The sequence below is a fragment of the Mercurialis annua genome, linkage group LG3, assembly GCF_937616625.2.
Source record: "Mercurialis annua linkage group LG3, ddMerAnnu1.2, whole genome shotgun sequence".
NCBI lineage: Eukaryota > Viridiplantae > Streptophyta > Magnoliopsida > Malpighiales > Euphorbiaceae > Mercurialis > Mercurialis annua.
In genome coordinates this window covers 56,875,550-56,947,638 of record NC_065572.1, presented here as the reverse complement: position 1 = coordinate 56,947,638, position 72,089 = coordinate 56,875,550, and the positions used below count along the sequence as shown (strand labels likewise).

The 72,089-nt window shown below is 35.6% G+C and overlaps 2 protein-coding genes and 1 pseudogene across 2 annotated transcripts; 2 read left to right on the top strand and 1 right to left on the bottom strand.

Annotated features, from left to right (window-relative positions):
* The first annotated feature begins 34,385 nt into the window (after positions 1–34,385).
* On the top strand, positions 34,386–36,192 carry LOC126674854 (berberine bridge enzyme-like 21). Its single transcript, XM_050369381.2, has one exon. The coding sequence runs from the start codon at positions 34,439–34,441 to the stop codon at positions 36,035–36,037; it is 1,599 nt and encodes a 532-aa protein (XP_050225338.1). The 5' UTR covers positions 34,386–34,438; the 3' UTR covers positions 36,038–36,192.
* A 19,721-nt stretch (positions 36,193–55,913) lies between these two features.
* LOC126672709 (tetrahydroberberine oxidase-like) lies at positions 55,914–57,533 on the top strand. Its single transcript, XM_050366664.1, has one exon. The coding sequence runs from the start codon at positions 55,914–55,916 to the stop codon at positions 57,531–57,533; it is 1,620 nt and encodes a 539-aa protein (XP_050222621.1).
* Positions 57,534–58,159: 626 nt separating this feature from the next.
* LOC126672708 (berberine bridge enzyme-like 17) lies at positions 58,160–59,758 on the bottom strand (annotated as a pseudogene).
* Between the last annotated feature and the right edge of the window lie 12,331 nt (positions 59,759–72,089).

Below are 72,089 nucleotides of genomic sequence, written 5' to 3'. Positions count from 1 at the left end.
CTTTCGTCGTTTCAAATTTTGAATTTTGAATTTAATTCGAATTTCAAACATTTACAATCGTTGTTCAAAATATAAAGGGTTGCATCTTTTAGATTTATGGAATTAATGTCTTGTCGAGGAAGACAAGACATGCTGTCAAGCACCCAACCATTCTCCTCGGTTTTCTTATAAAAGGGGGTAAATATTTTCTATTTCCTTCTTACACTTTCGAACATTTGCTTCTGATTTTTCTCTTGCTTTTTCTCTTATTCCACCGTTTTCTGGTCTACTTTATTTCATAGGTTCCATTTTCCTACTTCCTTTCGTTCTTGTGAATCTTCAAGCAATCAGTAAGATATCTTTTTCTAACTCTCTCTCTTTTTCATTTGTTTGTATTTTTCTTTTATTAGATAGCATGTCTTCTTCTTCTCTTTTCTTTTCTTTGGAAGGTTCTAGTAATAGGTTAGCCTCCTATGTCCCTTCAAATATTATTGATCTGGACTCTAATGTTGAATAGTTAGAAAATAAAATTATAAGGGATAGTCAAGAAGGGTCTTCTTAGCAACCCATGGTGTTGTTAAAACAAGATAAAATTCATGCTACCAATACTTAGGCTAGAAAAATAAAGGATGAAGATGAGGAGGGGAAGGAAGAAGATGGCGAAGTAGAAGAGGGGGATTAATTAGAGATAGGTATGAGATTTTTTCTTCGTAACTTTGAGGCTTCCCACTGAAGTCTCTGTCATGAATCAAGGCAAGCACTGAGCATGTTATCTTCCTTTAATATTTGGAGGTAAGGCTTTGGTTGCATCTTGATTAATTTACTCAATCCTTTTTTGAGCAAATGGATATTCCTTTAGCCCAACTTCATCCCAAGGGACATAGGCACTTAACTGGTTTTTTGTGGGTGTAATTTTAAGAGGCATGTGAACTACTTCATGATCCGATCTATCTGCGGTATATAAAAGAAGGATGGTGATGAGTTCTGCTACTTTCAACCTCGCTGAACTCTTTTTAAAGGTCTTCCTAATTTGCTGAAGAAATGGAAGGACAAATTTATCATTGCCAAGTATGAGGGTGGATGGGGTAAGGTGCCTAATGAGTGAATGAAGACGATAAAAAAGCTCGAGGTTATGGAACCGGGGTCCATAAATAAGGAAGTTGTCTAGCACTTGTGTACTTTCACCCCTATGAACGTTAAGAAGATTATCTCCTGGTATTTTTGGAGAACTGGTCAACTTGACGCCCGAAGTAAGGCTAAAAAAGGGGCGAAGTCTAAGAAAGCAGGGCAGTCAAAGACTCAGCCTTCAAACTCTATTAACCATTCACTAACTGATACTTTTCTTGTTGACCCTCCCAGTATCTTGTTTGTATACCATGAGGTATTATTTGATTTGTGTTTGTTTTTGTAGCCTATTTAATTATCTCTTATTTCTTCTTAAACTAGTAAATTTCAAGGAGCTCACCCGCCATAGGATAGAGAAAAAAGAAAAGGAGAGACTGGAAAAGGTGAGGTTGGAAAGACTAGAGAAAGTGAGTTGCAAAAATATTTCTCCTCCAAAGAAAAACACATTTGGCGATCTTCCGCCTCCCCTTCCCCTTCGGGTTCCTCTGAATGGTATCAAGTTTATCGACCCTGCTGCCACTTCTTGTCCTCCTGCTCCTTCATTTATACTGTCAAGGGGAAGCACAAGATGCCTCTTGCTCCTGAGATGGAGAAAAGGAAGGAGGACAACTGCTTTCCTTCTTCCATTGGCCAAAAAAGGGCGATTCCTCCAATTGAGGAAGGGGGTATAATGCTGATAAAATCCCTTCTATGAAGATGACCAAGAAAGATGTCTAGGTCTCCATGGTGGACCTGTTGAACCAGAAGTTTGGTGCTAGCGCCGCCGCTCGCCACCCTGTTGTGGCTCTAGATATCCATTGAGGGTATGCTTTGTGGACAATGATTATTTTAGCAAGAAGAAAGACGAATATCTTGGTGATGACATTCAAATTGCTCTTTTTAGGGTCCGTATTTTCTCCTTATTTTCACTTTTTTAATTTTGTTTGTTTTATCTAACTTGTTTCTGACTTCTTTTGGTAGGGCCTCGTAGCTTTTACCAGTATCGTCATAACCATTTGGCTCTAGAGGACTCTAACACTGAGTTGAAAACAGAGCATAAACTATGTGATGCAAAGTATGAGACCCTGCATTCTGATATGTGGAGGGTTACCAAGAAGAGGATAGATCTAGCCACCTCTAATACTGGGTTGAAGCATGAGATTGACCTCTTGAAGAAAGAGAACACCAACCTGGCGGTGAAGGTTGCGACGAGGAGCACTGGCTTAGACGCGCTAAAGCGAGATTTTGATGACTTCATCACATTTTTTAATACAAAGTTGATCCAAGTTCAAGATCGGTTGTATGTCCAACCGAGAAGGCTCCCTCAAGAGAAAAAGATGCAAAAGAGGATTACTAAGTTGATGAATGAGCATCTATGGAGTCTATTATTGAAGAGTATTTGAAGTGCCACCTTGGGATAATGTTGATTTCTTATACTGGATTACTAAATACCACCCCTTTTTACTACCCACCGCCCCTTCACTTTACCCTTTTGCCCTTTTCCCTATTTCTATACAAAACTAAAACCTCTCAATCCATTCAAACTAAAACCATATTCTACGTGGCTGTCCCCCTTCAAGGGGCTGTTTCCGGCTGCGACCGGAAACGTCGCAGTCGGGTTATTTTAAAAAAAATATATATATATATATAACTAATTTTTTTTTTTTGTAATTTTAGTTATTTTAGAAAATTTAATCGATTTAATATTTACTGAATATTAGTAGTATGACTTAATATTTTTCGTACGGCTGAATCAGAATCTGTGACCGAACCTTTATAACGCTCACCCCGAGCACATCTCAAAAGCTTTCGTTTTCTCCCGTTCTTATGAGATGAAATGACTAACTCAAACCCAATCCCCCTATAGCAATATTCTTAGCCCAACTAATTGATACAACATCAGTATCAAACCCATGTTTTGAAAACAGATGAATACTCAGCTAACAAGTCATAACAATGCTTTTGAATCCTATCCATCTCCTCAATTGACCTAATATCACCATAGATAAGAGGAAAATAATAGTGTAACAATTTGAGCTTATATCGAGGATCTAAACCAATCGCCACTCCCATAATACCACGAATTTGAGACCAATATTTATTGAATTTTTCTAACATTTTTGTTGCCATAACCTCAATGTAATCAATTCTACAAGTAAGCCATCCCTTCAAAGCCATTCTAATCTCACATATTTTAGGAAAATAAATATTAGCAGTAGGATATTTGGTCCCATAAAATATTTCAGTCACACTATGAAACAATTTCAATCTACCACAAATTTCTCTTGCCATTTCCCAATCTTTTAATTTCAACTGGTAAATATCTGTAAAGAGGTCCTCGTTGCTTTTAAACGACTCTAATGTATAGTTATTAATTAAAAATTCTAGCAAATTACATATGGTTTAAAATTTCATTTAGAGATTGATAAACTTTTGTCTAGAATTTTCTTTCTAATCGACATAAGATTTGTGTTGAAAAAAAATCAATTATCTTCATATAAAGAATGTAAATCAAACAAGCGATAAAATTCTCTATAACTTGCCCAAATTCATGTTAAATAAAAATAAATTTAATAATTTTTAATAATTATAAAAGGAGAGCGCTTGTTAGTGTAATGTAGTTCTTATGATTCTAATTTGTTTTGTTCCAATCCTTATCAGATGATGATGGATAAATTGTTTTCAATTAATCCTATTCCATGGAGAATTGTATTAGCATTCATTTTGAAGAAGATAACTTCAATGGTATTAATCTTGTTCTAATAAGAAGATGCATAATTCAATAGTAACCCTTAATTTTTTTATGAATAATATGTATATTATGCCACAAGAAGTGGCAAAACCAGTTCAAAGTTTTCGCACAAAAAGTGGCACGTTCGAGACGGCGCACTAGAGTCTACGGCTAAGAGAAAGGCTAAAAGGTCACAAACTACCGAATAAAATACAAGAAGGATTCCGAAAAAAATCCATACCCGAATAAGAAAAATCCTTATTACTACACTTGTAAATAAAAACGGCTTTTGAGAAACAGTTAAAAATTACTACCTTCTTATCCTGCAACTTGTTCTGAAAAACACGCTCGTTCCTGCATTTCCAAATCTCCCAAACCACTAGACACCATAAAATTTTCCATAGTTGCCAGTAATAGCCTCTCGAAATAATAGACTGCCATTGCAACATAAAGTCTCTAAAAAAAGACGAGAAGATCCAACAAATATTAAGTTTTCTCAAAATTTCACACCAAATGCCTCTCGCGAAACCGCAATGGATGAAAATGTGGTCTTGCGATTCTAACACATCACATAGAGTACAGAAGGAGCTCTCCACGCGAATAATTGATCGAGAAACCAAGAAATCTAGCGAGGGTATTCTATTGTGCAAAGCTAACCAAATGAAGAATTTAACTCTTGGCGGTGATAGGAGTGAAATACTCCTATAATTAGAGTGCTATTTCGTATGCTTTTGTATGTTTTCACCTCGCTTCTCTATAAAAATGTATACCTTATAGCGTGTGTGTATGTTTCAGGGAATCAAGAGCGTTGCGAAGTGTTTTGAGGCCAAAAGAGTGAAGAATCGTCAAAAGCGGAAGTCGAGTGCGAAAGTCGGAAGCAAGCGAAGACTTCTTCCCCATCTCAGAGGGTGTCTCGATTCGAGACACCCAACTTAAAAGCCCATCTCGATTCGAGATGAACTAGAAGAGGGGCAGCAGGTTTTTAAAGGATTGTCTCGAATCGAGACAACTCCTTAAGTTGAATGTCTCGATTCGAGACATGAAGAAAGGAGGAATCTTAGCTTTTTCTCAACACTTGCTCATGGTTTCCTCATTTGGCCAAGCACACTTTTATGAGTTGTCTCCTATTTCCTCATTTGTAAACACTATATAAACCATTTTATCTCCTTTTTAGGTCAAGTGTGATTTGATAGAGAATCATTGTCACCTTCATTATTGTAGCAACAACTTTTCTCTCAATTGATTAGTATTGTTCTTATTGTTCTTCCTAATTGTAGTAAGAAATCATCATAGTTCTTTGTGTTCTTAAAGTTATTTCCAGATTTTGCTATTTTGGGAAAGTTATTCAATACAAGTATCATTTTAATTATTGAAGCTTCATTATCTAGTTCAAGCTTTTAAGATTCATTTATTATTCCAAGGTACTAAATCTTTACTCTATGTTTAATCTTTGTTATTGCTTAATTAATTTTGTTATGATGATGGTTAGTGACTAAACCCTTGTTTAGGGGTTGTTATGATTGCCATGTTGTTTCGATAGGAGGTTAGGGTTAGGGTTTTGGATTGAGTTGGTAGTTGTGCTCCTTGGACCTAGTGTTTAGATTAAAGTGATCTCTTAATCTATGATTTGTGATGTTATTAGGAGGGCGAGAGCTAACTAATTAGATTATACCTAAGGGAGTACAAGATTTAATCCTAGATGCACTAGCGTGATTTAGGATTATCTCGGTTGTGAAGTTTGCTTGATTAGTTGACTTGATTAGTTCTATCGAAGTCTATGAGCACGAGAGTGGATTAGACTTCGGTATTGTTAATCAAGATTCGACTCGTTCACTTTCGGCTCGAGAGAGCGGAATTGGTTCCGTAGAATAGCTTGACCCGACCTAATATCCAATTACCTTGACCCGAACCGCCTAGTTATTACTTTGGCATGACTAGCAACCTCTAAGCTTTTACTCTTATTGATTTAAATCTTACGTTAATTAGTGGATTGTTTAGTTGATTGTTTAGTTAAGTAGTATTTTGATTAATAGTTGTTTGTTTGATCGTTTTAATCGCAACCAAAACCTGACTTTCTATTGCTTTCCGAATTGAATTTCACAATCAATTTCCTTCACTTTAAACCTCTAGTCCTTGTGGGTTCGACCTCGACTTGTCGAGTACTACGAGTTGGCTTTTTGCTAACAAGTTTTTGGCGCCGTTGCCGGGGACTAGGTTGCGTTTAATTGATTGAAAGTATTTTGAAATTCGGTCGAGTTAGTGTCATTTTCTGTTTTTGCTTTTTGTTGTTCATCTTGCGTGTTTTCGTGATTTACGCTCAGTTCTCTTGTCTTTGTTTGTGTAGGAATTCACCCTTTGTGTATGCATAATACACGACGTGCTAACCTCCCACTAGAACCTTTCCAAGAGGATCTCGGTAGTTACGAAAGAGGCGTGAGAAGAAGAGCCCGGATTCCTTTAGTTATGGACGGTGACGGGCATGATTATGAGGTAGAAGAAGGATTCAATCCTCTAGTGGATGAAGGGGAACAACAATATCCACCCCCTCCTCCGCTAGAGAATGTGAATCAACCAAGGCAACAAGAGCGACCAAGGGATGCTCACCCTCGAGTGCACCCGCAAGTGCAAAACCAACCGAGGCAAACTTTGGGCGAGTTCTTCTTGCCGGATGTGGATAACGCCACGTTCGGATGTTTCGCTATGCCGGTTCAAGCGGCGACTTTTGAGATCAAACCTAGTACTATCCAACTCTTGGAGAACCGTTGTGCTTTCTATGGGTTGAAGCATGAGGATCCAAATGCCCACATAGCTAAGTTCTTGGGTGTTCTTAACACATTCAAGCTTCATGGGATAACCGCGGATCAAATCAAGCTCCGGATGTTCCCCTTCTCTTTAAGGGATAAAGCTAGTTTGTGGCTCCAATCTCTACCCAATGAATCAATCCATACTTGGCGGGAGCTAGCTCAAGCTTTTCTTAACAAATACTTTCCACATGGCAAGACAACAAAGCTAACCAAAGACATTCTCGAGTTTGTGCAATTCGACGGGGAGTCGCTCTATGAAGCTTGGGAGCGTTTTAAGGATTTACAAAGGAGTGTTCCCCATCATAAGCTTAACAAGGAGCATGTAATTCAAATTTTCTATGATGCAACAAATGTCACCACTAGAGCCACTATTGATGCGGCTTCGGGGGGGTCTTTGATGCAAAAGACATATGAAGAGGCTCTTGAGTTGGTAGAAACGTTGGCCATGGTTAGTAGCACATGGGGGCCCATGGATAGAAGAGCACCGGCTAGTCAAAAGTCGGTAATGACGCTTGACCAAGTTAGAGAAATGGAGGCTATCAAGGAAAAAAACGTTTCACTTCAAGCGCAAGTGGATGCCTTGAAGAAACAAGTTGCTCCAAGAAATGCTCCGGTGGCCTATGTCCAATTAGGATGTGAGTTTTGTGGGGATTTCAACCACTCGGGAGGCGAATGCCTAGTTACGGGGCAAAGTATGAGTGAGCAAGTGAACTACATCGGGGGTCAAAGGCAAGCCAATGATCCTTATTCCAACACTTATAACCCCGGATGGAGGAATCATCCGAATTTTGGGTGGAGAAATCAAGAGGGGCAAGGCAATGCTCAAGGATCTAATCAAGCGGGTTCAAACTTTCAAAGTCACAATAGACCTCCACAACAACAAGGTCACTATCAAGGGAACCCCAACCATGGGAACAATTATGGTGGTAGACCGCAACACCCTCCCGGGTTCCAACAACCAAGGAATACGGATGAGGGAAATGTGATGGCAAGGATGATGGAAAAGTTAGAAAAGATGGAGCTTGAGAATAGACAACTTCACAAGAACCAAGCCGCTACTAACCAAATCCTCGAGACTCAAATCTCCCAACTTGGCCAAGCCCTTCAAGGTAGACCTCAAGGAGGATTGCCCTCTACTACGGAGAACAACCCAAGGGAGCATGTTAAGGCGGTAGAGCTCCGAAGTGGGAGAAACCTTGAGAAAGCAAATGGGAAGAAGCATGTTGTGGAGGAGGATGAGCCTCAAATTGTGATTGATATAGCAAGCTCAAGCCAAGAATTACCAAGGGAGCGTGAGGAAGTGGCTATCGAGGTTGAAGAGCCTTATGTGAGTGTCACGACCCAAAACTATTGAGCCGCAACCGGCGCTAGGGAACGGGAGTGGTAGCTCCGGAACCCGTAGCAAGCCTAAAATCACAATTTATTTTTCGCAAATATAATATAAAATAAACAATATCAAACAACGAAAGCAAATGTACATATAATTATACATTTACACTAACTGTATCAAAACCTCGCGGGCTCTAGTTACCGTACCCTGTACGAACTGGCCTCGCGGTACTATATACATCAGTTAGTGTTTCAAACATCTCACCGGCACCTGGGGCCGTGGATCATATACTAAACACGTAGCCTATCAAAATGCATATAAAACAATAACAGCAGTTAATATATACAATCAAAATGAACTGCTGTCTAGGCTATTATACTATCGACACAGGACCACTACTGCAGCACTCACAGAAGTCAGAAACTAACATATACAGCTGACTTCTGGACTTCAAAATTGGCCTCTAGCTAAGTCCACAAGCTAAGCACCTGAAAGACATCAAAGGTGAGGGGTCAGTATTTGGGAAAATACTGAGTGAGTTTGCATTTACTAACGGTATTATTATAGAAATATAGCATCGCATTTTAAATCAACATTAATACAAAAATACATATGAACAAGTACTCGATCCTTTCGAAACTAAAATCCTGAAACATAACGTAACTCACTATTATTCAAATCATACTGATTCCAATAGTCTGACCCGGGAGCGTTCACGTTCAACCACGTCAGTCAGAACATATCTCTTAATCCCAAAGAGGTGGGTCCAACCCACTGGTAGGTCCAACCTACTAGATACGGGGCTCAGGTTACACTGCAACCGAGTTCACTCTCGTATCGCATCCATATCATAGCTTTCATAATCAAACCATGCATGCATCTCAAATCATATCTTATAGTCAGACACGCTAGACTGACTCAATTACTGGTGATCACACAGCCTATTGACACCCAATAGGTAGCTAGTTTCGTTGGATCGTATACTAGGTTCTCGTACATAAAACTTAATCAAAACATGTAGCATATCAACAATTCATATATATATATATATAGTGCGATGCATATAAACAGTATATATATATATAATATGATGTCAAAATAATATTAATCGATAATACACGAAAGTAAAGTGCAACTCACAGTGACCGCTATCCAATCAATAACGAAGTCAATATGATAATATGCCCGTGCTAGACCACGTCGGCTGACCCCACCGTTTGCTGACACGTCTGATACATATAGATCAAATACACGTTTAATACATAAACGTGAACCTTAAAAACCTAAAACCCTAGGTTATAGATTTAAGTTATCACCCCTTTCGTTTCGTATTCGTTTCTCTCAATTTTGATAACTTCTTGATCGGATTCTTACTTAATCGATATACTTATCTTGACTATTTATTATGTTAATGTTCATTTATATAATGTTTTATATCTATTTCAAAACATTTCACTGAGTTTCACACTCAAATCAAGCTATCGGAGGTCCTTATTCACTCTCGGAAGTCCCACGGAGATCCGGGTCGAGTTAGGGCACGTCGTGTCACCTTGGCACGTCGTGCCCTTCAATTTTTGTGAAGGGCACGTCGTGCCCTTCATGGTGCACGTCGTGCACCCCCTTGGTGCACGTCGTGCACCCTTGTGGTGCACGTCGTGCGCCTGCACGACGTGCTGATTTTCAGCACGTCGTGCACCCCTTTCGGGTGCGATGTTTTGACGGATTCCGGCCGTTTCTGAGGCCTCAAATCATCCATAAATCATACCAATTCATACCCAATTCATTTTAATCCATAATTCATCATTTTACACTTCAAAATCAACCCAAAACGCTCCAAAACGTCGAATTCAATAGAAATACGATCTAACCCGCAAAACAGCCCCCTATTCTTCAATTTTCGTGTAAAAACGTGTAACTCACCTTATTTTGATGCTAGTAAGGGATAGAGGCTTGAATTACGAAGAGATCGACGCGAAAATCGTCCGAAACGGACGTCGAACGGCGAAACGGCGGCGAAACGATCGAAAACGATGAAATGAAGCTTCTGGATTTCCTTCTCCTCTCTTCTTCTTATCTGATTCATTCAAATGAATCTTTATTAAGTAGTTTGGCTAATGTTTCATTTGAATCCCCTCTTTCTTTAATGATTTCAATTTATTCTTTAAACTCTTCTTTTATACGATTTAGTCCATAGCTAAATCAATAAATTCTTTTAATCATAACTTGTACGTATTATCTATATCCGATAAACAATACGAATCCCAATATTAATATTTTCCCGTCAAAACTTATAAATTTCCATTTTTGAGACGTAGTGGCTAAATTACCACTTTAGTCCCTGAACTTCATTTTGGGCTTTCCTTGACATTTTTCCTTTTAATTCCAATTCTAACTTTAGAATTGAAATATAACCTTGATTTCCGCATAACTAATTTCCCAAAACCGACCTACTAAAACTTATTTATCTTAATTTTATCGGATAACTTTCCGATGTCGCCACTCTGGCGACTCAAAATTGGACATGTGGTCCAATTAGCTAATTAATTATTTTGGGGTATTACATTCTTCCCCCCTTATAAAAATTCGTCCTCGAATTTTCATAAAACTTGTTGGGATCTTAAAATTGTCCTTAAACTTTCCTTGACGTCCATTACTACGTGTCAGACGTAGTTTCTTCTTTTACTTTAAATCTTAGCTCTCACTAATAGTTATGACTTCGTACTTATTGTTAATCGATTATCTATCTTGTTCATAGTAGCTTCTTGCTGTTACATAGTTGAGAATCTTCTCATTGCTACTTTCGTTTCATTTGTTGTTTTCTCCGAGATAGAATAACCTTGGACGTATCCTTGATGTCGTAGTCCTTGCGTCATTGCTATCTGATTGTTACTAATCATTGTCTAACATTTTCTCGTTCCATCATTTCATTCCCAGTAGCCATAGGGTTGCTACTCGTCTTCTTTATACATGAATAGTCACGACGTGTTGACTCCATCTTTAATAACGTACTTACTTTATTCATACTCCTATGAGTATTTTCCTTTCGTAATCACCATCTATGACTTTTAATCTTTATTATCATCTAACGATATCATCCTTCTTCCTTACTGATTATCGTCATTTCTTACTTCTTTCTACCGTTATCTGATATCTCATCCCTGATTAACTAATCTCTTTCAACTTGTACCCTGTCTAGCACAGTTACTGTCTCTTAACATAGCTAAACTTGATACATCCTTCACTATTTTCCATTTCTTATTCTTTCGCTTCTTTAAGCTATCGTAGACTTCACGTCGTTCTATTGGTCGTGATCCTTTGTTCTTTACCATTATCTTAGATACGTAATTCACGTTACTTCTGATTGTATGGCTTGTATAGTCTCCCTTGTTCACTAATATTACTCATGTTCTTATCCCCTTCACTTACACCTAATTGCTCCTTTGAAGTTTACCTCGGATCTCTTATTGACTTTTCATTCAATGATGTTCTTCCTTTACGTCACAGTTCCTTATTTAAGATGACCTCATAAGAATCTCACATATTCCTTTAATATTAAAATCTTCTAAAAATCCTTTTTATTGTATAAACAACTCCCCTTTTTCATCTTACACTTTTACTTCTTGCTTTCAAGAAGTTTCACAACCTTATTGTTAGTATTGAGAATATAGTTGACTTATAACTTCTGAAATTAATAACAAATTTCAAATTTGTTATCTTATGCACCTTATGTTTCCTTAATACTTATAACATAGTTTTAATTGTCTTAAGGAACTTAACCTTTTCTGTATTAATATCGACTTTCGTTCTTATAACATCATGACTTCCTATATATTCTCCTATCTTCCCAATAGCAGTGAAGTGTCGTCTTGCTCTTTACTTACTGTATTCATTACGTTTTTCCTCTTATTTATAATAGTTCTGGTATTGCTACTCTCTTCTGATAATCCTTCTGACACTTCTCTAAAAAATTTCATGTCTCTAATCATCTCGAAATATTTTGAGGGTATATGAGATTTCTCATCACATTTTCTTTCATAATATCTACAATTCTTATACGTGTGTCTTTTCCTTATTTTAGAATTTCGCAGCTCGCCTTTTCTCCTTTCTGTTAATACAACTTATAACTCTTAATGCTGATATTAGTAACTTTACTTAATATCAGTTATATAACATCATAATCTCTCTTGATCTATCTAACTTAAACCTTCACTTTCTGCAAAATCATCTGTTTCGTCGTTTTGTATCTCTTTTTCTTTCTACTTCTATATCTTCGAACACTGGTATTGATAAGGTTGTATATCCTTTAAATATCACTTGATGTTCATCATTCATATTACCATCTTCTCGTCCTTCATACTTTTAATCTCTTTTCTCCAATTATGACTTTGGATTGCTACTTCATCTATCTCCACATAAGAATAATCATTATATTTATCATTCTTATGTATTCGTTACGTTTCTTTCATCTAACACGACTCTCTGTCATTTCATCCTTTATTCTACTATAAGAATGAATATTGTATCCTTAAGTATTGCCAGTGCATCGCAGTTTAGCTGCGTATGCTCTCCAGTGATACTTCCTTATTCACATTCTTCTTTAGCTCCACTAGCTTCGTTGCAATAATTATTAACATGGCTTTATTCTGTTATTGGAGTTTCTTTTACAATTCTCATTCTTACTTATTAAGAATCTTTTACTATTTGTCGCATGGCTTTACATCAGAGTTTACTTACTGAATAAAACGATTTTTAAAACTTCTTTTGGCTGCGCAGCTCTTTCTAAACCACTTTTCATAAATCATTTAAAATCGTTAGTACAATTGTTGCTCAGAGTGATGACATCTCTCATCACCAGGGAGTTGCTCAAAATCGCAGTTTCTTTTTCCATTACAAAGATATGATGCATGATCTAAAATTTTGAAAATCATTCTTCTATGCATTTCTATCGTGATTATGCAATGTTATATGCGATATCTGAGCATAACTGTACTTTGAAAATCATAAAAACTTTCAAAATTTTCATAAAATCGTAAGTCTTACTCTAGATGATACGCTCTGCGACTCTTAACGGCTTTCTTTATACTTATTGGGTATAATTCAAATTTTTATATTGCTGTCAAATTTTTGTATTACTGTCATTTTTCTGTCATTTACAGACTGTTCGTCTATCACGTCACTTCTTTCTCCATATCTCCGATAACTCAATTAAGTTCGAAATTTTCTACTGATATAATCACCACATCCACTTCTGCAACACTCTAACTACGTCATATACAGACGCAGATACCGATGTTTCACATCGACTTCCTGTAAGTAATCCATCTCTTTCTTCAATTCAAAAACGTAATATAGGAATTACGTTTGCGATAATTATATGATGTGATGTTTATCATATTATTGTTTCTGTAAGTTATATTTATATATATTTTCTTTCATTAGGCACGTATTTAATAACAGCGCTTCCTATAGGTTCTCATTTTCTGAGGTATTATCCTAAAGGCAAAACCTATTACTGATATTCTACTATGCAATGCAGCAATTATATAAACACAATAATGCAAACACATAAACACAATTACTTAAAGCACGTAAATCACTAATACCTGGAGGTGCCTGGTGTGGAACGTTAGGTTCCCTAATAACTACGCCAGTATGTCGGCCCCTAACTGTTCTACCTGAGTTTCGTCCACCTCTTTGCACAAAATAAGGGTTGGTTGTAGTTCTGGAGGACGTACTGACGTAATCAGGGTGGTACTCACGTCTAAAGTAATAAGGTCGTATCGGATCACCCGACCATTCATGCTCTGTTTCAATCCTACGGGCCATTGTAGTAAGCGTGCTGAAATGTTCTTCCACGTGCTCATACAGCTCATCAAACTGAGGTCCTAAACCCCTGACATATCTACGATTAATAGTCCTATTGTCTTCGTTCAGATTAGGGACTCCCTCTGCCATCCGCAGAAAATCAGTAGAGTACGCCCCTACAGTCAACATCCCTCTAGAAAAAGAACGCATCTGCCTTCTAACTTGATTTAAAGCTATTTGCGCCTGACCGTTAGCTATGTCCGCATCTTCCCTCAAATTGCGGTATCTCCGCACACTTGACCAAAAATAGTCACCTCTGTATTCCTCGACATCTAATTCATCTAACTCTTCTTCTTCTTCATACTCTTCTTCCTGAGGATTTTCCTCTTCTGCTTCTTCTTCTAATTCTTCTTCTGGATCCTCCTCAGGATCCTCCTCAGGGTCTTCCTCAGGATCCTCTTCCGGATCTTCCTCCGGTTCCTCTTCCTCGCTGTATTCTATCTCCGGTGAATGCACTCTAACTCGGTTTCTAGAAGAACTACCTATCTCCGATACAGACATATAGCCATTTTGATATATTTCTGGCGATGCTCCATGATTTGCGTGGAATCCATTCTGATGGACCCCAGATGGTTCGCCCACTTCATTATGAAACCCATTTTGAAATATAGGAGGCGCTTCCTCCCGTTCTTCATCAGCATGCAACTGAGCTCCGTTTTGCCCAGACATGCTGAAAAGAAACAATTTCGAACGTAAGCGACCATCTGAGCCCATTTCACACGCAATTCCAAAATCAGCTTATAAATGCTGTAAACAATTAGCATTTAATCCAGTCGCACGTAATTCGCAACAAATATCCACTTAATAACCTCAGCGCAAGTAATAAATACTTTACCATCTCAATCATTCATAACCACTTTCTATTTCCTAGTATAAGCAATAAATACTTAGTTGTGTTCGTCATCCGTATAAACAGATACTATTCACTTACTAACTTAGTAGTCCTGGTTCGCGCGTGTAATGCCACGTACTACTAATGCACACATAACACAATTACAGACAACCACGGTCTGACTCTTGCTGCAGTAGTTCCTAGGTATACTTACTGACAAATACTCCCAGTCAAACAAGCAATCAGACAACTCTAGCAGTGGTAACTGGACCAAACTGCTCTCAAACAAGCATTGAAACAACCTTGCAGTGGTAACTGGACCAAACTGCTCTGATACCAACATTGTCACGACCCAAAACTATTGAGCCGCAACCGGCGCTAGGGAACGGGAGTGGTAGCTCCGGAACCCGTAGCAAGCCTAAAATCACAATTTATTTTTCGCAAATATAATATAAAATAAACAATATCAAACAACGAAAGCAAATGTACATATAATTATACATTTACACTAACTGTATCAAAACCTCGCGGGCTCTAGTTACCGTACCCTGTACGAACTGGCCTCGCGGTACTATATACATCAGTTAGTGTTTCAAACATCTCACCGGCACCTGGGGCCGTGGATCATATACTAAACACGTAGCCTATCAAAATGCATATAAAACAATAACAGCAGTTAATATATACAATCAAAATGAACTGCTGTCTAGGCTATTATACTATCGACACAGGACCACTACTGCAGCACTCACAGAAGTCAGAAACTAACATATACAGCTGACTTCTGGACTTCAAAATTGGCCTCTAGCTAAGTCCACAAGCTAAGCACCAGAAAGACATCAAAGGTGAGGGGTCAGTATTTGGGAAAATACTGAGTGAGTTTGCATTTACTAACGGTATTATTATAGAAATATAGCATCGCATTTTAAATCAACATTAATACAAAAATACATATGAACAAGTACTCGATCCTTTCGAAACTAAAATCCTGAAACATAACGTAACTCACTATTATTCAAATCATACTGATTCCAATAGTCTGACCCGGGAGCGTTCACGTTCAACCACGTCAGTCAGAACATATCTCTTAATCCCAAAGAGGTGGGTCCAACCCACTGGTAGGTCCAACCTACTAGATACGGGGCTCAGGTTACACTGCAACCGAGTTCACTCTCGTATCGCATCCATATCATAGCTTTCATAATCAAACCATGCATGCATCTCAAATCATATCTTATAGTCAGACACGCTAGACTGACTCAATTACTGGTGATCACACAGCCTATTGACACCCAATAGGTAGCTAGTTTCGTTGGATCGTATACTAGGTTCTCGTACATAAAACTTAATCAAAACATGTAGCATATCAACAATTCATATATATATATATAGTGCGATGCATATAAACAGTATATATATATATAATATGATGTCAAAATAATATTAATCGATAATACACGAAAGTAAAGTGCAACTCACAGTGACCGCTATCCAATCAATAACGAAGTCAATATGATAATATGCCCGTGCTAGACCACGTCGGCTGACCCCACCGTTTGCTGACACGTCTGATACATATAGATCAAATACACGTTTAATACATAAACGTGAACCTTAAAAACCTAAAACCCTAGGTTATAGATTTAAGTTATCACCCCTTTCGTTTCGTATTCGTTTCTCTCAATTTTGATAACTTCTTGATCGGATTCTTACTTAATCGATGTACTTATCTTGACTATTTATTATGTTAATGTTCATTTATATAATGTTTTATATCTATTTCAAAACATTTCACTGAGTTTCACACTCAAATCAAGCTATCGGAGGTCCTTATTCACTCTCGGAAGTCCCACGGAGATCCGGGTCGAGTTAGGGCACGTCGTGTCACCTTGGAACGTCGTGCCCTTCAATTTTTGTGAAGGGCACGTCGTGCCCTTCATGGTGCACGTCGTGCACCCCCTTGGTGCACGTCGTGCACCCTTGTGGTGCACGTCGTGCGCCTGCACGACGTGCTGATTTTCAGCACGTCGTGCACCCCTTTCGGGTGCGATGTTTTGACGGATTCCGGCCGTTTCTGAGGCCTCAAATCATCCATAAATCATACCAATTCATACCCAATTCATTTTAATCCATAATTCATCATTTTACACTTCAAAATCAACCCAAAACGCTCCAAAACGTCGAATTCAATAGAAATACGATCTAACCCGCAAAACAGCCCCCTATTCTTCAATTTTCGTGGTAAAAACGTGTAACTCACCTTATTTTGATGCTAGTAAGGGATAGAGGCTTGAATTCCGAAGAGATCGACGCGAAAATCGTCCGAAACGGACGTCGAACGGCGAAACGGCGGCGAAACGATCGAAAACGATGAAATGAAGCTTCTGGATTTCCTTCTCCTCTCTTCTTCTTATCTGATTCATTCAAATGAATCTTTATTAAGTAGTTTGGCTAATGTTTCATTTGAATCCCCTCTTTCTTTAATGATTTCAATTTATTCTTTAAACTCTTCTTTTATACGATTTAGTCCATAGCTAAATCAATAAATTCTTTTAATCATAACTTGTACGTATTATCTATATCCGATAAACAATACGAATCCCAATATTAATATTTTCCCGTCAAAACTTATAAATTTCCATTTTTGAGACGTAGTGGCTAAATTACCACTTTAGTCCCTGAACTTCATTTTGGGCTTTCCTTGACATTTTTCCTTTTAATTCCAATTCTAACTTTAGAATTGAAATATAACCTTGATTTCCGCATAACTAATTTCCCAAAACCGACCTACTAAAACTTATTTATCTTAATTTTATCGGATAACTTTCCGATGTCGCCACTCTGGCGACTCAAAATTGGACACGTGGTCCAATTAGCTAATTAATTATTTTGGGGTATTACAGTGAGGCCGCCACCGCCACCACCGTTTGTGCCGCAGGTCCCGTTCCCAAGCCGGTTGAGGAAAGCTCAAGGGACCGAAAAGTTTCATAAGTTCCTTGAGATCTTCAAGAAATTGCAAATCAATCTTAGTTTGGCGGATGCGCTTCGAGAGATGCCACAATATGCCAAGTTCTTGAAGGACATCATTACCAACAAACGAAGTTGGGATAGTGGCGCAACGATTCCCATTCCGGAAGTGTGTAGCTCCATTATTTTGAATGACCTACCGGCTAAGTTGAAGGATCCAGGGAGTTTTTCTATACCTTGTACTATAGGAAATATGAGTTCAATAAATTGCTTATGTGATCTTGGTGCTAGCATTAATCTTATGCCTCTAACTCTTTTCAGGAATTTATGTGGTGATCAAACCGTGAAGAGCACCTCGATGGTACTCCAACTAGCGGATCATTCATTGAAGAGGCCGTATGGGATTGTTGAGGATGTGCTTGTGAAAGTGGATAAGTTCATATTCCCGGTTGATTTTGTTATATTGGACTATGCGGTTGATAAGGAGTTCCCAATGATCTTAGGGCGACCCTTTATGAACACTGGGAGAGCTTTGATTGATGTGCATGGTGGAAAATTGACTTTGCGAATCGACGAAGAAACGGTTGAGTTTGATATGAAGAAGGTCATGAGGAGTACCATCGAGGAGGAGGATTGCATGAGGGTTGATTTGGTTGATGAACTTGTGAGGGATCAACTTGAAGCGAGTATGGAAGTATTCGATCAAGACGGAACAAGAAAATTTGAGCTTCTGAGTTCCCCAGATGAGTGTCTCGATTCGAGACACCCTACTTATGATGGTGTCTCGATTCGAGACACTACAAAGAAGCAAACAGTAGCTTCTGAAGGACTTGTCTCGAATCGAAACAATCCCATAAATAGATTGTCTCGAATCGAGACAAGACAAAAAGGGAGGGAATCACTTTTTTCTGAGATTTCGAAGGTCACGTTCCATTCCAAAGAGTTTGGTGATGAGTCATCCGAAGAAGATGAGCTCGAACAAGAGAATTTGAGCAAGAATGAGGGAGTTACTCCTCCTTCCTCCGTTGTGCCTCCTATTGTGGAAATGAAACCCTTGCCGACACATCTCCGGTACACCTTTGTGGGAGAAAACAACACGCTTCCGATCATCATTTCCAACAAACTATCGGCGGCTCAAGAGAAACAAGTAGTGCAAGTGGTGAAGAGTCATGTGCTAGCCATGGGGTGGCAAATTTCCGACATCCGAGGGATAAGTCCTCAAGTGGTAATGCATAAAATCCACTTGGAAGACGAATCTAAGAAATGTACACAAAGGCAAAGGAGGTTGAACCCGAACATGAAGGAGGTTGTGCACAAGGAAATTGTGAAGCTTCTAGACGCCGGGATTATATATCCGATTTCGGATAGTGGTTGGGTTAGTCCGGTTCAATGCGTGCCTAAGAAGGGAGGAATGACGGTTGTGGAAAACGAAAAGGGGGAACAAATCTCTACAAGAACGGTCACCGGATGGAGAGTTTGTATCGACTACCGGAGATTGAATGCGGAGACTCGCAAGGACCACTATCCCCTACCGTTCATTGATCAAATGCTCGAAAGAGTAGCGGGTCACAAGTATTATTGTTTTCTCGATGGATACTCCGGCTACAACCAAATTTTGATCTTTCCAGACGACCAAGAGAAAACGACATTCACTTGTCCCTACGGTACTTTTGCTTATAGACGGATGCCCTTCAGATTGTGCAATGCTCCCGCGACTTTCCAACGATGTATGACCTCGATCTTCAACGATATGGTAGAAGACATGATGGAGGTATTTATGGATGATTTTTCTGTTTTTGGTGATTCGTTTGATGATTGTTTGGCCAACCTTGAGCGTGTGTTGGCAAGATGTGAGGAGACCAATTTGGTGCTTAATTGGGAGAAATGCCATTTTATGGTTGAAGATGGAATAGTACTTGGGCACAAGATCTCGGAAGCGGGCATTGAGGTTGATAGAGCAAAGACGGAGGTTATTGAGAAATTAGTTGCTCCGGTCACGGTTAAGGGAGTCCGGGCATTCTTGGGCCATGCGGGGTTCTATCGCCGGTTCATCAAGGACTTCTCATCTATTGCACGGCCATTGACAAGTTTGTTAGTGAAGGATGCGCCGTTTGAGTTCACAAAGGAGTGTCACGTTGCTTTTGAGAAACTAAAGGAGGCGCTTGTGACCGCTCCTATTATTACATCTCCGGATTGGACTCTTCCTTTCGAGCTCATGTGTGATGCAAGCGACCAAGCTTTGGGATGTGTGTTGGGACAACGGAAGGACAATCGGGTGCATGTGATCTATTATGCAAGCCGGACAATGGCGGGAGCGCAACTCAATTACACTACCACCGAAAAGGAGATGTTGGCGGTAGTCTTTGCCTTGGATAAATTTCGACAATACTTGCTTGGATCCAAGTGCATCATCTACACCGACCATGCCGCTTTGAAATACCTCTTCACCAAGCAAGATGCCAAGCCAAGACTCATTCGATGGATCCTCCTAATGCAAGAATTCGATATTGAGATTCGGGATAAGAAGGGCACGGAAAATGTGGTAGCGGACCATTTGTCAAGATTTGAGAACCCGGAGCCAATTCCTATCGGTATGGAAATCAACGAGTGGTTTCCGGACGAAACACTTATGGCGATCCGGGAAATGGAAACTCCATGGTATGCCGATATTGCGAATTTTCTCTCATCCAAGGTAATGCCTCCGGATTTGACACACCATCAAAGGAAGAAGTTCCTTTCCGATGCTAAGAGGTTCCTTTGGGATGAGCCTTATTTGTTCAAGGAATGTGGAGACGGCATGTTGAGGCGATGTGTTGCTTTGAAGGAAATGATGCCCATCTTGGAAGCTTGTCATACATCCGATTATGCCGGTCACTACGGAGTGGCAAGGACCGCCGCTAAGGTGTTGGAGAGCGGGTTCTTTTGGCCTACTTTGTTCCGTGACGCTAAGGACTTCGTAAGCCATTGTGATAGATGCCAAAGGGTTGGCAACATCTCTAAACGTGATGAGATGCCATTAACTTCCGTGCAAGAGGTGGAGATCTTCGATGTGTGGGGGATAGACTTCATGGGACCCTTTCCGATGTCACATGGGAATCTTTATATTCTAGTTGGCGTGTGTTATGTTTCGAAATGGGTAGAGGCGGAGGCCTTGCCTACAAATGACGCTAAAGTAGTTTTGAAGTTCCTCAAACGGTTAATGAATAGGTTCGGCACCCCAAGGATTATTATTAGTGACGGTGGGTCATATTTTTGCAGCCGGCAATTTGATGCTTTGATGAAGAGATACAATGTGTACCACCGGGTAGCTACTCCCTACCACCCGCAAACAAGCGGGCAAGTTGAGGTCTCCAACCGGGAGTTGAAGCGGATACTTGAAAAACGGTGAGTGGTACTCGTAAGGATTGGAGTTTGAAGCTTGACGACGCGTTGTGGGCATATCGCACGGCATTCAAAACGCCATTAGGTATGACCCCTTATCGCATTGTGTATGGGAAAGCTTGCCATTTACCCTTGGAATTGGAGCACCGGGCCTATTGGGCGATTAAAAAGTTGAATTTTGATCTCAAGGCGGCGGGGGAAAAACGCTTATTGCAATTGAATGAATTGGAGGAATTCCGGTTCTCGGCATACGAAAATGCGAAGCTCTATAAAGAGAAGACCAAGCGTTGGCATGACGCCCACATTTCCCCCAAAACTTTTGAGGTAGGAGCTTACGTTTTGGTGTACAATTCGCGGTTGAGATTATTTCCGGGCAAGCTTAGGTCCCGATGGAGTGGGCCATATAGGATTCGGAGTGTGGCGAATCATGGTGCCATCGAGTTGGAGAATCAAGAAGGGGAAACGTTCAAGGTCAACGGACACCGTTGCAAGCCTTACTTGGGGGCCTTTGACGGATCAAATTGGGGAGCAATGCTATCTCGACCCCACTACTTGAGTTCACCACGTGACGGTCGAGCTTCGACCTTAAACAAGCGCGCTTGGGAGGCATTCCCAAGAGGTTCGGTTTTATTGCTTTCTCTATTTTTCGCTTGATTGTCATTGTTTGCTTTTCATTTTGTTTTCTTTTTGTTCAAGATAACACGTGGTATGTTCGGTTTTTGGATGTGTAGGAGTCCGGCAAGTCGATTTGTTTCGAAAAAATCTAAGTCCCCCAAGTGAAAAGAGGCGTAGGGTATTTCCTACCCTTGTCTCGAATCGAGACAAGCTACTTAGGAAGCTGTCTCGATTCGAGACAAAGTAGGAAAAACCTACTGCCTCTTCAGTAGGTGTGTCTCGAATCGAGACACTCCTTTTAGGAAGCTGTCTCGATTCGAGACAAGGTCTTTAAAAAGGGAGGACTTGTTTTTTCTCATTGGTTCTTATTTAATTCACATGGATTGATGACGTGGCTCGATCCTAACCCTTCAAGATTCAAATTTGTGACATGGATCAACAAACTCCAACACATCTTGGCCTTTCAATCCATTGCTATGAATTTAGCCATAAAAAGGACTCCATCACTTCATCTTCTCCACCATTTTATTCCAAAAATAGAAAACCTCCATATCCATAAGCTTCTTTCTCTTTCATCTAGCCAAAGCTTCCACCACCCCTAGCCACCACATAGTCCGGCAAAACTAAAAACCGAACCCACTCTCGGACACCCTTTACGCCACTCTAGCCATGTCACGAATTACATGATCAAAGAAGACCGACGCGCAAACTTCAAACCTACCACCACCGGAGGTTGAACCAACGCTAGGGACCTTCCGTTCCAATCGCAAGAAAAGTGCTTCCGGGTCCAATGTTTTCGGGGTTAACACTCCGGGGGCTCTTCGACACCGTTTTGATACGCCTTTTGATATCCGTACCGAGGCGGAAGGGAATTTGTTCAAGACCCTTCAAAAGAAAGGTATTTCCGCTCCATATAAGATTTGTTGGGAGAGCATGAAGAAGTTGGGAATCCATGGGGTTGTAGCACCCTATCTCGCTTGGTTGGATTTCACAAAAATGGAGGCTTCTCCACATGAGTATTGTGAGGATCTTACCTATGAGTTCTTCACCACAATCAAGCCATCACCAACAAGCGAGACAACTATCACTTTCCGGCTAGGAGGGAAAGAGCGGGAATACACATTGGCCAACTTGATTGAAGATTTTTCATTGTGGGATATGGGATTGAAGTTTATGCCGGAAGAATTTGATGACAATTTGGCTTGGAATGGGGCGTCGGGTAAAGCGGTGTTTTATAGCCACAATGCGAAGCTCAATGAAGTGAGGGATATCGGTGCCATAGTCTTGCTCAAGTGGTATGCTCATTCCTATGTCGGGCGCCATGAGTACAACAAGGTAACACGATCGGATTTGCTAATTCTTCGGGTACTCAAGGACCAAACCAACCCGGATGTGCAAGTTAATGTGGGCTACCGATTCATGAAAATTTTGTTAGAAGCTCCGGAAAAGAAGAAGAAACTCGGACATGGTTGGTTTGTGATGCACTTGGCAAGAAAAGACCCCGAATTTGATGAAAGCAATTACAAGTTGTTGCCTCCAAAGATGATCGATGTGGATCATCTCTCGCATGGGGGCTATGCAAGGAAACAACGGGTTGTTGGAAAATACTTGCAAGATCATTGGGAAGACACACATCCCGGCGTTCCTTTCCCTAGAGCGAGTCAGTGTGAGCCAAGAGAAGAGCCCATTCCGAGGCGGCCAAAGGAGCAACCTAGAAGAAAAGACAAGCATATGGCCGGCACTAGTGCCGAAGGTGGAGAAGAATTCGAGGGTGTTTCGGAGGGAGTCCAATGGGAGCAACCGGCTCCTTATGATTTCGAAGCGGCTCATAAGGCATTTGTGGAGGAACAAAGGAAAATGTGGAAGAGGATGGAGTACAAACAAGACCGCACGCATGCTAGGCTAAGGAGGCACGAACAAAAAGTGCAAGAATTCTACAATGCTCAAGGCGGTCCGCGGTTTCCGTCTCCAACTCCATCGCCCGAGCCACCCGAGTTCGATTGAACTCTAAGATTTGCTTTCTCCAACTCTAACTCATGCAATTTTCTGTTTTATTTCATTGCAATGTGGACATGGCATTGAAATAGTGTGAGGAGGGTTGAAAAGTGAATGTGTTAGAGTTGTGTTATCTTTATTGCTTTCTTGTGTTAGGATTGTTTAGTTTATTTTCTTGCAAGCGTTGTTATTTTGATAAGTGTTTAGGTTGTAGTGTTGCCTAGCACTAATCTCTTGTCTTGAGATCATGTTTATGGAAATGAGAATTTATGCAATTTTCGAAAATTTGTCAACAATTAGTATCTCCCGGTTTATGAATGTCTAAATGCTTTTGTTTAGTCTAAGCAATTTATGGTTGATGCTTGCTTAATGAAATGCAATGGAATTAGACATGTGTAATTAGCATTCAAACGAACCTTAAAATGGTGTGATTTTTGGGTATGATCGAGGTACTTGATTCGGATTCATGATATGTGCTTTAAATTGAAAATTTTGTGTCACTTGGAGTATGAGCATATTTTGGCATGAATTCATAGGATTTAAGCATGTGAGCATGACACCATTTTTGCTAATTTTTGAGAGCATTTTGAGCCAAATTAATTATTGTGAGTGTCATTTTGTGCCGGAATTCCTAGAATTTGCTTAGTGTCCATTCGAGATTACATTGTTGAGTGATTAATGATTAGATGAATATGGCAATAGGTGTAACCAATTCTAGAGACCACTTTAAATGCTTACCTTATACCTCTAGATAGCCAAGTTGGGCCTAGACCTTTGTTGATATAACCGTATTCACACACCAATCCCGTCTTCCATTTCCACTCTAAACACCCGAACTTGACTTGAGAACTAGTGTGAGGAGGTTGAGGTAGTAGCTCGAGGAAAAAGAAAAAGATTGAACTTGAACTTATTAGAAAGTTTTATGCCTAGAAAGAAAAATCAAAACAAAGAAAGAATAAAGGAAAAATAAGAAAGAAGAAGAAAATTACAAAAATAGAAAGCAAGAAAAGAAAATGAAGCAAAGGGGCATTAGAATGTAATAAGAGTTCAAAAAGAGTTTAATTGTGCTAAAATTCCAAGCTAACCCAACATGTTGATGTTAATGTATTATCTAGTTCCAAGTCAAGTTTTAGCCTAAATATCAACTTCGACCTACCCCGACCCTTGGCCAAGTTACAACCCCTAAAAAGTCTATATGATAATTGTCGATCACCGAGCTAAGTAGTGGAGCTTAGGACTATGAGCAAACCTATGGGAATTCCGTGTTTTGTGTGCTTCATTTCTTTACCTTAAACATTTGAGTGTGAAAGCGAAATCTTGTGAGAAATATTTGCTAGTGTTTAATGCTTATGAGTGATTGCCATTGTGTTCATTTTTTGAGATTGACCAAATGCTCGCATGTCCCTTAAATGATAGTACTCTCGTGATTGCCGTTGAAAAGATTGTTTAAATTGTTGACTTGTCTTGAGTGCCATCTTCATATGTCTTATCTATTGCATTCTTCATTTGTTTGCATGGAACATGAGTTGTTGACACTAGACGATTGCATTTGCATCTTCATCGATTGGGAGTATTTTTTGTTGACTAGTAGTCAGTTTTTGCTAAGTTCTTGATTCCTAGCTGTTAAGTGAGTCTTGTTCTTACTTGAGGACAAGCAAGAGTTTAGTGTGAGGAGGTTTGATAGGAGTGAAATACTCCTATAATTAGAGTGCTATTTCGTATGCTTTTGTATGTTTTCACCTCGCTTCTCTATAAAAATGTATACCTTATAGCGTGTGTGTATGTTTCAGGGAATCAAGAGCGTTGCGAAGTGTTTTGAGGCCAAAAGAGTGAAGAATCGTCAAAAGCGGAAGTCGAGTGCGAAAGTCGGAAGCAAGCGAAGACTTCTTCCCCATCTCAGAGGGTGTCTCGATTCGAGACACCCAACTTAAAAGCCCATCTCGATTCGAGATGAACTAGAAGAGGGGGCAACAGGTTTTTAAAGGATTGTCTCGAATCGAGACAACTCCTTAAGTTGAATGTCTCGATTCGAGACATGAAGAAAGGAGGAATCTCAGCTTTTTCTCAACACTTGCTCATGGTTTCCTCATTTGGCCAAGCACACTTTTATGAGTTGTCTCCTATTTCCTCATTTGTAAACACTATATAAACCATTTTATCTCCTTTTTAGGTCAAGTGTGATTTGATAGAGAATCATTGTCACCTTCATTATTGTAGCAACAACTTTTCTCTCAATTGATTAGTATTGTTCTTATTGTTCTTCCTAATTGTAGTAAGAAATCATCATAGTTCTTTGTGTTCTTAAAGTTATTTCCAGATTTTGCTATTTTGGGAAAGTTATTCAATACAAGTATCATTTTAATTATTGAAGCTTCATTATCTAGTTCAAGCTTTTAAGATTCATTTATTATTCCAAGGTACTAAATCTTTACTCTATGTTTAATCTTTGTTATTGCTTAATTAATTTTGTTATGATGATGGTTAGTGACTAAACCCTTGTTTAGGGGTTGTTATGATTGCCATGTTGTTTCGATAGGAGGTTAGGGTTAGGGTTTTGGATTGAGTTGGTAGTTGTGCTCCTTGGACCTAGTGCTTAGATTAAATTGATCTCTTAATCTATGATTTGTGATGTTATTAGGAGGGCGAGAGCTAACTAATTAGATTATACCTAAGGGAGTACAAGATTTAATCCTAGATGCACTAGCGTGATTTAGGATTATCTCGGTTGTGAAGTTTGCTTGATTAGTTGACTTGATTAGTTCTATCGAAGTCTATGAGCACGAGAGTGGATTAGACTTCGGTATTGTTAATCAAGATTCGACTCGTTCACTTCCGGCTCGAGAGAGCGGAATTGGTTCCGTAGAATAGCTTGACCCGACCTAATATCCAATTACCTTGACCCGAACCGCCTAGTTATTACTTTGGCATGACTAGCAACCTCTAAGCTTTTACTCTTATTGATTTAAATCTTACGTTAATTAGTGGATTGTTTAGTTGATTGTTTAGTTAAGTAGTATTTTGATTAATAGTTGTTTGTTTGATCGTTTTAATCGCAACCAAAACCTGACTTTCTATTGCTTTCCGAATTGAATTTCACAATCAATTTCCTTCACTTTAAACCTCTAGTCCTTGTGGGTTCGACCTCGACTTGTCGAGTACTACGAGTTGGCTTTTTGCTAACAGGCGGCGCTTTTGAACTCCAAACATGAGCGAAAGGGGATGAAATTACCGAACTAGCAGCTCCTGATTCCTCCTCATTCTGGACAGTCCTCCTCGGTCCACTGTTATCAACTCCATTAACCACATTTCCGCTCCTCAAAACCCGATCAGCTGCACCATTTTCAAACTCAGCAGCAGTTGTGTATAAATGCCCATAAACAGCCTCAACAACACCCAATCTTACCAACAAACCCCGACCATCAACAGCACCAAGATTAACAGCTTCAACTCCTTCCCTTCCCTCTACAGCATTGGTGATTTCCCTTGTTGAAGCAGCCTGGTTCACGTGACGAGAAGCAGAAGCAGAATGTGTATCAGAATTCCCATTACCACCAGCAGCTAGCATGCGACAGAATGAAGCTGCTGTGAATATTTTCGACTTAAAGTTCCAACCACTTTTATCTACGTGACCTGGACAAGGAATTAGCATATTGAAAACAACAAGGAAATCGTTAAGCCATGATAATTCGGAGCCTCTCAAACGACGACGACATCTCCATTCGACTCTCCAAACAACACTTATAGCAACTTGTTTTTGATTCGAGAGTTTAAATAACCGAGGAAACAATAAGTTAGCCGGACCATTCCCCATCCAATTGTCATTCCATAGAGAAATAGAATTTCCTTCACCAATATTATAAACCAAATTGCCAATGAAAACTCCCCAAACATGTTTATTATTGCAACAAGATTTTTTAATACCTTTCCAAATAAAAGACATTTTTTTGACATCTCCATTCAGCAAAAAATCCCATCCATCAATACAAGAACAACTAGAAACGATATTTAAACCAAAGAGATGGTCCATTGTTAATTCTAATTTTCCAAATCCATTTAAACAGCAGACTCTGATTCCTGACTTTAAGATTATGAATACCCAGACCTCCCTCCTTAAAACTTTGACAAATGACTTTCTAAGAGACTTTCCTCAAAGCACGAGACGAAATATCACCCTTCCAGAGGAACCGTATTATATACGACTCCAATTGTTGTTGAACCACGGCAGGCATACTGAAAAGAGACATAAAATAAACCGGAATACTGAAAAGAACCGACTTGATGAGCATTAACCTTCCTGCAGGAGAAAATAAGGAACCCTTCTAGAGAGCCAGCCGTGACTTAAAACGTTCCACCATAAAAATCCCAGGAACCAATAGAGCGCTTTTAATTTGAAAGAGGTAAACCAAGGTACTTGATTGGCAACTTCTCCACTTTACAACCAACCACCTGCGCTGCATCTAACAAGTCCATCTCATCGACATTAACTCCCATAACTGAGCTTTTATGATAATTAATGTTCAATCCCGATATCAACTCAAAACAACGAAGAATCCAAATCAAGTTACTAAGCTGCCCCGTGTCATAAGGTAGATACAAAATTGTGTCATCCGCAAATTGAAGTAACGAGATAGGATCATGCTCAGCTGAGAACCGAAACCCATTGGTAAATCCTAACTCTCCAGACCTGTCAAGAATGCGTTTAAGCCCCTCTACAACAATAAGGAATAGATATGGCGAAATTGGATCCCCCTGGCGCACCCCCCTCTTCAGCTTAATCGGATCAGAAGGACTACCATTAACAAGCACCGATGTAGTCGCAGAAGATAAACAACAAGATATCCACTCAACCCACTTGATCGGAAAATTCATACATCGCATAACCGAGAAAAGATACTCCCAATCTATATTGTCAAAAGCCTTATGAAAATCAAGCTTTAAGACAAGTAACTTCTCCTTTCTCCTGGTCGCCACATGGATTAATTCATTTGCTATCATTGAACATTCCAAAATACTTCTCCCTTTTAGGAATGCATGTTGATTCTCAAAAATCACACTCGAAAGCAAAGGCGCTAATCTCCGAGCTAGCACTTTAGATAACAGCTTAAAAAGGCCATGGATTAGACTGATAGGACGATAATCCTTGATGTTCGACGAACCCGCCACCTTAGGAACCAGAACCAAAAAAGAAGAATTAATACCTTTGGGAAGAGTATTAAATCTGTGAAAATTCAAGAAAAGTTCCATAATATCGTTCTTCATCACATGACATGCTCTCCGATAAAAGAAAAAGTTAAAACCATCCAGATCGGGCGCTTTCTTTTCTCCGCACGACGAAACAGCAGTTAAGATTTCAATCTCTTCAAAAGGCTTCACCAATAAATCTGCCTGGACATCATTAATCTGCAATTAATCAAGTCTAGAAATGTCAAATCTGACACCTTCGTGCCGACTATACAATTTGGTATAAAACTGCCTAATGTAGAGTCTGATGTCTTTTGGCTCAGAAAAGGCAGTTCCATCCACTGCGATAGAGGAAATATAATTATTCCTGTAGTGAGCTGAAGCTATGTCATGGAAAAACCTTGTATTTTTGTCTCCCTCCAAGTTCTATTTCATCCGCGATTTCTGAAGCCAAAGAGATTCCACCCTTTTTTCAGCTTCCCATAATCCTGCATTTAAGTTGGTAATTTCTGCTCTTTCTTCTTCCGACCATAACCTCGATTCTGTAGCTAATTCTTTAGTTAGAATCATCTCTGAGAGTTCCCGAATTTTCTGATTTTGATCCCCAAAAACCTCTACGTTCCATACTCTGATCTCACTCCAAAAGTCGCGAAGACGTTGAATCAGGTTGTTTGATTCTCTACAAACCGAACCCCAACTTTCCTCTACAAAGCTGTCATTATGGCCCCACCAAGCATCCAGTGACTGAAACGGCTTAGGACCCCAATCAAAACTCGTCTCTGATCGAAAACAAATCGGAACATGATCTGACTGCTCATTAGGTAATGCTGTCAAAGCCATGGCTGGCCAAGTAGTACCTGCAGAAGCTGAAACCAAACACCTGATCCAGCAATTCTGATCTGTTAACAAAATCCTTGAGAGCCAGCATAAAAGGTGTGAATCCGTTACCATTGAGTCTTTCCTCTAGAACCATCATTTCATTAAAATCCCCACTAATGAATATATTTCCCACAAATCCGAGAAGAAGACTAAGTTCATTCCAAAGCAGCAATCTCTCTGAAGCTAAGTTATGAGCATAAATAAGAATGTGATGACAGCAGGTAAAATTGTATACAAAATCCATACACATCCATCTAGAACCTTTCGAAATAGAAACATTTGGCAATAAAACATTATTCCAAATCAAAAATAATCCACCTGAAGCACCACAAGATGGAATCCAATCAAAACCAAAATCAGGTTAGGCCATAATTTCATAACTTGAAAAACATCAACCATCTCCTTTTTGATTCAATCAAGCCAATAAAAAATAATTTATGAGTAGAAACCGTCTTTCGAATAAAATTTTGTTTCCTAATATTCAAAAGCCCGCCTCTACAATTCCAAGAAACAAAAGAAAGTGGCATCGACATAGAAAATTAAAAACCTTGAGGTGATGCAGCTCATACATTCTGCTCATTCCCATAAATATTTTTTGCCAATTCCCTCAATATTGCCATTTTATTTTCTATCTTGAAAATGCCTAAGTCGTGCCCAAACCTCCATGTTTTGCTGACTTCATCTTTCAGCGTCGGCGTTACTGATTCTTCCCTTCCCAAACTTCCTAGCCTGTTCACATTTTCTATGGCCCCATCAGATATCACATTGTCCTCCTCTAACTGCATACTTGAGCATGAGTGAATAATACTCAGATAATCAATTTTTTTAACAGGTTTGCGCCCTAACGTCATGTGCACAGTATTCTGCTCCATCTCTAATTCCTGAACTGTTCCATCTAATAAAATTGAATTTGCTGAATTTTCTGCTGTAGGTTCAAATGCTGTTGAAACTGTCGTTGCCTCCTGGATCAATGAATGTCGCTGCTGTAAATTCCGTGAGTCATGTTCCTACTGCTTGGAACTACTAACTGTCACCGCTGCATCGTTCCCTAGTAACTGACTCTGCTGCAAATCTTGTGTACCCTTTTCATGTTGCTGAGAACATGAATTGTTTAACTGAAAAAATTGGTTATCAGCTAAACCAAAGCTCAAAGCTGCAGAATCCTTCTCATAAAAACCATTATTGCAGTTATGGGAATGAATCTCTTCCCCACTGTTTATCCCCAAGTTTGAAGTTAAAAATAAGGGAGACTTGACAACGTCCTTTGATATAGATAACTTCTCTGCATTAACAGTTTTCACCGTAGGCATCTCTCTGTCCATAGAAACAAACTCCACTGGCAACATCGATTCAGTCGCATAGACCGTAAAGCTTTTTTTTCCAAACTTCACTTATATCGAATGATTAATCGAATAACACAAGCTTGAGACTAGCACCAATCCCATATCCATATGGTTTCTATCATACACATCCTAGTGAACGAGAACTGTTTCTCCTATCAAGTTGCCAATTTCCATAAAGACTTCTGGGGACCATTGTGAAATTGGAATACCCGAAATTGAAACTCAGACCAAACCATAAACGCTTGATTAAAATCTTCCACCCAATCAAAGTATTGAAAGAATTCCAGCATTGATGGTCCAACATTCACTAAAAAAACCTCAGCGATAAACAACGATCCAAAAGTAATAAGAACTGAGTTCCCTCCAAGCAAAGCCAGGTTTTCGAACTGAATATTATGGTCCATGAGATACCGCTTCATCTTCAGTATCATTGAGATGTCAGAAACCCTAGCAGCAATAGACCTATGAACCCATTCGTTTTCCGTCGAAACAATCTCCTTTGGAATAGAGACGTGCATGTCCTTTGCTAGTATGCTTTCTCTAATCAATCCATCTTCTGTCTGTGTTGGATTTCCTGAAATAACATGCTTGTAGGAACGATTATCCCTCAGATCAGGCGAAGCAATGATTCTAGCTGGCGCCGGCTCAATTTCATGGATTTCTTCTATGGAAATTTAGACAAGTAAGCTCTAAGTCTAAACTTCCCAATTGAAACAATATTCAGTTGATCAATAATCCATGAAACAGACTTGTTCGAATCAGGTCTTAAGAATCCAAAACTGACGTTCCGTTTGGTTAGTTTCGTCGCCAATGAAACCCTACCAATCACACCATATTGAGCAAAAACCTTCTCAAGGTCATAGTACCTCCAAGTTCGAGGGAAATTCTCGAAATAAATCACCACCGGGCTGTTCAGAGTTTCCACCACATCGTTGCTACTCTTTCCCACGTAAAAATCTGCAGTTTGCCTGGTTGATCTAATGGCCGGAGCATGATTTCCAAGGGAAATAGGGTTAGGTTTTTTGGGACTTCTTGTCATCGCGTTGTTCATAGTAATGACCCTTTTTACTATATAATTATTACCTGATAAAGAGACTAGTAACCCTCAATTTATTATAATATTTTTTCTTACAATTTTAATTCTTTCATAACCATCAACCATCTCAATGATGTCATCTTCTATTGTTAGTGATGATGTTTAGAGAACCTGTTTTTTTAGTTTTCAATGTAAAACTGGTTATATTTGTTGTTGAAACTGTTATAATTCATTAACAGTTAAAATTCACTAAAAATAATTCAAATTATTGGAGAAAGTTTTAGGTAGACTCAGTACACCACGTAATTCGTATACTAAGCCTATCACATAATGACATGTCATTAAAATGATGGCAATCTTATAATATTACTATTCAAATGTGTAAATAAGTAATAAACGAATTTACAAGATTACCATCATTTTAATGACGTGTCATTATGTGATAGAATCAGTCTATGGATGACGTAGTAGATTGAGTCTATCTAAGAATTTCTCCAAATTACTGATTAAAGATTAAAGAATCTAAATAGGGAGAAAACATGCCAGGAATGGCAGTCATTATATCAATGTATCGCAAACCTTCCATCTAGCATTTCTTCTAGCATATTTTATTGGTTACCAACACCATTTACAGTTGTTGATAAAATGTTGATTATGAATAATGATGCCGATGTAGCTGAAAAAATGCAGCGCCGATGTCGCTATTGCCGTTGGATAACACATAATCATTAATGGTCTATTATTTTGTTAGACACTACTAAAAAACAATCGATTAGCGACGAATTTCAAATCCGTCACTAAAATCTTTTTAGCGACAGATTTAGCGACATGTTTTAAATCCGTCGTTAAATCCTAAATAAAAATGGCCGATTCATCCCGCCCTTTTTAGCACTGATTGAAAATACAAACATACAATTTGAACGAAACCCAAATCATTGAAAACCAAAATTAAAAGAAAAAAAATCAAATCTGTATTTCCTTGTTCTCTTTTTCTTCTTCATACATGTTCGGATTTGAAACTGAATTCGTTACCAGATAAAGAGATGGTAGGTCGATAGGAAGGTGACAGGTGGTAGCGGTGGTGGTGAAGGAGTAAACAGTATTGCAAGGGATAACCGCTTATTAAGTGACCACACAATTTCATCATCAAATTATTTGATGATGACCTCTATCGCAAGTTACCCTCTGTAGCCAATGTCATGGCCAGATTCATCGTAGTCACCGTTCGTTGCTGTTGATCTTTTAAGATCCATTGTTGACTAGTTGACTGTTGACTTTTGCTGACTTTATATGATTTTTAGGTGATTTTCTTCGTACATTACTAACTGTTAAAAATCCACCAAAAGTCCACCGACGGTTGGTCTCCGATAGTCAAAAAAATTAAAAGTGTTGTATTTTCGTAAATATTTTTTTGGATATTTTTTTTTAATTTTTTTTTCATGTCATTATTTATAAAACTTTATATAATAAAAACTCTGGAAAAAAGATGGAAATAGTATATAAGCTATATTTTTACTTTTCTAAATAATTTTTTTTTAAATTGTAAGGAAAATAAAATCTCCAGTGAAAACATATTTTGATATTCACAATGAAAATAAAACTCTAGTTGAAATATATTTTTAATATTTTTTTTATAATTTATTAAATTTTAGTTGTATTTTTAAAATTTTAGAATATCATTATTTTAGTTTCATAAGTGTAAATTTTCATATGGCTTGAAGATTAGCCACATGCAAACATTGAAATATACATCATACATGGTATCATATGTTTTCACATTCTATATTTTGATTTTTCCTAATGTCAAAGGAAAAATAAACTTTTCTTAGCCTTAATTTCGAAAAAGTTATTAGGTTGGGACGGCTTGTTGCTGCTTTTGCCAAACGGCAGTGCTAGAAGCCAGTTTGATTTTTCTTTTCCATTAAATTTTTCAAAACCTATTTCTATGTTTTGTCGGTGTAGAAAACAAAGTAGCTTATTATTTTCATTATTTTAATGATACTTAAATACATTTATATAATTTCACAAAATAATGAATTATTAGACATCAATTGTTGACGTTATCTTCTCTAGCTTTAAGAATAAAAGTTTCTTGTTGAATATTCTCCACCTAATTATGAGAATTTATATAAAAGTCAAATATAACTGAACAAGTAGGATATGAAAAAAATCTACATTCAATGCAGCTACTTAATAAAGAAAAATGAGAAACCGATTACTAATATTTGATAATGATAATAATTATGAATCATGGTATTTCAAATAAAAATAAATAATTTCTATTAATTATAAAGATTTATTACATTTTTTGGAGTGTAACTCATCTTTAACTTCTTCCCTATATAAATATACAAATCCTCCACAAACCTCACAAATCATTTCTTTCCCATACGACAATGGCAGAAAAACCCATAATCAATCTTTTTTGTTTGTCTGTCCTTTTCTTGAATCTCTCCTTATCTTGTTGTGCTGCTCAATCAGATGATTCAGTTTACGCTTCATTTCTTAAATGTTTGCAGAACAATACAACCCCACAAGACCAAATCTCATCCATTGTCTTCACCAAGACAAACGCATCATACTCATCTGTTCTTCGTGCATACATCAGAAATGCACGAATGAACAGGACTGCAACTCCAAAGCCAACGATCATCGTAACTCCGAAACAGATATCCCACGTTCAAGCCGCGGTTATCTGCGCGAAAAAAATTGGTTACCAGCTTAAAATTCGAAGCGGCGGCCATGATTACGAAGGGATTTCATATGTTTCAGAGGTTCCTTTCTTTGTTCTTGACTTGTTCAATCTTCGATCTGTTCAAGTCGACATGAAAACCGAGTCTGCCTGGATTCAATCCGGCGCTACACTCGGTGAGGTTTATTATGAAATATGGAAAAACAGTAAGTTGCATGGTTTTCCGGCCGGTGTTTGCCCTACTGTGGGCGTTGGTGGGCACTTGAGCGGCGGTGGGTACGGAAATATGCTTAGGAAATACGGGTTGGCTGTTGATAACACTGTTGATGCTCAAATTGTTGATGTTAATGGAAAGCTTTTGGATAGGAAAGCAATGGGTGAGGATTTATTTTGGGCCATTAATGGCGGCGGTGGCGGTAGTTTCGGTGTCGTAATTTCTTACAAGATAAAACTCGTTCCTGTTCCTGAAACAGTTACTATTTTCAGAACAGAATATTACATTGAAGATAATGCCACTGAAATTACTGCTAAATGGCAGTTAGTTGCTCCGAAAATAGATAACGGTCTTTTTATGAGGATATTAGTGCAGCCAGTAACAAGAAATAAGAAAAAGACCGTTAGAGTTTCTATTGTGAGTTTATATTTAGGCAATTCTGATACTCTCGTGAGTCTATTAGGTAAACAATTTCCTGAAATGGGATTAAAGAAGCAGAATTGTACAGAAATGAGTTGGGTTCAGTCTGTACTTTGGTGGGCTAATTTCGACATGGGAACATCACCGGATGTTTTGCTCGACAGGAATTTGGATTCGGCCAATTTCTTGAAAAGAAAATCAGATTATGTCCAAAAACCAATTAATCAAAACGGAATATCTTTAATTTTCAAGAAAATGATGGAACTGGGTAAGATCGGATTAGTTTTCAACCCGTACGGTGGAAGAATGGACGAAATTGCGTCCACGGCGGTTCCATTCCCTCACCGTGCCGGAAACCTATTCAAGATTCAGTACTCCATCAACTGGAACGAGCCCGGAGCTGATCTCGAGACAGAATATTTGTCTCAGGCGAGGAAATTATACAGTTTCATGACTCCTTATGTGTCCAAAAATCCACGAGGCTCGTTCTTGAATTACAGAGATCTTGATATTGGTGTTGCTGACGCTAAATATAGCTATGAACAGAGTAGCATTTACGGTCGGAAGTATTTTGGTGCAAATTTTGATAGATTGGTGAAAGTGAAGAGTGTTGTTGATCCTGATAATTTCTTCAGAAATGAACAGAGTATTCCTGTTCTTTCCAGTTAGTGATTTTGTTGGTTTATTGCTATTCTTAACCAATAATATTTTGGTGGTGTATTTTCATTAACAATAGGACACACTTAATTATCATTTTGTAATTTTAATAATTTTGTGATTTATACTATTTTCTCCAATTTAATTAAAATATTATTAGTCCATTATTACTATGAGTATTATTTTTTGGATATTTATTTTCTGAGTTTCTTTTAATGTACTAATTTTTTTTTTATGCTTGCATGATATTTGATCTATAGTTTATTGGCTTACATTCCATCGTTATAGTCAATCTCATAATTGCAACTATTATAGTAGCTTGGTTGAAGTAAATTAATTTTTATGAGGGGGATAACATTCTATGAATGCATATAATATATTTTTTTATGTTATAATTTTTTTTACCAATGAATTGCAAGTCGTGGGTTCAATTCCTTTCACAAGCGTTCTTTACCTCTCCAAGTATATATATAAAAAATTATGTTGTAAATTTTATAATTCAAAATTAATAGAATTTTTATGAAAACGGTTGCATCCAATTTAATAAAAAAAAAAGTATAAAAACTAAGGAAAAGAAAATATACAATTTATTTATTTTTTAATTCGACTAATATTAAATTACTTTCATATAAATAATCTTTACAATTGAAATATAATAAAAAGTTGGTCTAATCACTCAAAAATATTTTATCTTTTTTTTTTTGCTTATGCCCTCATTTTCTAAAATCTTCAACTTCAGTTTATTTTTCAATTTTCACTTTCAATTGTAACCATTTGTTTAAATTGAGGTGAAAAATTCAAATAAACCTCTTATAATTTTAAAATTAATTATGATAAAAATGCAAAGGGAATAATATAAAATATTATAAATAAAATAAAATTGAATTTCTTTCACTCCAATTTGAATAAGTGACTATAATTGAAAGTAAAAATAAAAAAATGAGCTACAATAAATATTTTTGAAAAACGAGGTCACAAAAGAATAAAAAAAAATAAAATATTTTTAGATGATTAAAAATAAAAAGTTTGTGAGAGTAGTCTATGAAGAATCCAAGTGGTGATAAAAAAATGTTAGAACTATAAAATCCTGAAATCGATATAATTTATATTATTATTATTTTCAATAAAGTAATAGAGTTTCTTTTTACATATTTGGCAATGTTTTGAAAACCGGACCGGAACGGCCGGTCGGACCGGATTAACCGGAAACCGGCTGCTTGTCCGGTCCGGTTTCTGATGAAAATCGTCTTTTATAAAAATCGGTCAAAATCGGTCAAAAACCGGATTTAACCGGAAAAATCCGGTTTTTCATAAAAACCGGACAAATCCGGTTTTCAGAAAATTAGCCAAAAAGATACTTTTTTGATAAAAATTGCATGTGTGATCCCCTACCTATGTGTCTTTTTATTTCTCTCTCATTATTAGGGGTGAGCAAAAACCGAACCACTCCGTAAAACCGAACCGAACCGAGTCAAAACAAATTGCGGAGTGGTTAAATCGGTTATAGCGATGTGGTTTGGTTTCAGATTCTGGGTTTATGCGGTTTTCGGTTATGATTTGGTTTCAGGGCTCGGTTAACCGAACCGAAAAACCGAGGAAGCAAAACGACGTCGTTTTGTTTTAGGTATAGGGGTAGTATAAATACTCTCCTTAAAAATTTCTTAACCCTAAATCACTCGACCTCACCGACACTGAAACACTCAAACCCTAACGCTCTCTCCTCTCGACTCTCTGTTCGCTACTCTCTCTAATCAAAGAAAACCTAAATGTTATCCTCTCTCAGCCTCTTATTACCTTCTGTTCTTCTCTCTAATGGATTTATTGTCTGATAAACGTTGTGTGTTGTGAAACCCTAAATGTTAAACTGAGATAAACCATCGTTTCTCTCTAGTACAGCAAAGTGAAACCCTAATTCACTCTGATGTTTAATAGATGAAATCTCTGGTGATTTTGTGAAGAAATACTCGACCTTAAAGGTAAACAATGTCTGATTTAGAGTTATTTTAATTTTTTTATTAATATTGGGTTTAATCTATTGAATCTAACCTTTTTTCTTGTTTTATTGTTTATTGTTACAGATCTTGTATTTCTTACCAAAAAGACCAGATTAATAGGTATGTATATGAGTATATCTCGGTTGCTTATTTGTTTATTATGATAAAACCCATAGTTTATGGGTTTTATCAGTCTGGTACTGCAATGGTTTATCTCAGTTTGCTAATTTGCTTCTTCTCTTCTGTTTTTTCTTTCATGTACAACTTGTCAAAGCTTGTTTGGCAAAAGGACCTGTGTGGAAGCTTTGAAAGGATTATATTAAGGTAATATGACTTTTACTAAGGCTGGATCATCTCTTTATTGGTCGGATTTTATTTCTGTGATTTCAATTTTGTGGTGGAAGCTTAAGCTTAATATTCTGTAATCTGTAGTGATGTTTGAGTTTTGTCTGTACATTTCTTCATGGTTGGCTATCTGAGTTTTTTTTGTCCTTGTCTTTATTTATGTAGATGGAACCTGAAATGGTGGTTCACCAAACAGATAGCCAACTTGAGCCTACAATTGGCCAAGAAGGACCTGATGTGGAAGCTATACCTGACCCTGTTTGTGCTGGCCAGAATGCAAATGCTAATGTGGAAGCTATACCAAAAAAAAGAAAGGAGTCACAACAGAGATCAGTGGTATGGGACCATTTTGATTCCATTAAAGATTCAAATGGTGTTACTTTGCAAGCTAAATGTAAGTACTGTGCTCGTATCTATAACTGCCATGCCAAAAAAAATGCCACATCTACTTTGAGGAGTCATATGCTTAGATGTAGTAAACACCCACACACTGTAGAAACTAGGCAAGCTCTGCTATCTTTTCAGCCTGTTGTGAATGCTGGTTGTGTTGCTGGTCCTGAAATGTTTAATGTTGCTTCATGGAAATTTGATCAGGATGTTGTTAGACAAGCTGTTGCATATATGATAATAGTTGATGAATTGCCCTTTAAGTTTGTTGAAAAACAGGGTTTTAGAAGGTTAATGAGTGTAGCTTGTCCAATGTTTAAGATCCCTTCCAGATTTACTGTGAATAGAGACTGTTATGGCTTGTTTATTGAGGAGAAATTGAAATTGAAAAACATTCTAAAAACAAGTACACAAAGAGTCAGTTTAACTAGTGACTCATGGACATCTAACCAAAGACTGAATTATATGTGTGTAACTGCTCATTACATAGACAATGATTGGAAGCTTAATAAAAAAATCATATCATTTGTCCCTTGTTCTAAGCATAAAGGTGAGCATTTGGCTAAGGCATTAGAAACCTGTTTGCAAGAGTGGGGGCTTAAAAATATATTCTCTGTGACCCTTGATAATGCTGAGAACAATACTGCTGCTATGTCCTTTTTTATGAAAAAAATGATAAGTTGGGGTGGTACTACTATTAGATGTAAGCATGCACACATGAGATGTATTGCTCACATTCTGAATCTGGTTGTTTCTGATGGTTTAAAAGAGTCTGGTACTTCATTTGAAAAAGTTAGGAGGGCAGTTAGATACATTAAGAATTCACCACTTAGGTTGAGTAAATTTAAAGAATGCAAAGAGTCCACTGAAACTGTTTGTAAGCGTTCTTTGTGTCTTGATGTACCAACTAGGTGGAATTCAACATACCTTATGTTGAGTACTGCTTTACTATATCAGAAAGTGTTTGAAGAGTATGAGATGTGGAGTCCAGTTTTAAGAAAGACTTAGGTGATGATGTGCCTAGTGTTAGTGATTGGGAAAATGTGAGGGAGTTGTGTGGTATGTTAGAATGCTTTTATAAAATGACATTGAGAATTTCTGGTTCTCTTTATGTGACTTCTAACAACCATTTAAATGAGATATCTGATTTGTGTACAATTCTCCAAGATTGGATTGCTTCTAGTGATGTGTCATTAAGGTTAATGGGAACTAAAATGAAAGCAAAATTTGACAAGTATTGGGGTGATCCAGTAATTATGAACAAAGTCATATTCTTTGCTAACATTTTAGATCCTAGGGATAGAATTGTGTACATGGAGTATACCTTGACTCAGATGTATGGTTCTCATAATGGGAAATTCTTGTTTACTTGTGTGATGGATGACTTGGTTGAGCTGTTCAATGACTATGATCTGCAATATAAGAAAGAATTGGAAGTTGCTGGGCAGAGTGCCTCATCTGAAATTCTTGGCCAATTCTCTCAAGCCAATTCTGTGTTAAAGGAGAGGTTTATGCAGCAAATGTTGGAGACTGGTGGTGTGGGTGGAAGCAAGAAATCAGAACTGGATGTCTATTTAAGTGAGCCAGTAGTTCCTAATGATGGGAACTTTGATATTCTGAAATGGTGGAAGTACAATTCTCAGAGGTTCCCAGTCCTCTCTAGAATGGCCCGAGATATACTTGCAGTGCCAGTCTCCACAGTTGCTTCAGAGTCTGCTTTTAGCACTGGTGGAAGAGTGCTTGATGACTTTAGGAGCTGTCTAACTCCTAAGATTGTGGAGGCCTTAATTTGCAGTCAAGATTGGCTAAGAGATCCATCAAAGCCTGTTTCTGTTGAGCAGACTTTGAAAGAGTTGGAGGAGCTGGAAGAAGGTAATTTTTCTACTTAATTTGTTTTATTTTTGTTCTTTTAATTATAATGTTTGCTGACTTGTTTATGTTGTTTATTTTGCAGGTTTTCAAGATCCAGCAAATCCTAAAAATGATTAACAGTTTGTCTTTAACTGTTTGATCTTTTTTATCATTTCTTGCTGCATCATGATTTCCTAATCAGTGGAAGCTTTTGCTCCTTTTGGCATATCTGATATACTTACTGCATTTCTGTTCTTGCCTTGCTGCATCATTAATTATCTGTTCTTGCCTTGCTTGCTATAATGATATGTTGGCTTAGACATTGTAGAGATCTTGGTTGGTACTTGGTATGATGCTTCTGTTATGATTTGCTTTGATTTCTCTGTCTGTTTTATGCTAATAGCTATGATGATGCTTCCACATTTAAGTTACAATACTATAGGTTGTAAACTGTTGAGGCATTTGATATTTGCCACCTTTTTATGATCTTTTTTTTTTTTTTTTTGGTAAGCCCATCCGGTTTCCAAGGCTTCGCCCTGACTAATCCGGATCCGACCCGTGTCGCGCACCTGGCATGGTGGGTGAGTCTTCCAGTGGGAATTTTCTGCATTCACAAGGACTCGAACCCGAGACCTTGCTTAAGCGATACCAAGCCGCTTACCACTTGGACCAACTCCCATTGGTACCTTTTTATGATCTTTAGTGTTCCTACTTGATACACTTTTAACATCTGAGCTTTATTAGCAATAGACATTGATGAGGTCTGTTAAATGCAGTGACTGCAAATTGTAGTTGTTGCATATTGTGTTTGATTTCTCTGTCTTGAGCTAATTTATCATTTCCTTTGGCAATGATGAAGCTTCCACTTTAAGTCTAGAATTGCTCCTCTTTTGGTTGTGTGACATAAGTTATTTGTTGCCTTCAAAAAAGTGAGTTTATTTGGTGACTTAAAATCTATGAAAGCTGAGCCAAATTTTTATTATTTAACCAGTTAGTACTCCATTTTGAGTCAATATTTTCTTCTTACTACACATTGATTGCTTTTTTTGGTTACTTTGTTTTGCAGCTGCATTATTTTTGCTTTTGGGGAACTAATGGTGTAGAGTAAACTATGGAAGCTGCAATTTTTGTACACTGAAGTTTGAAGATTTGTATATTTAAGTCTAATAAGGCAATTTGTAATATATGCCTTAGATTAGTTCCATTTTTTGTACAACTTTTATAAGTTGTTAATTGGCCTGTAAATTTTATTAAAACACAGGTCTTTAAATTTGTTATAGGGCTGTAAATTTATAGGCCCTTCTATTTTTTGTGTAATGGGCCTTTTAAATGCAGTTTGGGCCTTTTATATATGTAAAATTTTAAGTTTTAATTTTAAATTTTTCTTTATTTATTTTAATATGAGAACCGACCGATCCAAACCGAAGAAAACCGAAAATTCGGTGAACCGAACCGAAATAACCGCGACCCGAAGTAGGGTGGTTTGGTTTTTCATTTTATAGGAGTGGTTTGGTTCGGTTTCAGCATTTTGGACACCGAACCGAACCGAACCGAGCTCACCCCTACTCATTATTTCTCTCACCCATGTGCACTTTTTTCTCTCTCATATTAATTATGACTCTTACACAAATTATTTTCTCTCTCTCACATGTCATTTTCAACTTTAATAAAATAATATTTTCACTCAAATAAATAATTATACTCTCTCTAATATTACTATTATACATAAAAAAATTATATTTATAATCATATATTTTATTTATAAAATGTCATATTATATTTTTTAAATTTAATAATTATTAATTATTAAACTTAAAAATTTATATATTTATATATTTTTTTTTCTATATAAAAAAAATTCTTTTATATACTTATTTATGATTATAATTTTATACAATAAATTACTTTTAAATTTTAAAATAAAAATATGATGACATGTTAAATTAAAAGGTTTTTTCTTTCACATACAATATTATTATTCTATATACACTTAAATGTTACTCAATTATAAATGTATTTCACGTATTTAGTAAATAATTGTCTAATTTTGATAACAATTTTTATTAAAATTAAAATTTAGTTTTTCCATTTAGAGTAAGTATTTTATATATTTTTAAATATTGATTATTTATAATTATATTTTATATAGTAAAATTTGAAAATTATTTATTTAAATATTTAATCATATTTTTTAATTTATAATACATGTATTTTTAATTTAAATAATTTATATTTATTATAATTAAAAAAATCCGGTTGAACCCGGTTGAACCGGTCGAACCATGAACCTCCGGAGAAGCCGGTTTGATCTCCGGTCCGGTTTTAAAAACATTGATATTTGGTTAGACAAAAAAGTTCCCAATTAAACAATTTAAATAATTCTTAGTAATGCTAATACACGAATAAGAATCCAAGTGGAGATGAGAAAAAGTTATAGCTAAAAAGTCCTAAAAAGCAATAGATTTTTATTATTATTTTGAATAAAGCAATTGAGTTTTTTTATACATATTTGATTAAACAAAAAAGCTCCCAATTAAACAATTTAAACAACTCTTAGTAATACTAATGCAATCAGTAATCACTCTAATCATTGATTTGTATAAATTTTGATTCCAAGTATAATTGTTGACCATTTCCATAAGAACATAAAAAACAAGATAATTACATATCTATGTCGGACACTACAGCATGCCTAACGTAAGCGTTGACGTAGCAAACGCGTTGAGAATTTAGGAAGTGTTTGTTTTTTTCTCATCCATATGTAGAAGATATTTTGTTAGGCGAAAATTCTTATGTGGCTGCTATTTGTCTAATGATTGACAAATATTATTAATAAATAAACAATATTTATTATTTTAGATTAAATTTAAAATATAACTGTAGAAAATACAAATATATTTATTTTAATAAAAAAATAAGATTACTAAAAGTGAATTAATATTAAATAAGTGTTTAGTTCAGCTTTTTGGTGGAGTTTTTAACTTTTACTTTTCAAAAAGTTCTATTAAAATATTTGTTGAAAATTTTCTACAAGCTTTTTGAAGCTTTATGAACCTCTAATGGAGCCTTTTTTTTCATAAAAAAAAAACAGCTGTTTTTTGAAAAACTTCATTTTGGAGCTTTTTGCCAACAACTGATAGTTTTTCCAATATTTTTAATAATTTAGACAAAACTACCCCTATTAGGATATATAGTTTTTTAATATATATATAGTTTTTTAAATTATTTTTAAATACTCTAATTATTTTTAAATTATCTAATATTATTTATTTATATTAAAAAAACTATAACTTAATTATTTTTTAAAATAAATCATAAATTATCAAAAACAAATATCTAAATAAATTTAAACTAAACATTCCTTCTTATAAAAAAATAACTTTTAATATTTTTATTGAATATTATATAATATAATATATTTATAAATTAATAAATAAAAATAAAAAATTGTGCCTTTTACGGTCATTTTATATATAAATAGCAACAACTAATCAAATATCATCAAACATGTATGGTCTATCAACTATTAGCTATCAGTCAACCGCTAACAGCTATCAGCAACAGCTCACAGCTCTCAGCTATAAGAAACAGTTGAACCAAACAGGCCCAACCAATACAAATTATAAAACTTCTTTAGACCTCCACATATATTTACATACGATTTATTTATATATAGGCAAAAGGCTCACCTTAACCCCTAAGGTGAGAGCGAAAGAATTAATAAGACACTAAAGTCGAAGGTTGCTCACTTTACCCCCAAACGTTATCCAAACTAGCTCAGATTGCACCACCGTTAGTTTGTTCCGTCAAACTGATGACGTGGCTTTTAGGGAAAAATTTCAAAAACATCCTTAATGTTTAAAATATTTACCAATTTTATATTTATGATTTTTTTAAACTATTTTCACCCTTTTTTTGATTTAAATATACATAATTAAATAATATTTAAAATTAAAATATTTATTGAAATAATAAAAAATTAAACACTTTGAAATATAATTAAACACTTCGAAATTCAATAAAACCAATCAAAATTCAATTTAAACCTAATTATAATTTACCCACCAGCCGAATACCACATTTGTGACTTTCGACGAAAAATATACCAATCAAAAAACAAAAAAAAAACAAAAAAAACAATATTTTATATTTTTTTTAATTTCAAAAACCGACCCACTCAAATAAGTGGGTCTGCTCATCTGAGCAGACCCACCGGAGCAGACCCACAGTGGTAGGTCTGCTCTATTTTAGAGCAGACCATGCACCATGGTGGGTATCCTCTAAAAAAAGAGCAGACCCACCAACGGTGGGTCAGCTCTAAAATAGAGCATACCCACCGGGGTGGATCTGCGTGGTGGTTTTTCGAAATTTAAAAAAATGATATTTTTTTTTTCAATATTTAGACGTTTTTTAGCGACGGATTGGTGGTCGTGTCTCCGATTAAAAATAAATTTGTATTCATAAGGAATAAATTATTATTTATTTAATTTTTGAATGGATTTTCCAGCGATCAGTTTGTTTAATTAGATTTCGATGTGTTTAATTGAGTTTTGATTGTTTAATAAATATTTTATTTTTAAATATTATTTAATTATTGATATTTAATGAAAAAGAGGGTGATAATGGTTAAAAAAAGTTATAAATATAAAATTTGGTAAATATTTTAAACATTAAGATTTTTTTTGAATTTTTTCAATACATACCACGTCATCATTTAACTGAAAAACACAGTGTTAAGTTTTTGGTGTGATCTGAGCCAGTTTGGACAACGTCAGGGGGCAAAGTAAGCAACCTTCGACTTTAGGATCTTATTAATTCTTTCGCTCTGACCTCAAGGACTAAAGTAAGCCTTTTACCTTATATATAATATGTATCATGTCTTTTATGAACAATGCTAATAATACTACACCATTGAATATATGCAAAAAAAAAATTGATGATTTCAATATAGGGTAGTTTAGAAAAATACCTAGAAAACTAAAAATATTTGCAAAATTTAACCCATAAACTGAAAGTTTGCAAACATACCTAAAAAATTTAAATATTTATTTTTTTACTCCGCAGTTTCAAAAAACAAAATTTGAAACCGTTTTACAAAACTTTTCGCATACAGTTTTAAATAGAGTTTCAAACCGTTTCAAAAAAAAACAATATTTGAAACTGTTTTATAAACCGTTTCAAAATCAGTTTATAATAGGGTTTCAAACAGTTTATAACGGTTTATTAAAAAATAATTTGAAACCGTTTTCAAAAACAGTTTCAAATAGAGTTTCAAACGGTTTCTAAAAAACAGTTTCAAATACAGTTTCAAACAGTTTACAGAGTATTTTTTTTAAATTTTCAGAGTCAAAAAATAAATTTTCAGAAAAAAAGGTAAAAAAATAAATTTTCAAAAACAGAGTATTTTTACAAATATTTTTAAAAAACGGAGTATTTTCTGCGATTTCCCTTCAATATATGCTAAATTCATCATGAAATTTTATATAATTCACTTTTATTTCACTTTTTTTTTATCAAATGTTGTACATTTAAACAAAAGTATTTATTTCATATATATGGAGTATTTTTGTGGACGAAATTTTAAAAAACGTCATCGTTTTGATTGACACGAAACGACGGTATTATATACCTAAAATGACTCCGTATGTACAAATTAAATTGTTAAAAAACAATTTAAATATAAAATATTTATTCAAAATTAAATGTTAAATGTATATATTGGACCTTCACATTTGGTTCGGTTTTGAATTTGGACCTCAATGAATTGTTTTTCGATAGAGGTACATAATGTTATAAAAAAAAATCACATCAGACACTCCGAACTTAAAATGCCACATGTCCGTTAGTGACTGGCCAATGTGACCTAATACGTCAGCGCTGAGTTGGCCAGTCACAAACGAACATGTGACATTTTAAGTTTAAAAAGTCTGATATAAATTATTTTATAACGTTAAGTGCCTCTATTGAAAAAAATGTTTATTAGGGTCCAAGTTTAAAACCGACCCAAATAAGAGGGTTACAGGGTGACATCCGTACATTTGGCCAAAATTAAATTAAATTAAATCTAATAGTTTAGGAACTTTAGGACGGATTTAGTTTTACATATACAAAAATTTTAATTAAATTTTAAAATTTATTAATATCATTTAAAAAGACAATAAAATAAAAGCAGAAATAAAATAGAAAAATTGATTAGTAACTGGAGAAGAAGGTTGGTGTGAGCATATAAAAGAAAGTCAACAATTGTAGGGGATGTGTAAATAACATTCAATAATATGTATTATAAATATCATTTACTATGTTCACAAATAATCTCATGGATTAAACATATGCATATACTTCTCACATCAGATAATAAATGATTTCCAAACTCAACACAACTATTTTTTTCTTTATTATAAATTTAAGTTTGAATACCAATAATTAATAACTATATTGTATAGAAGTAATGAAATAAAAAAATTATGGAATAAAAAGGACAAAATTATACAATAAAATTATATCTTAAATGGTATAAGCGCTAGACAGTAATTTACTAGATCGTGAGTTCGATTTCTCCCATAAACACTCTCTCTCCTCATTTATCATAAAAAAATTGTCTTTTTTGTAAAAAGAAATATAAATAGGAAACTAATTATTTTGTCAAATTTAATTTTTTAAAATAGTTAGACATTCCGATCTATCAATTGTATAAATTGCAATAAATATATAAAATTTTCACTTTAAATTTATTTTCGGTCACATAATTGTTATTTTTAAATTTAAAATCATTTCTAAACTTAAATAAAAAATAAATTATATCAAATAATTACTAATGGATATATTTGATAAAATGGTAAAAATTGTAAATATGAAAATGTCTTTTACGTTATAAATATAAAATTTGAAAAGCTCTTTAGAAAATAAAATTAAAATGATAAAAGAATTATAAATGGCAGATAAGTTTCATATAACCTTTTCTTTTGTTGTGATGGTGAAAGATTTTTATTTTTGACTTTGTTGCATGAGAAAACTCGGGCGCAATTGAAGGTTATGTTGTTATCCATGAAAACATACTGTACTAAGAGGAGAAATTCTTAGGTAGACTCAGTCCACCACGTCATCCATGGACTAATCCTATCACATAATGGCATGTCATTAAAATGATGGCAATCTTGTAATATTACTATTCAAATGTGTAAATAAGTAATACACAAATTTACAAGATTGCCATCATTTTAATGACGTGTCATTATGTTATAGGCTTAGTCTACGGATGACGTGCTGGACTCAGTCTACCTAAGAATCTCTCGTACTAAGAAATAATTTAATTACGCTTTTGAAGAATATCTCCAAAGATATAATAAACTCGTTTGATATTAAATTATCAAGAGAAAAAACAACAGGAAAAATATTTATATTTGATAACAACATATATCTAAACTAATCCAGCGACTAGAGTTTATAAAATGATAAACAAATAATGTTAAACTGTTTTTGATCGTGGCCAGAAAATCTAGAAGCAAAACATGTTGGACAGATTTTAAGGAAAAATAATTTAGAAGATATATGAATGAGAATAAGTCAAATACATGTAATTTATGATAAGCATTAAGAAAATAATCACGGAAAGTAAAAAGAAACTTGCACGATGTTGGTGGGGGTGGGGGGAATTTATTAGGCCATAAAGTGTTTTGGTCAATAAACACAGTACAAATGTGATATATAACTAATGTGGGATTAACGATTTTCACTTTTGAAAAACAAAACATATACTTACAACAATCTCCCACATATTTTAAAAGACACTAGCTGTATTAGTTTTTTTTGGTAAGCCCATCCGGTTTTGAAGGTTTCGCCCTAACTAATCCGGATCCGATCCGTGTCGCGCACCTGCCATGGTGGGTGAGTCTTCTAGTAGGAATTTTCTGCATTTACAAGGACTCGAACCCGAGACCTTACTTAAGCGATATCAAGCCGCTTCCCACTTGGAACAACTCCCATTGGTTGTATTAATTTATCTATCTATATAGATAATGCATTGGTTTTGGGGTCTTTTAGACTAAGAACAAAAATTTATACCTTACGGTAAACTAGTGGAGTTTTAAACTTCTATAAATTAAAAATATCTTTTATAAGTTAGAATTCTCAATAATCACGTTATACCTTTACAATTTCGTTGCTCAATGCGGTTGTGCTAAGATAGGCCGTGTACATTTCTAGTTATTTATGAGTGCTATAATGACTAACCACAAGTTTTATAGGACTGGTCCTATTCCACACTCATATAGGCAATCCCATCAATTTTATATAACAAGTATACATTACCATTCTTTAGTAAATATGAAATATTTGAAAGTTATTAAATCATCCTTATATTAGTTTCATTCTAGTGTAACTCACACCAAAATAATTGATGGATTAGTGAGCTTCACGACAGTTTAGACCTGTAAAATAAGGTAGATGGCTGATTGGATAGTGGATTTCCGATTACCTCTCCGATGCTTAAGTCATTGTTGAGTTTAAGAGAGAATATTTATATTTAAATTTAGTTGCATGTGTAGGCATACCTCGTCCCTTATATAGTGATGAGTAAAAACATGGTAGAGTTCTAAAAGGAAAGTGATTCCTTTTAGGAAGTTGAATTTGTATAGAAAAAGGATTTCTATTCAGCACGTTTCTCGTTTTAAAAATGAATTCTATTTAGGATTGAATCATAAATAGACACTACTAGAAAACAGTCTTTTACCAACATATATTTCCGTCGGTAAAAAACTAAAATCCGTTGCTAAATCAATTTTCCGTCGGTAAAAAGTTGAAATCCGTCGCTAAATCAAGATTTTTCTGTCGGCAATTTACTGTTTTCTAGTAGTGAGGGTAATCTTCTTGTATTGTAGTTTGACCCCGTATATGAGACTATCTAGATTTTCTATAATCTTTCTTATTCATCGCTGATATAGATTCAATCTCTTAATGAGATTCGTGTACAGATTTTGGTCTTCTTTAATTACCGAATCCTAAGGGATCCGATTGATATCTCTTTGGGCGAATGCGTGCTAACTTCATTTTTACGATGCCGGATCTCGTAGGATTCGGCCTTTGCCAATATGGTTCGTCGATCCTCTTTAACTTTGTGGTTTCATGGTTAGTCCTGAGGTAGGCTTCAGCGGGCGAGTTTTTATAGGACTCGATTTTGTTTATAGTTTGTGAAAATTGGATTACCATCATTAGTTCCCCCGCAAGTAAGCTATTTTCTGAGTATTTATGCATGTTTTTACGTTTAGCTTTTTCTCGTGCTTTTTTAGTTTTTGTGTTGATTCTCTTTAAATTTTGGCAAGTCTCTTTAGATTTTGGCAAGCCTCTTCCGATTCTGGCAAATCTCTTCAGATTTTTTATCATTTTATTATTTCAGCATGTGTCATCAAGGGATTTCAAATGTTTGACATATGTCAGCGTACTCGCCACATGTCCTTCATCTTTGGCATGTGTTTTGTGATTTTAACTTTTCAATTTCTTAACCGTAATCATTGTACTTTGAGATTTGTGCGTGGATAATTGTATAGATTTCATATTCTTCATCTTATTTATTTTCATTTCTTTTAATCTTTATTTCTCTAACTTACTCTCTCTAAATCTGCAACCTTGGGTTCTTATGTTTTTTAGATTTCTTACAGTTGTGTTATATTCTTCATTTAACTCAGCGTAGCTTCTTTACAGGTAATCTGTTGCTTTTAGTCTTATGATTCTATCGTTATTTTGATTTGTATGTGTTCTTCGTGTTCTTGAGAATTTCTTATTTTTGTTCTTTTATTTCGCTTTTTGATCCATTCATTTGGAAAAAAAATAATTCATTTTCCTGTTTATCCCTCTTTCTCCCCACAATTTTTAGAAATATCTAGTAAGGCGTGAAAGGTCCAAAGCACTTTAGATATTTTGAATGATACTCGTTGTTCGCTTTACGACGAACAAGTCCTTCATATTCGTATTAAGTTTGAATTTTTTTTGGGATACAGGGTTAAGAAACCAGGTCCTCTTTTTAGCCCTCTATATTATTCTGGTTCGCCGAACAAAATTGTCGTTTTTTAGAAGAATTTCCTAGCCGGTCTAAGGTATTCCTTATATCTTTTTATTTTTAATGTGTGTCGGACATTGAAAGTTTCATTTTGCTAGCTTCATCTTAATGCAATTTGCATTCTAGTTTATTTTGTAGAATTTTGTAGGATTCCGGGGCTGACCATTCTTTAAATGTATTTTGTTATTTTTGTTCTTTTTTAAAAATCGACAACATGTTTTTTTGTTAGGAGTACGCCTGGATGGTCTTCATTTAAATTGCCTCTACTAATGGACTGGATGTCTAAATTTTACTTGGTTAAACATAACTTTGCTTTTTCTAATTTTGAGGAAGAATTTATTTTTAAGTTATAACATTTATTCCTTCTCCCATGACTTTCGTCGGATATGGGCTTTAGGGCCCGGTTGGCTTGACATATTACAATTGTGCGTTTCGAGGCCAGAAATAAATTGGGTTTGACCCATTACAGCAGATGTTATGATTCTACAACTAAATACAAATTTGCGGGCCAAACGAGCCTAATTTTGAGTTCAAAGAAACTCAGAAACACAATAATAGAATCGAAATAATGGTTGGAGGATCTGAAAACCGTATTGGATCGTGGAATAGGCGGCGCCAAAGCATAGTGGTGCTGGCGCCGCTCCTTTTGATGGCGGCAGTTCGTCATTTTTTGGCAGTTTCATCGTCCGATTCGGATTTCATGCAACAACACTCAAAAATGATAAATTTGTACAAAAAATACACACTGAATTAAATTCTAAACATCTTAAACACTTCAAAACACCGTAAACATGTTTCTAAGAAGATATGGAGTCAAAAAATCATCAAGAACAATATTATGTCTAAGCTATGAATTTTACCTATAGATCAGATCTGCCATGTAAGTAGGACTAAAAACATGTCAATGACTTATAAAATAGCACAGATCTAAGCTAATCATGGCATAAATATAAATCATGACAATTTTGATAGTTTAATGGCAGTTTAAGCAGTTAAAACAACTTATCTTAAAGATCTAACATGTAGACATGTACAACAATGATAAAGGTGAATATAGGGTCCTTAAAAATACCGTTCTGAGTCCTTGGCTCGTTTTCTAATGATCCAGATGTGGAATCCAGCTTCAAAGCAGTGCGTAGCTGTTGGATTTAAACCACAAGTATACGGTATCACAACAAATGGTATATTCGCAAGACGAATATCGATCCCAGAAGGAAAATTTGACTCAACACACCGATTTCACTTTGTAACTTTCATTTGTTTAGCAATAGATTTTTGAAAACGTTAAATGACTAATTAAAAAAACTAGGCGAATTAAATTAATCAACTAACAATTAATTCAAACTAACAAATTAACAACTAAGGATAAAGTAAATATAAAACAATAAAGGTCTAAAACAAATACGTTTAACAGTTCAAGGGTTGAAATTTCAAGCAATATTATAATTGAGAAATATAGTTTTTTTAGTGTGCTAATCAAGAGTCGAGTCGTTTTAAACCACCTAATCCCGCTCTCTCAAGTCTCAAGGAAAGGTAAAAATACAACCTAATTAATTAATTGGCATCTAACTCGCTCTCATGATATCTAATCCCAACTTAATTAACCTAGAATCATTTATTAAGCACACTCAAAGACTATCTAAAATTTAATCCGCTCTCACAAAATTATATTTTACGCAATTAATTACTTAGGTCTATTTGATTAACAATCTCTCAATTAATTACCCAAATACATATCAAAGATTATATGATTAAACTAATTCTAGCATTAATCCCAATAATCAAAACATGAAATTGAATACTAATCTAACCTTAATCAATCATATAATCAAATGTCAATCCATAAAAACCCACAAACTTGGGGTTTAGCCAATCATATTACCAACAACATTAAAAAGATAATAATAAACAATAAACATAATTAGACAATAAATACCTTAAATTGTAAATGGGAATAATATTTTCAAATAAGAAGATAAATCTTCATTTATAATAATAAACTTCAACTTGTTCAAGAACAATAATAATTTAAAAAGCCGGAAATTCTCTAAGATTATTAAAAATGGTAAAAAGAAGGCTAGCATAGTGTCTCTCTCCAAGTCCCTTACAAAACGGTATCTATATGATATCTAAAATGAGAAATAAAACTACCAAAACCATAATTTAATTTTTAGGAGCCCAAAACACCAAAATGGGCCTAAACAAAACAAAATAAGCCCAGACCTGAAAATAGGCCTCGTTCGACCGAACAAGACAAGTGAAAATACCTACTGCCTATTTTGAGGGAGTAGTTCAATCGAACCGGTCACATGGTTCAATCGAACTATGACCTGGTTTGGTAGGACAATTTTTCTACTCTCCAAATCTTGATTCGCTTCATCCCGCTATCACTCGATGCTCCGAAATGCTCCCAAAATACACCGATTAAGCTCCAAATGCTCCGCTACTATTCCTACAAAGCTCAATCACAAAATAGGCATAGAATACTAAAAAATGTGCTATTAAATACGATAATGGAACCAAAATGCTTTACGGGAATAGGAGTAATTTTACTCCTATCAGATCGCGGTGTTCTTAATTAATTAGAGCGTACTAAGCTCGATTATGGAGTATAATTGACTGATGTGTGTGCGCGTGTTGGGGGGGGTAGAGTTCGGCCACCCCTAAATTCCTAGGACTAGGTGTTGCAATTTTTATGTTTGTGGTCCGACCGGACGACCCCTTGATAGGCTGTCCTAAAACCCTATTTATATGTAATTTAGGGAGACATAAGGTTTACTAGGAGTTCGTATTACATCAGAAATATGATAGTGTGTGGAGTGATATCTTTAGAAATGTAATTAGGATTAAATTTAACATTCATCTTATTAATTTACTAGTTAAATTAAGAGTACTAAGCAAAAGGGATCTAAAAGTTCATTTTGGTGCCCAAAAGTATTAAAAGAGATTTTTAGGACCCTAAAAATTTGTGTATGGTTAATTTAGCCAGTCAATTTTGTAAATTGGCCCATAAACTTCAAAAATATTGCAATTAACCCAATTTTTTAAACCTAGACTACAACTTATTTGAATTGTTATAGGCTATTTACGACTAATTACGTTTTTATCCTTCAAGTTCACAATTGTGCACTGATAATGCCTTTTCGAATTCAAACAAACGGATCGATAGCTCATCACCCGGACAAATTTCTCTGAAAATCAACATTAGATGTTTCAGAGAAATTTCTTATGTTTGTAACTATTTCGATATTTTAATGAAGAGTTCTGTGACTTTTAAAAAACAGTAGTTGAATTATAAACAATTACAAAATAGTTAACGAATTATAATTTTTTTACAAAACAGCTAGGAAAGCTATAAAAGTTACAAAGCAGTGACCGAACTATTAGTTTTTTACAAAACGGTTACCAACTTTTTTTATTACTATAAATGTTTTCTTGTCCATAATATAAAATGGTAACCTTTTTATAAAAAAAAAAAATAATTCGGTAACTTTTTTATTTTACTTTTTATGCTTTGAAAACTATTTTTTAAAACAACTATAATACCATAATTATTTTATAATTTTTTGTATAATTTAATGACCTCAAATATATTTAACCAATTATTTTATTTTATAAAATTAATGCACGAGTATGTCTAAATTATCTTTTAGAGATATTTTTCCTCGAGGACCTTTTAGAGATATATTAAGAAAAACATTTAGCCTTTATGTTTTTTGTTCATGGACGCATTATCAGTGCCCGAAAATTATCCCCTGGTGAAGGAATAAGACTTAAGTGGCAATATACCCCCTAAACTTGTAAGCAATGGACAATTAACACATAAATTAACTTTGTGGGCAATTTGCCTCCTCAATTTGTAAGTTAATTATCTCTTAAATTGGCAATTTGCCCCCTTAACTTGTAAGTAAATTTGCCAAAATGAGCTAATTGTACATAATCACCAAGTTCGTGTACTGATTTGCCAACAAAGTTAATTTATGTGCTAATTGCCCATTGCTTACAAGTTGAAGGGGCAAATTGCTACTTAAGTCGAAGAAATAATGAGAGCATAGTTTGATTGTTGCTCTAATTTGAAAAGCGGCTTTAGATTATCTCAATAGAAAAGGAGCAACGCCTCAGGACAATGATTCGATGATTGGGTATTGAAGAAAAGTTATTTGCTGATGCATTCAACAAGAAAATGTGTCATTTTAATACTATATATTTGGGTATTCAAGAAGAGTCTTCTTCATTTCAAACTGTCAAATACTGTAATTTTTATTCTCTCTAATATACCTTTGCGTCGGAAATACCTATTCTAAGTTATCTCTTATACACACAATGCAAATTCTTATTGAATTTATCAAATAGTGAGCCGAAACGGATTGAAGCGCGGTATTTGTTTGTGTCGATCCATTTCATTGATATGATTAGAGCTAACATGAACACAATTCATATATTAAATTAACCTGTTAACACGAACATGACATGGAAATTGAATGGTTTATATATCCATATCAACTCATGTAACCTATTTGAGTTGTGTCATAAATAAGTGGAACATATTCGTGTGCAAACATACGAAACGATACATTTTAAATCGTTCCGTAATTTAAATTATACCTTTTATGATGTGAACATTCTTAGTTGTGTCATAAATAAGTGGAACATATTCGTGTGACAACATACGACACGATACATTTTAAATCGTTCCGTAATTTAAATTATACCTTTTATGATGTGAACATTCTTACTTTCAGCCCTAATTTGTCAATTTTTCTAATTAGTCAAATTGTGTTTCGGGTGTAATAATATGAGACTTTGACATTTTCTGGAATATCAATTTTTTCTATAGTTTGTTTCAAAATAGTATACTATAACTTTAATTTGTATCATTTTAATAGCATTACCTTTATTTTTGTTTTATTATTATCATTTTAAAAAATTTGAAACTGACGTGACATCATGTAATTGTAACGCCTCATCGGTCAAATACCCAATTTGATCGCCACGTCAGCTTTAGATGACCTAAAAATGGTTGAATAACCTTATTTGAAACAAAAAAGAAAGAAATGGTATTAAATTGATACAAATTAAAGTTGTGGTACTATTTTTGAAACAAGGTGTAAAGAATTGGTACTATTTTGACTAATAACCCACATTTCCCTTCTGTGGTGGATTTAGTGATCATCTTGGCTATAATGGCTATACAAATATGCATCAAATATCACATTGATCACTTAATCATCATAAATTAAGGATTGAAAATTTCAAAAATATGACACTATTGAATTCTATTCCCTTGTCATTATTTCTTACCCTTTTACTCCTAGTTTGGTCTGCTGCTTCAAATTCAATTGATCAGAATTTTTCAGAATGTTTTTCCTCTCATTCACAGAATACCAAGCCAATTTCACTAGTTCTCCTGACAAACAACAGTTCTAATTACTCACATGTCTTGCAATCATCCATCCGAAACCTCAGATTTTCAAATACCTCATCGCTAAAACCCGAATTCATTATCACCCCATTTCATGAATCTCACATTCAAGCAGCCGTAATCTGTGCCAAGGCATACAATATTCTTATAAAAATACGAAGCGGAGGTCATGATTACGAAGGCCTTTCTTACGTTTCTGATGAGAAATTTGTACTAATTGATCTTGCCAATTTGCGATCCATCAATATCGACATAGAAAATGAGAGCGCATGGGTTGATTCTGGCGCAACTCTCGGAGAATTTTATTACAAGATCGCAAAGAAAAGTAATGTCTATGGCTTCCCTGCTGGTAGCTGTCCTACTGTTGGTGTTGGTGGACATATCAGTGGAGGTGGATTCGGAACGATATTTAGAAAATACGGATTAGCTGCTGATACTGTTATTGATGCTAAAATAGTCGATGTTAACGGGAAAATTCTAGACAGAAAATTGATGGGAGAAGATCTTTTCTGGGCGATTAGAGGAGGAGGAGGCGCGAGCTTTGCGATAATCTTTTCCTGGAAAGTGTGGTTGGTTTCAGTTCCTCAAGTTGTAACAGTTTTCAGAACTGCAAAAACCTTGGAACAAGGTGCAGGTAAGCTTCTTCAGAAATGGCAAACGGTTGGTTATCAGCTTCCTGAAGAACTTTTTCTCCATGCTGTTACAGAAATGGTGACAACAAGCTTGAACGGAACTCGCAATCGAACAATTCAAGTCTCGTTTCACGCATTGTATCTTGGAAGAAAAGCCGAGAGGCTTCTCCCTTTGATGCAATCTGAATTTCCTGAACTTGGAATTACAGGCGAAAATTGCAGGGAAATGACTTGGATTCAATCGGTGCTCTACTTTGCAGGTTTCTCCATAAATGAATCGTTAGACGTTCTGCTCAACCGGACAGCACAATTCAAGGGCTATTTCAAAGCAAAATCAGATTATGTACAAGAACCAATTTCAGAAACAGGACTATCAGGACTATACCAAAGACTCGTGGAATCAGGAACGTCGACATTGCTAATCCTGACACCTTACGGAGGGAGAATGAACGAGATTTCAGAATCAGAAATACCATTTCCTCACAGAAAAGGAAACTTGTACAAAATCCAATACATAATAACTTGGGACTTGGAGGAGGAAACAGAGCGGAATATTGAATGGATGAGAGATTTGTATTCCTACATGGCGGATTATGTTTCGAAGACGCCTCGAGCTGCTTACATGAACTATAGGGATCTTGATTTGGGGAGGAACAAGAAGAATGGAAATAGTAGCTTTGCAGAGGCTAGTGTTTGGGGTTTGAAGTATTTCAAGAATAATTTTAAGAGACTGGTAACTGTAAAGACTGCAACAGATCCTTCCAACTTCTTCAGGAATGAACAAAGCATCCCATTATTTTCATCAATGAAGAACAGAAGCTACTAATTGAACTACAAGTATATTTAAAATTACTTTGCATTAATCCTTCATACTACAAATATTCATATTAATTACCCTATGTATCAGATTTTAATTTTCAAGAAATTACTTTGACAACTCTTTATTTTTTTGGTATCAAGTTATCGCTTTATTGCATTTGGTGACCAAAAATTAGTTTTATTATAGTTATGAAAACTTTTAATTTCATTTAAATATATAGAAGTTTTCAGGCCAAAATGTACTCATGACAACTGGATATTCTCACGTGGTAATCATTTTTTATTTAAGTTTTCGTAGAAACATATCACATATGCATAATTTTATCTCAACGAAATTTTTTTAGGACAAAATTATGCATACAACAAGTTTTCAAACCAAAAGATGTAAAACAGGCCAAGACATGTTATTTTTTTTTTGCAAACATCCTTTTGAAATTAAATAAAATTTTAATAATCAAATTGAAAAGTAATCAGTTTAGTAACCGAAATGAAATAAATTAAAGTTTAATAACCAAAATACAAAGAAAACAATAGTTTGGATACTCATAGGATCAATATATATTTTTGATGATATAAATAACAGGCAATTCAAGAGATTGACTACGAAAAAATTTAAAATCATATCATATCATATCATTTTGATTTTCTTTTCTTTGAAATTAATTAGGCCAGAGGTGGAATACTCTGTTCATGCTTAAAAAAATTATGCGGATCAACCATAGCCTTCACCTTGGTCAACCTTAAGAAATTGTTCTTAAAATACTTATGCCCACAAATTACAGCTTCTCTAGTACTTGTGAGATTGCTTGGATTGCTTCCAATGTCAAGATCTCTATAGTTCAGGTATGCTTCCCTTGGATCCTTACTAACATATGGAGCCATTGATTCATACATTTCTCTTAAAGAATTTATTTTCTTTTCTATAATCCCTTCATCTTTCCACACTAAACCATACTGAATTAGGGCTATGTATCCATTTCTATGCGGAAATGGCGTCGCGGTTTCTGAGATCTCACTCATTTTTCCTCCGTAAGGGTTAAATTGCATCCAGAATTTACCTACTTTGAGCATCAGTTTCCATATCTCATCTATACTTGACTTTGGAATTATTTGTTTTACATAGTCTGATTTACCTTTGTAATAGGTGTGATCTGGCTTTGTTGGCCTATTGAGCAATACTTCAATGGATGTTCCGTTAGGGAAATCCGCCCAGAAAAGCGTCGACTCTATCCACTTCATTTCGTGACAATCCTGTCGTTGTAACCCTAATTCAGGAAATTTGTTATTCATCAATGGAATAAGTTTATCAGTTTTTCCAAGAAACTGCCCTATGAAAAATACTTTAATGCTAACATTTGTAGATATTGGCATTGCTCTTATGAATAGATCATTGTCTATTTCAGGAGCAATTTGTTGCCATTTATAGAAGATATCGGTTGCTCCTTCATCCAATGTTCTTCCAACCCGAAACACAGTCACCGGGTTAGGAACTTGAACCAGATTGATCTTCCAGGAAAGAATAACTCCGAAGCTTGCTCCGCCACCTCCTCTTATCGCCCAAAATAAATCCTCTCCCATTGATGCTCTATCCATGATTCTCCCGTTGACATCAACTATTTTCGCGTCAACCATATTGTCGACGGACAATCCATATTTTCTCATCATGTTTCCGTATCCTCCTCCGCTAAAGTGACCGCCTATACCAACAGTAGGGCCAACTCCGGCGGGAAAAGCCAGAGTATCGTTGCTTTGGTTCGCAATTTTATAATATAGTTCACCTAGAGTCGCACCAGATTCAACCCATGCGTAGCCTTGATCTACTCGAACATCGATTTTTCTAAGATTGAACATATCAAGGACAATAAACGGCACTTGAGATGTATACGAAAGACCTTCGTAATCATGTCCACCACTCCGAATTCGGATCTGCAAGTCATGAGACTTGGCGCAAAGAATTGTTGCTTGGACATGAGATTCATGCTTTGCAGCTACAATAGCAAGCGGTCTTGGGGTTGTAGGGGTTAAAAATCTAAGATTTTTGATGTAAGCTTGTAGTGTAGAATTGAATAAAGAATTTGTAGGAAGAAAAATTGTTTCAGAAATAGGGTAAGAGGGACGGATATGATTGGGTAGGCATTGGAGAAAATTGTCTAGGGCTGAATTTGAACTTGCCAAAGAAACTGAATACAAAAGTATCAAAAATACTGAGATTGTTATAGAATATTTCTTCATTTTAAGCTCATGTAAATGCTTTATTTTTCATATTTTGGGATTTAAATATATAGACCATGAACAATCCAAATTTGTTAGCAGGGATTTAACTGCCATTGCTTAATTACGATTGATGATGGATATGAGGCTATTCATAGGAATAATCTATTGCTTAGATATTGAGATTTTGTGATTTTATAACTTTACTAGTAAGGTTATTGACATAATTGGAAGCACACAAAATATTCTAATTGCATATCTAGCTAATTTGGTAATAACATATTTATTTTTTAGCAAAATATGTTATCAAATCTAAAGGCATTTATATTTGTTGTCTGAATTATTGATAGGGCTCGCAATATGCGACACAACTGTTTATATAACATTATACGAAGTTAAGCGGTTTCGAGATTTAAATGGGTTCGGATTATAAACAGTTCAACCCATTTATAACATTATTAAATAACAATTGGTGAAATCCGTCTAATCCGTCTAAGACATTTAAACTCTTTCATTAATTATGTTTTTTTATTCAATTTTATTAATTATGTTAATTAATTAAATTATTAAATATGATTAAATGTAATCATATAATACTTATAATTTATTAATTGTTATTTTTTGTATTAAAATTTATGGTTATTTCAAAAGTTTGTTGCTTGATTATACTCATTTAAGAAAAGAATGTGTTAAATAGGTTATGGATAAAATGTTACACAGATTAAACATGTGATTTATTATGATCTTTTTTAATAAACGGGTTAGACAATTAAATACGTGTTGACCCATTTAATAAAGGTGTCGTGTTTGATTTTGATATTTTCACGAGAATTTTTTAGGTAGACTCAGTCCATCACGTCATCCTTATACTAAATCTATCACATAATATATGACACGTCATTAAAATGATAACAATCTTGTAATATTACTATTCCAATGTGTAAATAAATAATAAATGAATTTAGAAAATTAATTACCATCATTTTAATGACGTGTCATTATGTAATAGACTTAGTTCACGGATGATGTGGTGGATTGAGTCTATCTAAAAAAACTTATATTTCAACACGTTTTGTTAAACGGATCGTTTTTGGCTGATAAAATCTATCTATTTTTAGAGAATTTTTTACATAAACTCACTCCACCACGTTATCCATAGACTAAACCTATTACATAATAGCATGTCATTAAAATAGTGGCATTATCGTAATATTATAATTCAACGGTGTAAAAAAGTAATAAAAAAATTACGATAGTGCCAGTATTTTAATGACGTGTCAAAATGTTATAGGCTAGCCCACGGATGACGTGGTATACTTTAATCTATTTAAAAATCTCTCCTATGTTTAAATGGATGAGAATTTTTTATGTAGACTCAGTCCAACACGTCATCCGTGAATTAAGCCAATCATATCATAACACTTCATTAAAATGAGGGTATTCTCGTAATTTCATTTGTTATTTGCATACACTTTTAAATAATGATATTACAAGAATACTCTCATTTTAATAAGGTGTTATGATATAATTGGTTTAATTTACTGATGACGTGGTGAACTGAGTCTACCTAAGAATTTCGACTTAAGTAGCAATTTGTCCCCTTAACTTGTAAGCAATGGGCAATTAACACATAAATTAACTTTGTGGGCAAATTAGTCATGAATTTGCATATTATGGGCAATTAGCCCCATTTTGGCAATTTGCCCCATAAACTTGTAAATTATTTGTCCCTAAATTGACAATTTGCCCCATAAAATTTTAAACTAATTTTTTAAAACGGGGCGAATTGCCTATAATATACAAGTTCATGACTAATTTGCCCATAAAATTAATTTATGTGTTAATTGCCCATTTTTTACAAGTTAAGAGGGCAAATTGCTACTTAAGTCTAAAAATTTCTCTCTTAAATGGATACCTAACACATTTATGACACAGTGATAAAGAAAATTGTGAGCGGTTAACCCAGGTCACAACGGTAACTTCCTTAAACAACCAACAGCTAGAAAATCTGCTTTTATGGGAAGTAATAACATTTCAACTAATGTTATGGTATGTTTAGCAATATCTTTGGGCAAGAATCAAACTGGATCTGCTGCTATCTCTAATACTAATTCAGTAGTTTCAATTACTGTACGATACTTTAAAAAACCCCAATATTGTAGTTCTTTTCGGTCCTATCCTGAAAAAACTTGTCAATTGTAGTTTATTTCACATTTTATCATTTTAATTGTATCTTTAAATATTAAATTGACATTTTTTTCATTTGAAAAAATTTTCAAAAACGTTCTCCATGTATAACATATATTAATTGTACATGTTTAAAATTTATTTAGATTTAGTTAAATTAATTAAGAATTTAAATTAAGTTTTAATTTGATTATGATTTGTAGTTAATTTTTAAAAATAAAGGACTTATTTGTATTTTTTTGAATGGAAATAAATTTAATTTTATCTTTAAACATGGTTAATTGAATGATTTCTTCATTTAAGTAAAAAGTTGACAAAAATTAAAAAATTAGAGTACAATTGAAACGATAAAATGCGAAATAGTAAAATTGACAAATTTTCAACGGTAGGATAGGATCGAAAAGGGGCTATAAGGTCGGGGTTGTTTTGAGGCATTAGGCCTTTCCCATTTATTCCTGATTGTACCTCTTGCAACATAAAAAAAATGAGAATTACGCTTAGTCTTGAAAAATCTCATTGTACGGCCATAACCTATCAAGCACACCAATCAATCAATTATCATGGCCACACCTCTTCTCATATATTCTCAGGCAGAGCAAGAATACTCAATTCAAAACTTGCATAAATATTCTAATCTAATCTCGTTAAAACTCGACAATACAAACTACTTGCTTGGTGATAACAGATGGAGCCTTTTATTAAACGTATCAGCATGGCCCATGATCTCATCGAGGGCAGTGAACCATCCGAATAAATCACAATTGATGACAGAAAAATGGAACCAAATCCTAATTATCTCGTACGGAAAAGAAACAACTGTCTCCTAATTGCATTTGTATTGATAAACATTAACACTAGGGTCGTAGCCTCATTAGAAAATGTTGGCTCTACTAAAAGGGTGTGGAAATCAATTGAACAATAGATTCTTTCCACCACATTAGAAAAAGAAATGCTGTTGAATCATACGTTGATGTTGTTGAAAAAGAGAGTGGATCCCCTCAAGTCTCAATTTCCCTCTATTGCCTTTCCATTGATGAATATATTGAGAAAGTTAAAAGTTTATATGGAAGCCTTGTTTCCATCAGGAAGGCCATTAGTGAAACAACAAAGGTGTTTCAGTTAGCTAGAGGTCTTGGACATGCCGCTTCTCTACCAATTTCAGGTTTCTTCAAGACTAGGTCACCTTTTTTGAAGCTTCGTTCTTTAACTTTGGGATTGTGATATCTGGTCATCTGTCTGCAATATGCTTCTACTCTATTTGCTTCCTGGTGCCTTCTTTTTTCCAACATGTCTATACACAATCTCAAGGACTCTCTATTATTTTCTGAGTTTGGGACTTGGACTCTAAGAGTTTGCATCCCCAATTCCACAGGAGGACTGATTCTGTTCCATATGTGATACGAAAGGGTGTTTCTCTAGTTGCCTTCCTTCGGGTTGTGCAATTAGCCCAAATGACATAATATAATTCATCGACCCATCTCATTTTCAATTCATCTAGCCTCTTCTTTATTTTAGTGATAAGAGTGCGATTAGTTATTTTTGTGAGACCATTTGTTTGTGGACAGGCCACAAAAGTGAATTTCATGTTGATTCCTAATCTTGTGCAATAGTCTCTGAATTTGTAGTATTTAAATCGCTTTCCGTTGTCTGTGACTAGGGAGTATGGTACACCGAACCTATTGTTTGTTAGTGTCCTCTATCTAGACAGTCATCAAATAATTAAAACTAAATTCAAAGCGTACCTTCTTATGACTTCCTTTGTTAGGAACTGTTGTATTTTTTCCGTTGTAATGGTGCTCAATTATTGAACTTCGACCCACTTGGTGAAGAGATCTACTACAACCACGATGAATTTAACTTGTCCTTTTCCTGGAGGCAATGGTCCCAGAATGTCTACTCCCCAAGTCATGATGGGCCATGGATTGCCAATGGCGGACTAATGTGTTTGTAATACCCCAAAATAATTAATTAGCTAATTGGACCACGTGTCCAGTTTTGATTCGCCAGAGTGGCGATATCAGAAGAATTTCTGAAAGAGATAAAGTAAATATATTTCCAGTAGGTCGGTTTTGAGAAACTAATTATGCGAAATTTAGGTTATATTTCAATTCTAAAATTAGAATTGGAATTAAAAGGAAAAATGTCAAGAAAAGTCCAAAATAAAGTACAGGGACCAAAGTGGTAATTTAGCCACTTTGTGTCGAGAATAGAAATATTGGATTTTGACGGGAAAGTGCTAATATCGAGCTTCGTATTATTTATCGGATATAAATAATACGTATAAGTTGTAATAAAAAGATTTAACGATTTAGTTATGGACTAAATCGTACGAAAGAAAAGTTTAAAGGATAAATGATAATAAACAAAAAGAACAAGGATCAAAGTGACACTTTAGCCATTCAATATAAGAAAGAAAGATTGAATCAGAGGAACAGAAGGAAGCTTCGAGAGAAATTGAGAGAAATCGCCGAATACGATCGTTTCGCCGCCGTTTCTCCGTTCGACGTCCGATTCGCGTGATTTTCGCGGCAATCTCTTCGGAATTCAGTCCCCTATCTTTCCCGAGCATTAAAGCAAGGTAAGTTGAACGTTTTCATGGTGATAAATGGATAATAGTTGGCTGTTTTACGTTGTGCCGTTTCGGTTCGAATCGAATTCACGTAAAACATGTTAAAATTGATGTTTTTGAACGTTTTGGAGTTGGGTTTTAAGGTTTAGGCGTATTTAAGCATGTCGGGATGGTTTTGGATGGATTACGGTGTAAAAATCGACGTTTGAGGACTGAAAACGGGTGCCCCACGTCGTGAGACATTGTCTCACGACGTGAGACACGTCTCGCGACGCGAGGCCAAGTCTCATGACGTGAGACCTTCTCTCACGTCGTGAGACCTTCTCTCACGACGTGAGAGAAGCTAGGCACGATGTGCCTAGCCGTCGCCGACCCCCGTTGGTCATGTTGAGGTCCGACACGACCTAGCTCGACCCATAAACGTTATGTGGACTCCGAAAACATATGAAACGAGCAACAAACTTAACGATTAGTAATATATCTCGAAAGGTGTTAAACGTATATGGGATATTGATTAACGCTTAACAAGCTATGAATCGTTTTACAAAGTAAAAGAATGATAACTTAGGGTTTAAGTTTATAAGGTTCACTTTTAGGTACTAAACGCGTATTTGACTTATTAATGTGTCAGACGCGTCAGCAAGCAGTGAGGGCACCAGACGAGGTCTAGTGCGAGCATATCATTACATAAATCACTTCATTGATTGGATAGCGGTCACTGTGAGTTGCACTTTACTTTCGTGTATTATATATTAAAGTTATTTTATATAGATATATATACTGTTTACACGCATCGCATTATATATATAATTGTTTGAAATGTTATATGTTTTATTAGTTTCTATATATGAGAACTAGTATGCGATCCGAAGAAACTAGCTACCTATTGGGTGTCAATAGGCTGTGTGATCACCAGTATCGAGTCAGTCTAGTATGTTTGCATTTGAGAAATGACTTGACACAGCTGGGAGCTGTTGATGAATATGATATTTACGATTGGGTTATGATTTCGATACGCAGAGTGAACTTGGCTACGGTGTAGCCTGGAAGTCCCCGTATCTAGTGGCTGGGCCACCAGCGAGTTGGACTCGCAATTGATATTTACGATTGGGTTAAATGATATATGATTATTCGAGAGATGTGTCGCATGCTAGGATATTAGTTTCGTACGGATCAAATACCTGTTTATATGTTTTATATTATTGTTTTATTGAGATGCGATGCTATGTTTTTATAATAATACCGTTAGTAAATGCAAACTCACTCAGTATTTTCCCAAATACTGACCCCTCACCTTTGATGTTTTCAGGTACTTAGTATGTGGACCTAGCTAGAGGCCAATTTTGAAGTCCAGAAGTCAGCTGTGTATGTGTAGTATCTGACTTCTGTGAATGCTGCAGTAGTGGTCCCGCGTTGACAGAGTCGTAGCCTAGACAGCAGTACACATTGAGTGTACATATTACTTGCTGTCCAGTTTATATGTTTTTGTAGGCTACGTGTTTTATATGTTGTGCACGGCACTAGGTGCCAGTAATATGTTGGATACACTAACTGATGTATATAGTACCGCGAGGCCAGTTCGTACGAGTTACGGTAACTAGAGCCCGCGAGGATAACAGAACAGTTAGTGTAAATGTTTGTGTATACATGTTATGTATACTTGCTTCTGTTGCTTTATGTTATTTGTTTATTATTTGCGAAAAATTAATAGTGATTTAAGGCTTGCTACGGGTTCCGGAGCTACCACTCTCGTTCCCTAGCGCCGGTTGCGGCTCAATATTTTGGGTCGTGACAGTGTTGTTGGGGTTCGGTTGAGCGTTCCAATCTGTTGGCATTTATCACACTTCTTGACCAACTCGCCAACGTCTTTCTTCATGGTGGGCCAATAAAATCCTTGTAATATTGCTTTTCTGTATAATTTAACTGCTCCTTCATGGGCTCCACAGTCACCATCATGGAGTTCCTTAAGAACATAACATCCCTCTTCTGTCGAAACACATTTGGACCACGAGTGTGTGGCTGATGTCCAGTATAATGCTCCCTATATCAGGGAATAGGCTGAGGAAATTTGTACCAGCTTGGCTGCTTTAGTGCGTCCTTCTTCTAAAATGCCATCTACTCGGTATGCGACTAAAGGTGGCATCCAAGGATCTAATTCTATGACTGTTAATGCTTCATTTTCTTCTGTGGTCGGGACAATTTGGATCTCTTTCATCTGAAAAGATTGGTACAAACTATTCTTTGCTGCTCCTACTTTGGTATGGTGTCTGCTCTTGCATTTTCTTCCCTTGCTATGGGAATTAGCTCCCACTCTCCTCCCATATTTTCTAGTTCATTACTCCTTTCCTTTGATTTTGCGTATATTTTGCCATATTTGCATCATTTGTTTGGAAGTGTCCTAGAATTTAACTCATAAGGAGTTGCGAGTCAAACCTCTCTGCGTTTACTTCTTTGGCTATGGCAAGCCCTGTGAGTAGAGATTCATATTCTACTATGTTGTTAATGTTATGATTATTAAATGAAAGAAACTATTTTTAAACCTGCCACGTTATTGGTAGCTTTGAAGTCGAGATGTATTGCATATCCAATGGTTTTCTCGCTGTGTCCCAATAAAAACTAAACTTGTTCCTGCTCTTTGGTCACTTGCTACTCCGTCCATAAATAATTCCATGTCATTTCTCCTGAGACCGTGCCCATCGATTTTTCTGTCATTTCTGCCAAAAAATCAGCGAGTGCTTGTGCCTTCAGCGTTTTTTTAGCTCTTATGGGATGCCATGCTATCCCAATTGCAATGACCACCTGACTAATCTTCCTGATATTTCAGGCCGATAGAGTGACTTTTTGAGAGGTTGATTTGTGCGTACCACGACAGTGTGACTTTGGAAGTATGGTTTTAGCTTCTTCGTTGTGACCACTACTAACAATGCTAACTTGTTAATTATGGGGTAGTTCAACTCTGCGCCCTTCAATGTTATGCTGATATAATATATCTGCCTTTGTTCTTCACCTTCTTCTTTTACTAGGACAAAGGCGACTGTTTCTCTCTCTACTATTCCCACCATTGTACCTCTAAGTCCGGGATCATTCCTCCTCTTTCGTTCCTTTGTACCTCGAGTGCTCAGGTTTTAGTGGCTCTGTTGTCTTGTGAGCGTTCTTCTATCTTCGCCTACTTATACATATTTATGTACGATCAACATTAGATCCTGTAAAGTTGTTGGCTTTTTCATCAGAATCTTATCTTGGAGCTCTTCGAAACTGGTGCCGACTTTCATTATTTCTATTGTTGTGTCATGATTCAAATTTTCAATTTGGAGTGTCTCCTTGTTGAATCTTTCAATAAAATTTTTCAAGGTTTCATGTTCGCTTTGCTTACATTTCGTCATGTCACTTGAGCTTTTCTGCACGGGGATGTTGGTTATGAACCTTGCTTTAAATGCTGATGCCAGGCCTGAGAACGATGCTATTGATTTGCTTTGAGGAAGGAATACCGTTTTTTTTCTGGGCTAAACCCTTCAAGTCGCACGGAACATACGACACAGCATAGGGTTTGTGATGTCTTGTAACATCATTATTGTTTTGAATTTTGAAATATGACTCTTTGGATCCCCTGTACCATTAAAAGAATCAAACTTTTGTAATTTAAAACGTCAGGGAAATTTTACCAATTGTATCTTCATTGTTATCCTTCCCGTCTTTTCTGTACTTCTTTAATGCATCTTTGATCTTTTGGTCAATGGTGTTCTTTTCCCCCACTTCATTCTTCCTGTTGGAGATGCGACTTTCTGCTTCCCTCTCCAGTCTGGGTCAGAGACCAGGGTCTTTCATCTGGGGATCTTTCGAGGTGACTTCGTATACCTGGATCCGGTTGTTTTTGGGACTTTCATCCTTCTTCTTTGATGAGTCTTCTTTTGTTTTCTACGACAGTGTCTTCCCTGGTTCCCTTTCTGGTTCTCCCTCTTTCCTCCTCATTATCAGCTCAGGTTACTCCTTCCTAAGCGGGTTCTCTACTCTTTTCTTTGGGGGAACAGTCTTTCATACGTTTCTGGTGAGATCTGGGATCTCCTTCTAGGTATAGGATACAGCTCCACGCCTTTCCAGTGTGGATGACTCTCTGGCCAACCCAATTAGTTGGTCTTAGAAATCACTGATGCTTTTCATCACCGCGTCATGATACTATGGCACCTCTACGGTTGAAACAATTCCCCATCCTCTGTCTAGCGATAGCAACGGTATCGTTTGAAGCAGTCTCGGATAACTTCGGTAGTTCTGATGGTTCCACGGGTAATAACTAAGAGGCTATGCTTCTCCTGATTGTTGGTATGCCATAGGTGTCTGATACCCTGGTGTATTATATCCCTACGATGGGGTTGTCTGGGTAGGAGGAAATCCTCTAGCGGTCCCTCTTAGACCATATCGTTGTGTGATCTCGTAAACTTCTTTGCCATTTGCTGGTAAAATATTATTTACCCCAGTTGAAACTCTGCTGACATTTCCTACTATATGATTTGGTGGGGGAATCTATCCATTGCTCACTGGTTGTGCTTCAGATGTGCGCACCACTCCTGGTGGTGGTGGTTCTTCCTTGTTGTCCATGATGGCCCGAAAACCAAAATTAAATTTTTGTTTTCGAAAACAAATACTCGTTCCCATAGACATCGCTAAATGATGGTTTTGGTGTGGCCTGAGTAACGATCAAATCAACCTGTCAAAAGAGAAATAGGTTAGAATGACTCAGACCAGTGTTGGCCTGAATATACTCTGATGCCTAACTCAAAATTCGCTTTAATCTGGTGTGAAATGAGTGTTATTTAATGTATTGAATTAGGGTTTTTAACCGACTTAAGCCTCATATTGTAGTTTACCAAGAACACTCTTCCTATTCTAGTATTCTTCTTCAGATAAGGTAAGTTCAATATTTGATTCCTATTTCTTTGAAGATTATGTCAATCAGCCTGTTTAAGGAATCATATATCATAGGACTAACAATCGACATATTCGATGCTAACCCTACAAGTCCGGATTTCTCATTCATCTATTCTGTTATTAGAGACATTATGTGTTCTATCATCGTTTGGTTGCTTGTCTCTGTGGTCTGAGTCTAGTCCTGGTATATTGTGACTATGCATGTATATTAAACACTCCAAGTCACTAAACTTACTTGTTATTACAGAAAGGGTACTAAACTTCATTTTGTTACAAAAAAGTCACTAAATTATACCTTCTATTACAGCGAGATGTCATTTATATAAAACGCACCGTTTTGACACTAAAACACACCGTTTTTGCTTATGTGGCAAGCCGGAATTACAAATAGGAATATACCTCGGCGGTGACCTTTTTGTAATTCACGATAAGTTTAGTGACCTTTTTGTAACAAAATTTGACCGAATCCGCCGTAGTGACCTCCCGTTGTAATAAGAAGTATAATTGAGTGACCATTTTGTAGCAAAATGAAGTTGAGTACCCTTTCTATAATAACTGATAAATTCAGTGATCTAGCTAGGGTGTTTAATATCCGACCATGCATAGTTCGAATACGATATCCATCAATATAGTGTTCCGTGTCATGTTTTATAATTATATTTTTATTATATTTTAACATCAACTAGCTTTAATCGTTTCCTCAATAATGAATGTAACATCAAATAATTATTAATCAGTTAATTACTAGTATTATATTCAATAATAAAAAGGGCTTCTTACACAAATGTCTCTTTTCATAAGCCCGTTTGCATTTACACGCTCTGATATAAGTTGCGGCAAAAAGACGCTTTTTTATGAGTTTCTCTTTCAGTTATACGCTTTTATTGGATGGTTCAAAATTAAAGAAGGTGACATGAAATTTCTGGAAATTAAACACACTAGATCACTAAACTTATCTGTTATTACAGAAAGAGTACTAAACTTCATTTTGTTACAAAAAGGTCACTGAGTTATACCTTTTATTACAACGTGAGGCCACTACGGTGGATTCGGTCAAATTTTGTTACAAAAGGTCACTAAACTTATCGTGAATTACAAAAAGGTCACTGAGATATATTCCTATTTGTAATTCCGGCTTGCCAACTAAGCAAAAATGGTGCGTTTTAGTGTCAAAACGGTGCGTTTTATATGAGTGACATGTCGTTATAACAAGAGGTATAGTTTAGTGACTTTTTTGTAACAAAATAATGTTTAGTACTTTTTCTGTAATAACAAATAAGTTTAGTGATTTAGAATGTTTAATATCCTCAGTGATTTAGAATGTTTAATATCCTGAAATTTCGTGTGATTCAACGGCATGTTTTTACACCAATGTCTATACATCTTCAAAGTGACCTGAAACTCTTTTTCTTTTTTTTGGTAAATTGAAATTCTTTTTCTTTAAACTCCATTTGCTAAGAATTATTGATTAAATTTCATTAAAGTTATCTTACTTTCTCCTCTTTAAGCTCTATTTACTATCTTTTCCAAACTAAAAATTTATTTTAAAATTTAGAAAATAAGAATTCAATATGACAAATAATAGTGTAAAGAAATTATAACCATTGACAATTTTGTTTTTAAAATTTAATGTTTTTTGGTGGTGTTGTCATTGCAATAAAAAAATTGGTGTGCAAATTTATATATATATATATATATATATATATATATATATATATATATATATATATATATTATGAACAATACATTAATTTTTTAAAATGCATGTATAATATGTTTGATAAAATACCTAAGAAACTATTAGAGATTATTTTGATGCTATAAATATATGTGTGATATGCTTTGATTCAGGTGTACAAAAGCTACAATAATTATTTGATCATTCGAATGAATTTCTAATGTTAGTTATGAACAGCAACGGAGATAATAAGACAAAATTATGTCTTATATAAAGAGCAACCGATGAGCAACTAAAAAAAACCACCATGCAATTAAAAATCAATCAATTATAAGCAACTGAAAAGAAATAAAAGAGCAACCAATAAGTCACAAAAAAGCAACCAACAAACAAACAACCAAAACTGAAAACGAATTAATTTTAATGTCAATACATCTATTATTATTATTTTTGTTTACATCCTATAAATTGTCGCTTTTGAAATATATTATAAATCTATTTCATAATTGATCTAATTGTTTGTATTTATATCATTTGTATTATAAAAAAATATTAATTAGATTTTATAAACAATAAAAGATAAAAGAAATTATACATATAAAGTATAAATATCTTAAAGATAAATGACTGTATTGATGAGTTGTATAATATTAAAAAATTATAATTAAAAATAAAATTATAAATTTTTTTAAGGATTAATTGCACCAAAAATCATCAACTTTCGCGTGTTTTTGGTATTTAACATAATCTTTTTTTTTTGGCATAAAAAATCACCAACTTTCATTTTTTGGCATATTCGTCCACATAACCGTTTCCTTTGAAAAATTAAGCGCAAAACGATGCCGTTTTAGCACAAAACGACGCCGATTTACATCCAAAACGGCGCCGTTTTACATCCCGTGGATAAATATGACAAAAAATAAAAGTTAGTGATTTTTTATGTCAAGAAAAAAAGATTATGTTAAATACCAAAAACACGCGAAAGTTGGTATTTT

Excerpts from the sequence above, each read along its gene's own strand:
- LOC126674854 (XM_050369381.2), top strand. The coding sequence starts at position 34,439 with ATGGCAGAAAAACCCATAATCAATCTTTTTTGTTTGTCTGTCCTTTTC.
- LOC126672709 (XM_050366664.1), top strand. The coding sequence starts at position 55,914 with ATGACACTATTGAATTCTATTCCCTTGTCATTATTTCTTACCCTTTTA.